The sequence below is a fragment of the Saccopteryx bilineata genome, chromosome 2 (genome assembly GCF_036850765.1).
Source record: "Saccopteryx bilineata isolate mSacBil1 chromosome 2, mSacBil1_pri_phased_curated, whole genome shotgun sequence".
NCBI classification, from domain to species: domain Eukaryota; kingdom Metazoa; phylum Chordata; class Mammalia; order Chiroptera; family Emballonuridae; genus Saccopteryx; species Saccopteryx bilineata.
This window is the reverse complement of record NC_089491.1, coordinates 243,911,291-243,983,165: the sequence shown is the minus strand read 5'-3', so window position 1 is coordinate 243,983,165 and position 71,875 is coordinate 243,911,291. Positions and strand designations below refer to the sequence as shown.

The following is a 71,875-nucleotide window of genomic DNA, read 5'->3' as shown; positions in this document are numbered from 1 at the left end:
GCTTCTCCAAGTTCAAAGGTGCTCAGAAGAATATACACAAATATGCAAACACTATGCAGCTATTCTAACAAGAGGCAGTCGGGCTCACTGGGCTCTAGAGCAAGGACAGGCTCACTCAAGCTCCCCTTGCTGCTACATCTCCTTCCACCAGGGGAGGCACAACGGTCACTGCCGAGCCTGTGTTGGCAATAAGGCCCACTGGATGAGCTCTTGGGGAGTCTTGTGTGTATGTATAGGGTGACGCAGTGGGATTAAAGGGTGCTTTCTTTTCTCTTGCCAAAAGGAACTCCTTGCAAAGCAATAAAATGGCACTGAGCTTTAAAGAGAACTTTATAATCACCAAGAAGCCAGTCCTGGATTCTAATGCTATGTCATTTAACACAGTTCTTTCCTACCAACTGTCTACTGTACACGATGGAGCTATCCAGCAGACCTGCTGAAGTAACAGTTAAGGAAGAAAGAAAGTAAGACATAAGCAAGGGAAAAGAGATTTTTTTTTTAAGCAAGGAAGGGAATAAAACAGCAACCAATAACACAGACAGAACCAAGATCTCTATCCCAGGTGGCGAGAGGCAGGGAAGTCTTTTGTGTGGCAATTAAGACTAAGAAGACTGAGACACACTCGACAGGAAGGGCAGTGGTAACAGGGAGTGTCTCATAAACACTCACTGATTTGATCATATTAACACCCTATGAGACGAGGCTATAGTAACCTTCATTTGACTTTAGGGGTTAAGCATATGGCTTACAAACTTGGAAGTTCTGATTCTTTAACTTCAACCAGGGAGGGCTTGACAAGAAGAGGGGAGAGAAAGCCACCAGGAGGGCAGATTTGCCTTTTTGACCCATCATGTCACACGTGGGAGAGAGTGGTGAGTTCTCATTAACAAGGGCATATTCACATCCGGTACCCTATCATGATGCTTTCTGGCAAGTCTGTATTGCTCTGGCCAATGCTGGTGCATTTGCTTGAAGGGCACACCAATGGGTTTATCAGATGATGACGGGTGATGCCAAACAGGCCCAGTACAAATGTTAGAATGGGGAACAGTTGTAGTGAAACCCTGCCATGCTTTCCGCCTGAGTGACCGTTACTCTGCAGCAGGAACATCTGTCACTGGCATGGAACAGTGTGTCTGCCCTCTCTGTCACCTGCCTCATGTCTAGGAGGGACACTACAGATCTGGGCATGAGTATTATGATAGGGTCAGTGTCTCCCAGATCACCTTGCTGTTTGCTGAGGAACGTGAATACACATGCACATGTTTTCCTCACAAATCTTCTCTCCTGCTTGGACAGGTATACGCTATCCTCCCTTCCAAGTACAAAAATGGAGCAATGTTTTTTTAAAAAAAGACTTGGTTTATCCGCTATAATTTATTCTCTCTGTCTCCCCCAACCCCCAACCCTCTCCACTCACCCCTACCAAGTGAAAGAGTCTCCATTTAATTGCAAGACTACCAGTCCTATACCCACTGCCAACAGGGCTGCTTGCACTCTGCCTGGCCATAATCAGGTCTTCCTTGTGGCATCAGTGAGGTCCACAACTCTATCACAAGGAATCGATCAAATGTACTCGCCAGTTGCTAGTGGTGTAACCTCACGAACCCCAGGACTCACTGTTCAAAATCAAATTATTCTTTTGTTTTTTTATTTTTTATTCATTTTAGAAAGGAGAGAGAGAGGGAGAGAGAGAGAGGAGAGAGAGAGAGAGAAGGGGGGAGGAGCAGGAAGCATCAACTCCCATATGTGCCTTGACCAGGCAAGCCCAGGGTTTTGAACCGGCGATCACAGCATTTCCAGGTCGACGCTTCAAATTATTCTTAAGCTGGGGATGAGAACCTCAGAATTATATGATGTCAGAAGTTGAAGAGGTCTTAAAGATTTTCACCTAAACTTCTGTAGTAGAAGAGGAACCTGAAGTCCAGAGATGTTAAAGAAGTCGTCACTTAAAGTCACTCCTTCCTCAGCATTCTTCCTTCTACTCCAACTCACCTCCAATCACCCAGCCTCACTTTTCGGGATAATTGCTTTTAAGCCATCTCTCCTTTTCCTCAACATTTTATAAGGGAGTGTGTTTTTAAGCTTGGTATGTAGAAGATGATCAAAGCATCTTCTAATCTCTTAAGAAGCTATCCTAACATCAGCAGTCTGTCCATCTAGCTTTCATTTGTCTTGCTATGTTTTAAAAACATTTTTGGCAAATAGAGAGAAAAGGGGCCTTATCCTGATGTATTTACACATAGGTGTCAACTAAATAAATTTGCCCTCTCTGTGGCCTTGTCTCCCTTCCTCTGGTCGAGCCTTCTCTTGTTGAAGTGAACAAATCAGAACTTCTAAGCTCGTAAGCCATATGCTTAGCCCCTAAAGTCAAATGAAGGTTAGTTCATTGAAAAGCTGACACTTTGCCTAATGACAAAAAGTAATAACTTTAAAAGCTTTGTCTTTTATTTTATGCCAAAGTTTAGCTTGATTTATTAGGTTAGATCCAGCCTGGGCTTCTGGCGCCTGAGCATGTCAGAGCAAAACCGGGACAGAGAGCAAGATAGGGATCCTCGTAGGTGGGGTATGTAGAACACAGATGCCGCAGGCTGCTTTCAGGAGAGCTCCCCAATTTTGTACTCTGTGTCTCCCAATATGTGTCCATAAGCATCCTGAAAAGCATCGGAGAACCTGCCAAGAAGCCAAGCTAAAAATACCCATGGAACAGCACAATCAAGGAGAATCGCAGAGATGGGTGTGAGCTCCCCCTGGTAGGTGTGAGACTCCGAGCATGGGAGCCAGACTGCAGTGCTCATCCCAGAGTCTTGTTCTAGGGGACTGAACCATGAGTCACGTTGATGTTGTTGGGGAGGAGTGAATGCATCTGGTTTTTGACTCAATGTTTTATTTTTGAATCAGTCCAGTCTAATAGTGTAGCGAGTGTCTTATGAACACCTGTCATGTGCCCTAGAATTAAAAATATAAAAACACACCCACTTCTTTGAAAATTTTGCATGAACTTTTAAAACCTTCTGGTGGCTCCCCATCTCCTGTTGTCACAGTTATACCTTGGTTTTAATGACTTCTGAGTTCTCTGTCTATCCCAGTTTCAGGATCCTACTTCTTGTAACACTTAATCAAGTGTCCCTGACAAATATTTTCTCTAGTCTCCCTTTTCCAGTTATGAACTATCTGTTTCTAATTATTGGAAACATTTTACTATTGGCACAGTCCCCCCTTCTCCTCCAGGGCTTTCATAGGCAATTTATAATATTCAGGCCCTTGCTTTAGGCATGAGGATCCTACTTGCTTAAGCCTCGTTTCTAAATTTCAGAAACCTTCCCTTGAGTGCCTCTTAGCAAAGAATAAGATAGAAGAGAAATGATGAGTATGGGGACAGTCATGCTTTCTTCCTGAGGGGTACACCCAAGATCATCTTCTCAATGTGACGAAAAACATTCGGAATTGAGTACCATTCACATTTTTAAATAAAAATTGTGACTTGGGACCAAGATTGGTCTTTGAGGAATCAATAGTCTAAAGCAGGGGTCAGGAACCTATGGCTCGTGAGCCAGACGTGGCTCTTTTGATGGCTGCATCTGGCTCGCAAAAAGATCTTTAATAAAAATAATAATAACATTAAAAATATAAAACATTCTCATGTATTACAATCCAATCATTTTCTACTGCTCCTGTTCATGGTTGTGGGTGGCTGGAGCCAATCACAGCTGTCCTCCAGGACAACACCAAATTTTTATTGGATAATGAGTAACGTACACGGGTCGTTGTATGGCTCTCATGGAATTACATTTTAAAATATGTGGCGTTCATGGCTCTCTCAGCCAAAAAGGTTCCTGACCCCTGGTCTAAAGACAGAAATTGTGATATGGGCAAGCATCCACAGGACACAAGGAACAAAGTTTGAAAACGTAACACAAATACATTAAGCATTTATATCATGCATAGATCAAGGTAAGTGTCTTTGTCACCTTGATATAATTTGGTTAATCTGTCCCTGGCTCATCCCCCGGATATCTCTCCCTCCCTTGTACTCTACATTATTTTCAAAGGCTATTCGTTTTAAAGGACAGAGGTACAGGTCTGTGCAACCTTTGAATTATAGACTCTTGCTCTCTTGCTGCTGATTTGTGAGGGATGATGATACAATGTTGATTTGTAATTTTAAGAGATGGATTTAACTAGAGTACATAAAGCAGCACAAGAAAACTGAATGCTATTGATGAACTTTTGAGAGGTTTTATTAAAAAATGTTAACTGCCTCTTTTATGTGTTCATCTTTGACCAATTTGTGTAGTTTTCATTTTGAGGACTACATAAAATATCCTGTGTGTTCAGTGTATGTAACCATTACTTTAAAAGTTGACACTTAACTTCACTTGGTGCGTCAGTGGGCTTTGCTTAACTAGAAACTCTGAAGTGCTCCACAGTTCATGGGTGGGGAAATGGTCCGGTCATTGGGGGCTAGAATCCAGGGAAGTTGAAGCAGCTCTAGTTTTCCCAGAGCCCAGATCCGCTTGTGGCCCCCCAGCATCCCATTCTCATTAAAGAAGAGAGCAGAAGAGTCCCTGGGACAAGGCTCCGTGTTGAATGACATCTCTGCTTTCAAAAGCAGAATGTCTTCTACTTTGCAGGACCGTTTAGATGGCTTGTCTTGACTGAGTAGGAGAGTGGCATTCGATCTCCATCTCCATGTTCTGACATTACTTGTGGGTCCCTGATCCCCGAGAGAGAAAAATAATCATCTCTAGATCCCATAGTCTCTTGGCTCTCTTTACTGGGCTGGCTGGGTGGACCTGGAGCAGCGCCCCTCTGACCACTGTGCCCCATCCATCTGGCACTGATGTTTTCTACACATTTAACAAAGGTCTATGCCTCGGGCTATCTGGATTCCTGCCATTGTGGCCTTCAACCTCACCTCACACTCTGCCAGGCAGTCACTGTGCCCTGTCCCTGGCAGAAACCACAGACTCTTCGGGGTTTTTTTTACCAGAGCAAACCCTTGTTCCCTGCAATGTCCCATCTAGGCCGTGTATGTGGGCTGTATCTTTTTTGAGAGTTCTTCTCTGAGGCAGAAACTGGAGAAACCTCTTTGGGAAGCAGTGAAGATACCCTCTGGAAAATAAAGTCCGGGAGAAGAGAGGTTTGTGTTTGTTTTGTATATAGTAGGTGTTATATAAATATCTGTTGTATGAATAAATAGTAATGAATGAATGAATATGGTAGAGAGAAGGCAGAAAACTAGACCCCTAGGATCTAAAGCTGACACAGAGAAGAAAGTGAACAAGATGAAAGAAACAAAAACAAAAACAAAAGCAAAAAACCCTCATGTTCTGCTCTCAGCAAAGATCCCAACTTCTTTCTAGATGTTTTATCCTTTGGGAAATTCCTGTAAGTACCAGAGTGGCTTGTATATGAGTTCAACTGAGAGAAGAGCTTCCATTGAGAGTTGTGAGTCTGCTATGAAGACAGCAGGTCAGGTGGTTGAACTTGCCCATCTAATGTGTGTGTTTGCCCAGTGGGGTTGGGAAGGTGTGAGTTCCAGGCTCAGGGAAAAGAGGGAACTGAGCAGGGAAGTGCTGAGGAAGCGAAGAACTGGGATGTGATCCTTGGGCTGGAACTACCACCTCATCCTTGACCCAACATTTATGCTTCTTGGCTTCTTGGCTGAAGAGGTTGGTTTAATTGAGATGTTTATTTCTTTTTCTTTTCTTTCTTTTTTTTTTTTTTTTGTATTTTTCTGAAGCTGGAAACGGGGAGAGACAGTCAGACAGACTCCCGCATGCGCCTGACCGGGATCCACCCGGCACGCCCACCAGGGGGCAACGCTCTGCCCACCAGGGGGCGATGCTCTGCCCCTCCGGGGCATCGCTTTGTTGTGACCAGAGCCACTCTAGCGCCTGGGGCAGAGGCCACAGAGCCATCCCCAGCGCCCGGGCCATCTTTGCTCCAATGGAGCCTTGGCTGCGGGAGGGAAAGAGAGAGACAGAGAGGAAGGAGAGGGGGAGGGGTGGAGAAGCAGATGGGCGCTTCTCCTGTGTGCCCTGGCCAGGAATCAAACCCGGGACTTCTGCACACCAGGCCGACGCTCTACCACTGAGCAAACCAGCCAGGGCTGAGATGTTTATTTCAACCACTGAGAAATACTTTGTTGACTAACTTCTCATGTTTTCTTCCTCCTGACAACTAAAAGTACCCCAAAATTCCAAGTACCTGTGAAATGCTGGACTCCATAAATACTTTCTCATCTAATTTTTTAGTCCTTTTGTCAAGTTGTTTCCATTTTCCTCCTCTTCACAGATGAGAAAACTGCACCTCAGAGAGTAAACAACTTATTTCAGATCCATCAAAAAGAAGCAGAAATAGGATTTGGACTCAGGACCATCTGACTCCAACTCAGGTACTTATCTCATTATAATGTAGGTGCCTGGTCCTATCCTCTCCAGAGCAGCCATACAGCATAGAGCCCGGGAAGTAGGTGATATGTATATGAAACATGTGGAGGTCTAAGTATGACACAAGTAGAGTCCAAGATCATGGAACTGAATACAATTCTGGGTGTAAACAACATTAAAATTAACATTCATGTTGGCATTGAGCATGTTTACCATGAGCCACACACTCTTTCTGATAGGACCAATGATGATGGTACTATTATCTCTAGTTTACTAATGTCTCTTGGACAAAGATGTTAAGTAACTTCTAAAGGATATGCAGAAATAAATGGCAGAATCAGAATTTGAACCCAAATAGCACTCTTAATCATTATGCAAGGCTGCCTAAAATGCTAAAGGGAAGGTTTTCAGAAATCACATATAATCTCAGTGTTCCTAGTACCTATGACAGTTTTAAAAGATGGCTGCAAATTCTAAGTCTTTATCCCTTGAATAAGAATAGGTTTATGAGCCTGCCAGTGGTGGGGCAGTGGATAGAGCATTGGCCTGGGATGCTGAGGACATAGGTTTGAAACCCCAAGGTCACTGGCTTCAGCGTGGGCTCACCAGCTTAAGCACGTGGTCACTGGCTTGAATGTGGGATCATAGACATACCCCATGGTCTCTGACTTGAGCTTAAAGGTCTCTGGCTTGAAGCACAAGGTTGCTGGCTTGAGCAAGGGGTCACTTGCTCTGCTGGAGCACCCCCCCCATGCCGTCAAGATGCATATGAGAAAGTAATCAATGAACAACTAAGATGCCGCAAAAAATAATTGATGCTTCACTTCCTGTCTGTCCCTCTCTCTTTCTCTCTCTTTAAAAAAAAAAAAAAGGATAGGTTTGTGACTACTTTGACCAACAGATTCTGCAGGAAGTAGCACTAGATGGTCTCCAGGACCAGGTCATGAAAAGCAATGTGGCTCTCGCCTTGTCTACCTGGTAATTCCCTTTTGAAGCCTTGAGGTCACCATATTTTGAGAAAGCCTGGAACAAATGGGGAGGTCATCAACAGGTGCTTAATTGAAGACTGAGCTCTCTTCCAACCATAAGCATTGATCGCCAGCAAGCAAGTGAGCTTCTTGAACATCCAGCCCAATTGAGTCTTCAATGAACTGCATTTCGGTTGACATCTGAATGCAACCACTAGAGGCCCCCAAGTGAGAAATGCCCAGTTGATTCCTGTCTTCCCTCTCTTCTCTGACCCATAGAATTATAAGAAAAAGAAAATCATTGTGTTCAGCTGCTAAATTGTGGGTAATATAAATGTTATTTGGGATAAAAGACCAGAACAACACCTCAGTCTTCTGGGCCAGGCTTTTTGGCTGTAGTCCTCTTTCCTATAGCACCTCCCTGATGGTTGGTCCCATGTAAAAAATAAAATCCCTCTAAACTACTAGAGAAATAAATTTAGGATTCTCCTGTGTTGCCAGACATGTTCATGTGTTAGTTCACTTAATCTTTTAAAGAGCTGTTTGAGCTAGATAGTATTAATCCCATTTTAAAGATAAGGTAACTGAATCTTAAAGAAGGTAATGGTTTCCTCAAGTTAATTCCGACTCCAGAGTACTTTTGACTATGTATCTAACCCTTTAGGCGGCATCGGCCCAGGTGATCTTAAGGCAAAGCAAGAAGCAGCAATTGCTGCCAGTCTGAAGGCTCTCACCCTCCATTCACTGACAACTTTTCATGCTCTGGGATTGTGCTAGGCTCTTAACATGTCCTAGAACATGCTACGACCTTATCAACCTTATTAATGATTATTGCCTCCATCCTATAGAAAAGGAAACTGAGGCTTGCAGAGAATAATATCTAGTCATGGTCACATAGGTGGTAAGAGGAGAGCCTTGATCTAATCTTATGTGACTCTTAAGCCCATCTGTGTCCTTAACCCACCTCCTATGAGGAGCAGATGAGGCTGGAAAGGGTGATTTCTTTAACCTATTGTTTTTATCGGTAAGTAGACACCCAAACAAAACAATGTAAAAAACATATTTAGTTCAGTGATTTGTTAAAAACCAAATATCATAACAAACTCATAGATACAGAGAGCAAATTGATGGTTGCCAGATGGGAGGAGGGCTGGGCAAATGGGTGAAAAAAGGGAAGAATTAAGATGTGTAAATTGTCTCCTATAAACATAGTCATGGGAATGTAAAGTACAACCTAGGGAATGTAGTCAATAATATTGTAATAACTATTATAGTGACGCCAGGTGGATACTAGACTTATCAGGGTAATCACTTTGTAAGTTATATGAATGTCTAATCAATATGTTGTACACCTGATATTAATATATTGTATGTCAACTATAATTGAAAAATTAAAAAAATTGAAAAAAGAAAACGAACAAAAACCTCCTAAATATCACAACCCAAATCTTTACCACCCAAAGTGAAAACAATGCCAGTTCCCCAGTAGCCTCTCATCACATCCCTCCCAATCACCACTTCTCCCACTGCCCCAAAGGTAATTATAAGCATTTCTATTATCAAAACCACCTAAACTTCCATCCCTACAGATTAGTAGTTTTGCCTATTTATTTATATATATATTTTATATATATATATATTTTTCTGAAGCTAGAAACGGGGAGAGACAGTCAGACAGACTCCTGCATGCGCCCGACCGGGATCCACCCGGCACGCCCACTAGGGGCGACGCTCTGCCCACCAGGGGGCGATGCTCTGCCCCTCCGGGGCGTCGCTCTGCCGCGACCAGAGCCACTCTAGCGCCTGGGGCAGAGGCCAAGGAGCCAACCCCAGCGCCCGGGCCATCTTTGCTCCAATGGAACCTTGGCTGTGGGAGGGGAAGAGAGAGATAGAGAGGAAGGGGAGGTGGAGAAGCAAATGGGCGCTTCTCCTATGTGCCCTGGCCGGGAATCGAACCCGGGTCCCCCGCATGCCAGGCCGACGCTCTACTGCTGAGCCAACCGGACAGGGCAGTTTTGCCTATTTATAAATGTTATAAAAATACAATCACACAATATATAGGCTTTTGCATTTACTTTCCTTTTATTAATAAGTATGCTTCTGGGATTCATTCATGTCGTTATAGATAGCCATAGCTTGTTAATTTTCACTGGTGCATAGTATCTCATGATATGAATATAACAATTTGTTTGTTTCCTTGGTGATGAGCCTTTGGCTTGTTTTCAGTCCTTATTAAAAATCATGTCACTGCTATGATATTCTAATATATGCCTTTTTAGGATGTGTGCCTGCATTTCTTTAAGGTATATATCTAGCAATAAGTTTGCTGAGTCACAGAGTACGCATATATTCAATTTTAGTCAATACTGCCGAACAGTTTTCCATGAGGGCTGTACCAATCTGAACTACTGCCAGCAGTGTACGAGAATTCCCATTGCTTTCCATCCTGGTGAAAATTTTATATCATCATTCCTGTTAATTTTAACTACTCAGATGCATGCTGTAGTGAGTGGTATCTCTTTGTGGTTTTAATTTCCATTTCCTTGATCACTATGAAAGCTGAGGTTTTTTATAGATAGGGTGGGGCAAAAGTTTACAGTTGCAAGTATGCAAAAGTTTATTCTTGTATTATTTGAACAACAGTAAGCCTACCCTGGATTTTATGGCTTTTGGATATTCTCTTTTGTGAATTGCCTGTTTAGGTTTATTGTTCATTTTTTTTGGGGGGGGATGACTGCCTTTTAAAATATTCCTTAAATATATATTTTTAAATATATAATTTTCTTAGATTATGTTGTGTGTATACACACACACACACATATATATGTATGTGTATACACACACACACATATATAAATATAAATATTGATATATTGTATATAATCAAGCCCTTTGTTAGGGTAGGAATGCCTTTGCTAGACCATTAGGTAAGGAAGGGATTAGGGACTCGGCTATCCTTCCTCTTTCCCTGAAGGGGAAAATATGCTATAAGAAACAGAAAGTGAATAGTGGAGATAAGATGGCTCTAAAAACAGGGTAAATTGGAACCCAGATATGATACAGTCTGTGCAAGGAAACCAGATCTTGGCACCTTGTTAGAGTTCTCAGGACAAGAGAGACTGTTGTATCCATCTTAGGTGTGGAGGTCACACAGAAGGGGAGGGGCCCAGAGACGACCCTCTTTGTGAGTCTGCTGCAACTCAGGGCACTGAGGCAGAGGCAGGGAGTTGGGAATGGCCTGATGGCTTCTCCAGGCAACTAAGTAACTCCTTCCCTGTATGAACTGTCATTCTGTTGGGCTAAGGGTTTAGGGAAATGCTGTATTTGCATTTCAACTCATCCTTTGACAGGTCAACTCTTTGCATACTGTGTTTTAGGCCAGCTTTGCTACATTCTGGCAGAGGTCCTGACACTACCTGGGGACCTGCAGGTGTGGAAGCCGGTTGAGAAGCTCTCTCCCAGGAGGGCTGAGGTCTGAGATCTCTGTAGATTTCTTTTGTCAAATGACGTCATTTTCCTGGGTGACGGTTCCAGCTGCTGGCATCTCACGGTCAACTGTCCCTAGCTGTGTTCTCTCTGAGGAAAGAAGTCGGTGTTTCTGTGCAGATCAGCCTGGTTTTATTATTCACCGGGGTAAACAGGTATCAGCACAATCCCCCAGTCTCTGAGATCAGATCCCTTTTCCACAGAGCCAGGATCCCTGGGGATCACACCAGCCCTCTGCTGTCAGGCCTGAAGGAGAGTCCTCTCCTTCCTCACCTTCCTCTCATGTGGGATCATCAGGGCTGGACCAGATAAGCACAGAAGTTCGGTTAATTACTTGTCAGCCTCTCAAGAGGGCAGTGAGACATAAGCATCTTTGCTCATGGAGATTGAACCCTAAGTGGGCCTCGCTCCAGGGCCGAGACCGTAGGGTGCCGCCCAGCACTAGCGGCGTGGGCAGTCCCATGGCAGAGTACAGACCTGAGCCTCTAGGCCAGGCAGAGGCTCCCTCCAGGATACGCCCCAGGTACTGCAGCAGAGCCCGAGGATACACATTGATCCGCTTAGTGAGGAAAACAGGGAATGGTGGTGTGGTGTCTTATAGGGTAATCATTTATTGTAATTTCTTAATTTCAATTTCAATCCTCACTGCATACATTATTAAAGGGGGAAATTCCCAGCCAGACCCCGTTTCAGGGTCCGAGTTGGTATGGGTGCCATGAAGGCTGATGTCCAGGTACAACTTTCTAATTGAAGGACTTTACAAATGCTTCTTTTGGGGGAATATCCTAGGATCGCATGAGGTGAAAAAACTTTTGGGGCTTGTAACGTGGACCAAACGAAGAAGACCAGAATCCCAGCTTGGGGCTGGACTAAGTGCAAGTGTTGGTTTCCTTTGAAGAAAAGAAAACCACTGGCGGAGAGTCCAGGAGGGTGGCTCAGGTCCATCCTCAGACCCTCCCATCTCCCCGCCATGTCCCAGAACCTCAGAGCAAGATGCGTCCGTGCAGACGAGCACGTTGCTCACGTGCCCCCTCAGAACCCTCCCATTTCTGCTGTTGCCAACCCAGGACCCATGGCCTCTGACTCCTTCACGGTCTCCTTCCTGCCTCCACTAGAGTTCTGTAGGCCAGACCCACTGTCTATAGGGGTGAAGCTTATTGGCTACTTTCGACTTTTTCTCTGTTTTTCATCCCAATGGATAGCTTCGTTCCTTCCTCTCTTTGTCTTTGGTTAGAATTGCTGCCCCAGTGTCTCCCCAATAGGACCCTTGATGATCCTGACTTGGCCTCCACAACTTTGTTGTCTTCCTCCTGAATGGGCCAGTGAGAAACCTCAGAATAACATGATGTGACTTCCAAGACTAGGTCACAAAAGGCATTGTGCCTTGCACCTTGCTCTTAGGTCATTTCCTGTGGGGGAAGCCAGCTGCTGTATCCTATAAAGAAGTCCAGTAGGGCCCAAAGCCAGACTAGCTTTCCCGGCTTATGAGTGAGCCATCTGGAGGTGGTTCCTCCAGCCCCAGTTGAGCCTTTGAATGACAGCAGCCTAAGCTGATATCTGAGTGCAGTATCATGAGACTTTTTGAGCCAGGACCCTCTACCTAAGTGATTCTTGGATTCCTCCTGAGTTCTACAAACTGTGAGAAATAGTATTTTGTTTTAACTGAGAGGAGGGTAAATAAAGAGACAGACTCTTGCATGCCTCCTGACCAGGATCCACATGGCATGGCCAATGCTTGAATCAGCCAAGCTATCCTTAGCTCTTGTGGCTGATGCTCAGACCAACCGAGCTATCCTCAGTGCCTGGGGCCAAAGCTTGAACCAATTGAGCCACTGGCTATGAGAGGGGGAAGAGAGAGAGAAAGGGGAGAGGGAGGGAAAGAGAAGCAGATAGTCGCTTTTCCCGTGCCCTGACCAGGGATCAAACCAGGGGCTTCCGCATGTTGGGATGATACTCTATTCATTGAACCAGCTGGCCAGGGCCAAGTGTTTTTGCTTTAAGTCACTGGGTCTGAAGTAATTTGTTAAACAACAATAGGTAACTAATACAAGGTATTTCCCTAGAACAAGGGTTCTTCCATTGTGTCCTTTCTAGTAATGTCCTTTAATGTAGCCAAGCCCATTGATAAGTCAGTGTTCCTTTATCCTATCAAACCAAAGAAATGTTGCTCTCTTTCATTATGAGTGTTTAGCATAGTGCCTAGAAAATAGTATGTCTCAGTATTAAAAAATACGGAGCAAATGCCAGTAAAATCAGCTGAATTATTTAATTCATTGAATTTTAGTGTCTATGTCAAATTAAGGGGTAGTGTTACTGTTAAAGTTAAAACAAAATAAAATATTTCTGGCTATCTTTATGTGATTTATGGGAGGAAGAGAAAGTCAGGTAGTAAAGTTCACCCTTTATTGTGTGATTAAAATTAAAAATAACTGTTCATACCACTTAATTATAGTAGGGCATCAGAAGTGCAATTGGCATAGAGATTGACCCATTATAAGTTAAAAAGTGCCACGGATGACCTGACCAGTGGTAGTGCAGTGGACAAAGCACTGACTAGAACATTGAAGCCACTGGTTTGAAATTCAAGGTTGCTGGCTTGAGCCTAAGGTTGTTGGTTTGAGGTCACAATCACCTGTTTGAACAAGGAGTTGCTGGCTCAACCTGAGCCTGGGGTCACTGGTCTGATCCCTCCATCAAGGCACGTACGAGAAACAATTGATGCACCACTGAAGTGAAGCAATGAGTTGATGCTTCTTTCTCTATTTCCCTTCATGTCTCTCTCTCCCTTCATGCCTCTCTCTCCCTCTCTCTCCCTCTCTTGAAAGAAAGAAAGAAAGAAAGAAACTTGAACACAATTTTTTTTTGTATTTATATTTTTCTGAAGTTGGAAATGGGGAAGCAGTCAGACAGACTCCCACATGCACCTGACCGGGATCCACCCGGCATGCCCACCAGGGGGCGATGCTCTGCCCATCTGGAGTGTTGCTCTGTTGCAACCAGAGCCATTCTAGCACCTGAGGCAGAGGCCATGGAGCCATCCTCAGCGCCCGGGCCAACTTTGCTCCAATGGAGCCTTGGCTGCGGGAGGGGAAGAGAGAGACAGAGAGGAAGGAGAGGGGGAGGGGTGGAGAAGCAGATGGGCGCTTCTCCTGTGTGTCCTGGCCGAGAATCAAACCCAGGACTCCTGCACACCAGGCCGATGCTCTGCCACTGAGCAAACCAGCCAGGTATTTGAACACAATTTTTTAAAAAGCGTCACAGATGGTCTTTGAATTAAGTGATGAGTCCTGTGTATGACTGGATCCAAATCTGAGACCTTCAGAAGTTATCTCAGTCAGCTAGAACACAGCACTAACGAGGTTAATGTTGCGGGCCTCCCAGTCTCAAACTCTCTCTCACCTCATCTAGTTGTGTTTTCTGGCTTCCATCACAAAGGAGAAGAAATTACAAGAAAGAAGGAACAAAATCATGATTTATTCTATGTTGAATGCTTTCTTCACATAATTGCATTTAAACTTTACAGCAACCTTGTGAGATAAGAGCTATTATTATCCCTGTTTTGTGGATGAGAACCAGGGTCCCATGCTATTAAACAACTTGCCCAAATTAAAAAAGCAAGTCAAGAATAAAACCGTCATTGAACTTCAGGTCTATCTGATTCAAATCTACAGTCTTTCACGGAATCCAAGATCTGGAAGGCGACTTTGAAATCATCTAGACTAACTCTACTAATGTGCATGAGAGGTAGAGACGTGAAGAGGTTAAGGGACTGATCAAAATAGCTCAGCTATTAATGGTGTGACCCAGATTGGTTTTGGACTTCTGGTTTGATTTTCCTTTCCCTTCACCATCTGAGACAGCGAGATGGACCTGACTCACTCCCTCACAGCTCCTGGAAAAACAATTCAAAGTTTATGAGGACTCTGATGATTGACAGATTTTTAATCTTCATAGTTAAAGAAACCCCATTTTAAAAATAAGTATAAATTTTACATTGCTGAAAATGGGGTAAAGGTAGTATTCTGACTTCCCTGCTGCCTTTTGTGACAATGGGTGCTTTGGGACAGCTTGAGAAGAAGGAGCGTGTGTGTGTGTGTGGGGGGGACACCAAATGAAGCTCGTCATCATGGGCCACGTCTGGTGGCCTCAGTGGTACCAGGAAACCCTTGCAGCAGATCCTGGCAAATTCTGTGCTTTTTCTCTGATAATAGCGCCCGTTTAATTATAATCCAGAAGTGTTAATTCCAGTTTGCTTACATCTCTAGTATGTTTCATTTCAAATGTGACTTTTCAGCTCCTTCTCTCTCTCTTTTTCTCTTCATGCCATAAAATATTTGCATATTTGAATGTCAGATTTTCCAAGTGCTAGAAGTAACAGGCTCTGGTATGTTCTCATGTTATTTTGTATAGCAGCATCTGTCTTGTTTCAGCAGGCACCAGAGCTGAGAAGTGACCCAGGAGCAGCCTGGCAGGAAAAGAGAACGTGGAATCCAAGGGGCGGGGGTCCTTATAATACAGAGCTCAATAGGGTCTGGGGGACCCTTCAGTCCCAGGCAGCTTCATATCATAACAGATGTTTCTTTTATTTATTTATTTTTTAGAAAGGCAGATCACCAAAGGAAACAAATACTGAATGATGACTACAGAATGTATCTTTGGAACTTGCTAGACTAATTACTGAGGCTCCAAAATCACTTTAAAAGCAACACATTTTGTTTTGCAATATACATTCTTGTTGCCAACTTTTTTTAAGGAAAAATAATTTCAATCAGGAAGCACCTCGAAATGGAGAGTTGATTGCAGGAGATGTGCAGTTTGGAAGGAGTACACTCATTAAAGACAGAACATTTCAAGGGATTTCATGATGGGTTTTTTTTTTTTTTTTTTTGTCTGTAGATTGACGTCAGGGAGATTTTTTTTCTACAATAAATCCTCAAAGCTTTAAATAGCTTCCTTCTAAAATGATGCCTCTGTTTAAGCAGTTATAATAATAACTGCTTACTATGTACCAGGTAATAGCTAATTTAATCTGTTCAGCTTCCCTAAGTGGTAGGTATTCTTATTACCTACATTTACAGATAAAGAAACTGAGGTCAGGGAAGATATTTTCTAACAGACATATGATGAAAAATGGTGGAGACTGAATGGGGATGAAAGGAATTGTATTTCTTGTGTGCACTGGATTATCGTTATTTGTACAGAGACTATGGCAGCAAGATCTACCCACTCAATACCCTGATTTTTGAATGCTCAGACCCTGAATTTTCCAGAGAGCTTTCTGATAATTTCCAGAGAATATGGTTTTCCAGTTGTTTGATCAAAGAAAGAGGGTTCTAGCTTAAACACAGAAATGTGACTGCTTTGAAACTACACCTGTTAGAAACATTTATTCATTTCACAAAAATGTGTTAAGGACCTATATTATATGTCAGGGACTGTGGTCATCACTCGGGAAATAATTGTAAGCAAGGAAACCATTCTCTTTCTTTATATTGCGGTGGCAGCAACTATTCTGGAAATTCACACTGTGACATGAAGCACTATTAGTAGGTTCAGATCTTCTGGTTGGAGCCCCTTGGTAGGTCTCATCGGAGTTATTCTTTTACCTTCATCAGGGATGCTCTCAGAATCCAGATAGGTGACCCAGTTAAATCAGGCATCTGTTGCTGTTTGGTTCATCCATCCATCCATCCATCCATCCATCCATCCATTCATTCATGTAATTCATTCATTCAATTATTCATGTAATTCATATTTATTTAGTGCCTAGTATGTGCCAGGGATAGTTTCTGTTCCCACTGAGTCTGGAGGAGAGTGACAAACATAGACAAATAATCACATATAAATATACAGTCACCACTTAGAAAATACTGGGGCTCAGGGAGCCTCCCTGGGGAGTATTTGAGCCTGGGAGATACTCTGTACTATAAAGTCTGTGTGTGTATGTGGTGATTGCAGCAAAGTTCAGTCTGCACATGTTCTCTCTAGGCTAAATGCTCACACAGCCAACACTGCCCAAAGTGTACACCGTTTCCTCATTCATATAGTCACCCACCCTGTGGGTTGGTGGCCCCCAAGAAGGTGCCAACCAAGTGTAAATGCTTTCAGAGAGGGACTGAAATATATGAAGCCACTGTGAAAGGATAAACCCGGAATGCATAAAGAAATCCTGAAAAAGCCAGTGAACGTGGGCTTGGTACAGGGCCTCCCAGACCATGCCAGGCTCAGTGCAGGGAGAAGCCATCGAAGATTTCGAACAGGACTTGTAGTTTTAAAAACAATCTTCATCTTTAGCTCTCTCGCATTGCTCTGATCCCCAACTTCCCCATAAACTTGCTAAGCCTCTATTTCCTTATCTGAGAAATAAAGATTAACATTGTCTGTTTCAGGCTTTTTATAAAAATGATAAGGCACAGTCATACATATAAAGTGGCTCTGAATGCCTCTCTCGGTGCTCTCTGTGCATAATAACAGCCAAGACTGATGGTTCACATTCTGTGAGTCAGCACTCTTGTAAAAGGTCAATTTGTTTTTATTCATCTAATTCTTATGATAATTCCATGGGCATGATGTGGATTGCTAGCTCACAAAGGGGAAAACTGAGGCCCAGAGTTGAATGTTCAAGGCCACCCAGCTTATAAAAGGAGGAACTGGGGTCCCATTCATTTGGTCAGAATCTGGCCCCCTTGCTCTAAACCAGGGGTCTCAAACTTGGGTCCGCGGGCCGCGAGTTTGAGACCCTTGTAAACAATGATGATCAGAGTGCATGGATTGAGACCCATGGACCAGACTCTCCAGTTTTCCACTAAGGGTTATGTTTTCTGTTTTGAATAAAAGTTGTTCTGGATCCAAGATGGTGGTACAAAAGGTGAAAGTTACACTCACCTTCTCCTAGGACCAAACTAGAATGACAACAATATAGAACAATCAACCTGAATAACCAACTGAAGACTAACTGAACAGAAGTCTTACAATCAAGGATTTATAGAAGAAGCCATACTAAGAATGGTAGAGCAGGCTGAGTTGCAAAAATGGCCGGCTCTGCTCCCATGGGTGATGGCTGAGGTCCCAGAGGGACATCTCAACTGCAAAGGTTTCCCTTAGGAGCAGTGGTGGGATTTAGCCGGTTTGCACCAGTTTGGCAGAACTGATACCTAATTTTTTGTTGAATTCGACGAACCGGTTGTTAAAATGGCACTTGTAATCAGAGTTCTCTCTAAAGTGGGCGCCTGGGCAGTCGCCCAATGTGGAAATCACAAATTTGCATTCCTTACTCTTTTCTAATGTTCATCTGTGCAACACTGTATTCTAAATGTCCATAGTAATACTCATTCCATCTGTAGGTTAAAAAAAATTGCAAGTGAAGATGCCAATCAAGAAGCAATATGGAAATATCTTAACAATTCTATTGGTTTTTGTCAGGTATTATTTAATGTTTTTTCATTAATATTTCAAACACTTTCTTATAACATAATCTAGTTTCATGTACCTCTTTTATTGTTCTTATTTAAGTATTAAATGCACGAAATAATAAATTACCTTTCAGTATGTTGGGTTTTTTTTTATAGTTAAAACATTAGGGCAGAGAACTAGTCCTTAAATTATTTGAATCCCACCACTGCTCAGGAGTGTGAGGTAAGACCCCTACTAGGCTCTACAGCCCAGAGCTGAGGAGATGCACTCACATAACATCTGCCTGTGAAAATCAGCAGGATTCTGTCCTCCAGAGAGAGCAGAGAGTCTGCTAGAAACCAAGGAATCCTCTTAAAGGACCAGCACACAAAACCTTGTTCACAGACACCCTGGGCTCTGGTGGAGGGAGAGCAAGTTGGAGCACACTAGAGTTGTGTGAGGAGAGATTGGGCTGTGTGGTTCCAGGGACTGAGCTAAAGAGACAGCTGTCAGAGTCCCTGCGCTGAGCTCCTCTCCCATAGGGCTCACAGACACCATCTTTCTTGAGTTAAGCACTCCCCTCCAAACTGCATCAGCTTGGGAGAATGCAATAGTCCCTCCTTCCCTATTTTTTGTCACCCAGCCCTGCAGAGCTCACACCCTGCTGAGGAGTCAACTGCCTAGGGCAGTGGTCCGTCCCCAACCCCTGGGCCGCAGACTGGTACCGGTACTGGTCCATGGGCCATTTGGTACCAGTCCGCAGAGAAAGAATAAATAACTTACATTATTTTCATTTTATTTATATTTAGGTCTGAATGATCTTTTATTTTAAAAAAATGACCAAATTCCTTGTTACATTCGTCTAAGACTCACTCTTGACGCTTGTCTCGGTCACGTGATACATTTGTCCATCCCACCCTAAAGGCCGGTCCGCAAAAATACTTTTTGACATTAAACTGGTCCGTGGCCCAAAAAAGGTTGGGGACCACTGGCCTAGGGTATAGATCTTCCAGACAGAAAATCAACAAGGAAACAGCAGCCTTAAACGACACACTAGATCAGATGAATTTAATTAGTATTTTTAGAGCCCTGTTACCCCAAAGCCGCAGAATATACATTCATTTCAAATGCACACAAAACACTTTATAACAGTGGTCCTCAACCCCCAGGCCGCGGACTGGTACTGGTCCGTGGGCCATTTGGTACCGGTCTGCAGAGAAAGAATAAATAACTTACATTATTTTTGTTTTATTTATATTTAAGTCTGAACAATGTTGTATTTTTAAAAAATGACCAGATTCCCTGTTACATCCGTCTAAGACTCACTCTTGACGCTTGTCTCGGTCACATGATACATTTATCTGTCCCACCCTAAAGGCCTGTCCGTGAAAATATTTCCTAACATTAAACCGGTCTGTGGCCCAAAAAAGGTTGGGGATCATTGCTTTATAAGATAGACCACATATTAGAACACAAAGCAAGTCTCAATAAAATTAAGAAGGTTGGAGTTATATCAAGCATCTTCTGTGACCAAAATGATATGAAACTAGAAACCAATTACAAGAAAAAACTGAAAACACACAGACATACAGAGGTTAAATAATATGTTACTCAACACTGAAGAGTTAACAATGATATTAAGGAAGAAATCAAATGATACCTTGAAACAAATGAAAATAGGAACACAACAACCCAAAGTGCTATGGGACACAGCAAAAGTAGTCTGAAGAGGAAATTCATAGCAATACAAGCCTATCTCAAGAAACAAGAAAAATCTCAAACAACATAAACTTACACTTAGAGGAGCTCAAAAAAGAACAACAAACAGATTACAAAGTGAGTAGAATACAGGAAATAATAAAATTTAGAAGGAAGTAAACAAAATAGTATAAAAAATAAAAAATATCAGTGAAACCAAGAGCTGTTTCTTTGAAAAGATAAACAAGATTGGTAAATTTTTAACCAGACTAATCAAGAGAAAAAGAGACAGATCCAAATAAATAAAATCAGAAATAAAAGAGGAAAAGTAACAACTGACACTACAGAAATACAAAGGATTATAAGAAAATATAAACAACTGTGTTGTAACAAACTGGACAATCTGGAAGAAATGGAAAAATTTCTAGAAACATACAATTTTCCAAAACTAAATCAAGAAGAAACAGAAAATCTGAATAGACCAATTACAACTAATGAAATTGAAGCAGTAATAAAAAAACTCCCAATAAACAAAAGTCCTGGACCAAATGACTTCACAGGTGAACTTTATGGAACACTCAAAAAAACCCCAATACTTATCCTTCTCAAACTATTACAGGAAGTTCAAGAGATGGAAGATGCCTAAGCTCTTTTAATGGGCCACCCTTATCCTCATTCCAAAATCAGAATAAGACACTACAAAGAAATAAAATTATAAGCCAATATCCTTAATAAACACAGATATAAAAATCTTCAACAAAATATTAGCAAACAGGCCTGACCTGTGGTGGTGCAGGGGATGAAGTGTTGACCTAGAATGCTGAGGTCACTGGTTTGAAACTCTGGGTTTGCCTGGTCAAGGCATATGTGGGAGTTGATGCTCCTTGCTCCTCCCCCTTCTCTCTCTTTCATTCTTTCTCTCTCCTCCCCCTCTAAAAGTGAATAAATAAGATCTAAAATGTAAAAAATAAAAAAATATTATCAAACAGAATCCAGCAATACATTAAAAAGATTGTACAGCATGGCAAGTGGGATTTATTCTTGGGATGCAAGGTTGGTACAATATCCACAAATCAATTACGTGATACACCACATAAACAAAATAAATGATAAAAATTATATGGTCATATAAATAGAGGTAGAGAAGGCATTTGACAAAATCTAGCATCGAACTATGATAAAAAAATCTCAGCAAAGTGAGAATACAGAGAACATATCTCAACATAATAGGTCATATATGACAAACCATAGGACCTGAATGGACACTTCTCCAAAGAGGACAGACAGATGGCTAACAGACATGTGAAAAGATGCTTAGTGTTACTATCATCAGAGAAATGCAAATTGAAACCACAATGGGATTTTGCCTCATACCTGTTAGAATGGTTATCATCAATAAATTAATAAACAACAAGTGTGGGTGAGGATGTGGAGAAAAGGGAACTGTTGTGCACTGCTGGTGAGAATGAAGAATGGTGCAGCCACTATGGAAAGCAGTATAAAGACTCCTCAAACAATTAAAAATGAAACTGCCTAATGATCCAGTGATTTCACTTCTGAGCATGTATCCAGGCACCCAAAACACTAAATTGAAAGAGTAGCTGCAACCCTTTGTTTATTGCAACATTACAATTGCCAAGCTATGGAAGCAACTCAAGTGCCCATCAACAGACAAGTGGATAAAAAAGCAGTGGTACATGGCCCTGGCCAGTTGGCTCGGCGGTAGAGCGTCGGCCTGGCGTGCAGGAGTCCTGGGTTCGATTCCCAGCCAGGGCAGACAGGAGGGGTGCCCATCTGCTTCTCCACCCCTCCCCCTCTCCTTCTTCTCTGTCTCTCTCTTCCCCTCCCGCAGCTGAGGCTCCATTGGAGCAAAGATGGCCCGGGCACTGGGGATGGCTCTGTGGCCTCTGCCTCAGGAACTATTATAGAATGGCTCTGGATGCAGCAGAGTGATGCCCCAGATGGGCAAAGCATCGCCCCCTGGTGGGCGTGCCGGGTGGATACCGGTCGGGCGCATGCGGGAGTCTGTCTGACTGCCTCCCCGTTTCCAGCTTTGTAAAAATTAAAAAAAAAAAAAAAAAAAAGAAAGAAAGAAAGAAAAAAAAAGCAGTGGTGTATATATATACAAAGGAACGTTACTTGACCATAAAAAGAACAAGCTCTTACCACTTGCCACAGCATAGATGGACCTAGGGGTTATTATGCTAAGTGAATTAAGCCAGACAGAGAAAGACAAATACCATATGATTTCACTTATATGGGGAATCTAAAGAACAATATAAATGAAAAAAAAACAAACCAAACAGAAACAAACTCATTGATACAGAGAACAGATTGATGGTTGCCAAAAGGGGGGGGTGGGGGACTGGGTGAGAAGGTGAAGAGATTAGGAAGTACAGACTGGTAGTTACAAAACAGACATGGGGATGTAAAGCACAGCATAGGGAATGTAGGCAATAATATTGCGATAACTTTGTATAGTGCCAGGTGTGTAATGGAAATTTCGGGAGGTACACTTTATAAAGTGTATGGTTGTCTAACCACTGTCCTGTACACCCGAAGTGAATACAAAATAATATTGAATGTAAACTATGTGATCCAGTGATTCAAAGAGAGTCACAGGAGTTGACTGGGAGCCCTGATTCTTTGTGCCTGTCTGTTCAACATCTGTCTCTCCTTCAGCACGAAGGTCTTGGAGGAAGTACTAGGCGGGAAACCTGTTTTCTTCCACCCTCAACAGTGGTGTGCATACATGGTCTTTTCACCCTTCTCATTTAGCAGGAAATAACCCAGAAGATCTAATGTTGCTGAAAGCTTCTTTAACTTGGACAAGATCTAGAAAATGCACCTTTAAAAAGAGCTGACACCTCTGTTATATTTTGGTATGTATTGGAAGGAGCGCAGGTATTTAGAGACCTGCCGAGCGCCTGTCGAGAACTCTGCAGGTGCAGTCTGTCCTGTAATGGATTTCCGCTGGCTTCAGGCCGGGCTGAGATGGCTAAAGTGGGACCGCTGGGGATCACCCATCTGGACCATGTGTCAGGTCATCAGCGCCTGTGGCTTGGTGCTCATCAGAATCGGCCTGGGCCACCTCAGAGTCTGGAAGTCCTTGTTTGGTGACAGTGTTTATAAGCAAAGCTAGAACAGCCCAGAATGAAGAGTAAAATGCGGCTCCACTGTGCAGCCTTGAGTGAATTCCTCAGGCTCTGGGAGCTCATGGGTTTGATGAGGGTCAAGAGACGACATATGTTGAAGGTGTACAACATGATGATTTGACTCACACAATGTTATGAGTCAATTATATGTCAGTAAGTTGACAAAAATATAAAACTCTTATAAAAAAAAGAGAGAGCGAGAGAGATGGTATGTGGATGATAGCTCTTAAGAAGGGCTAAAATGCTCTAAAAGTGGGAAATTTAATTCTTAGATACAAGATTCTGACCCAAGCAGCTGAGCCCTGCCCCTGGCCCTAAGCTCCCTTGGGGAGGGAGGAGGGAAAACCCCACGGGGTGGAGGTCCGCTCCCTGTGGGATGTAGGCCCAGGGAGGAGGCACCCGCCTGCTGCTGTGTCTAAATTAGATGTGTCTGTCAAAGCTGTCAACAGAATGTCACTGCCTTCTCAAGTACAACGAGAAAGCAGGAACAAGGAGAGCCCTGGAGGGGAGATCTTGGAGGGGGAGGGCTGGGCCCAGATTTGTTAAAGAAAAGTGGGTGGTATTTCATTAATAAAATAGCTCAGGGCTTTCTTCTGGCTTCTCATCCACTGCTGAACGCTGCCTTCATCCCTTATTCCAGCTCAGCCTCCAGGATGGGATGAGAAACACCAGTTCTGCCCTGAGATCGCCCTTCTTTGTGCCCAAGACACAGATGGGCACAAACTCCCCGCCTCTCTCTTTCCTGGGCAAGTGCAGGTGCTGCCAAAGCAGGAGGGGAGGGAGGTGCTGGGACTGAAGGTGTTCATGGGAAGTACTGGGATTTGAGAGAGGAGGTAGATTTAGAATAACAAAGCTCTAGTTCTGTGATGGAGAGTGTTCTTGCTCGGAGTGGGAAGGGGTGTAGTGACCAGCTCATCCTGGTGTGCTCAGGACTGTCCCAGCTTTAGCACTGAAAACCCCACGTCCTAGGGACCCCTCAGTCCCTGACAAGCCGAGGTGGTTGGCCATCCTGAAGGATCCTAATGACACCGATGGTAGGTCTTCACCCAGCAGACCAGCTTTGTCCTATCCTTTTCTGGTACATCCATCCATGTCTGTTGCTCTGATTTTCTGGGCCCCAGAACAAGAGAAGAGATGAAGTGCAGCAGTGGGAATGGAGGCGCATCACAGCGGCATTCCCCATCACACCTCAGCCCCCTGCTGCGACCTGCCTTCCTCACACAAAGCAAATCAACATGTAGACCTAAAAAAAAAAAAAACATGCAGAGAAGCCCTGGCCTCCTCCTCAGCCCCCTGACTGCTGCCCCAGGAACTTGCGGCTCCGTGTCCTGGCCCCTCCACAGAGGTCCCTAGGACCAGGGCACAGCAGCACGCTTGCTTCCCGGGCTGCTCCTCTGACCCGGGGTTTCTCTGACGCATCAGATCTTGTGTTTAGGTGAAAATCAGAACTGGAGACGCAGGGCAGGGCCGGGGGATGGGCATTCATCCCCATCCTAGCCAAGGAGGCTGAGTCTCCTCCCCCAGGTGACCGTGGGCTCCCCGTGGGCCCAGGGAAGTGAGGGTGGAGGAGTGGTCAGTGTGGGTCATCAGGGCTGGGCGTAGGGCCGCACGGAGGCACCAGGCTCTGTGGTTGGCCTCTGTGTGTAGCATCTCATGTGATGCTTGCGAGTCTCAGGGGGGTGTTCCTATCTGCTTTCGCAGGTGAAAGCGTGAGCTCCAGGCTCACAGTGTGTTCATGGCAGAGCTGAAGCCACAAGCAGGACTCTGGCTTCCAGCCCAGGGCCCCTCAGCTTTCTGTGGGTCTCAGTGAAGCCCTCTGAGCTTTGGGAGTCTTCGTGCTGGAGTCTAGAGGGGGCCTCCAATCCACTCTGTGCTGTCCAGCGAGGCTGGAATGACGCACCCGGCCCCCGCCCATGTCACGGGGGTCCAGACCTCCGCACTGATTGCTTTGGGCTCTCGGGGGCGCTGGTTGTGGCGTGGAGGCTGCACCTTTGCCGTTCCCGTGGTCTGCCTGCAGCGGGTTCTCCACCTGGCAGACAGTCTTTCCTCCAGGGTTGACAGCTCACCCTATCAATGGTGAGTGATCTGGAAAATCTGTAATTATACCTTTTCAGACCTCCTAAGGCAGCCTTACCTCTTTCCTTGATTAAGGCTCCTTGTGTAAAGACTTGTACCAAGTGTCACTGGAAAGAGGTGACCCAATCCACCAAAGGCCAGCCCTTTGACTCCAGGCTGTGGTCCCAGCATGGAAATACAGCTTGTGGCTTCATCTCAGCGTGACTGTATGACATTCAGTGCTCATCCCTTCCTGTCTACCCCTTCTGGCTCTTGTAAGTTGGCAAGATTTCATTATTTTTTCCTTTAAAACATACTGGTGGGGCAAAAGTAGGTTTATACCTGTTTGTATGGAAAATAACACAATAATAATAACTAATACTGTAAGAATAAACTCTGTGTTTCATGTACTCACAACTGTAAGCCTCCTTTGGCTCCATCATGTATGAAATACGCTCTTACTACGTGCCAGGCCCTTTCTATTTGGAAATATTACTTATAACACCACTATCTTTAAAAAAATTTTTTTTAAAAAATTATTTCTCCTAGAAAGCCACTTTCTTTTGGATGAGAAAAAAGAAAACGAAATCTTTCTAACTGCCCTCCTTATCACAGCCTCTTGCCTCTCTGGGGTAACGAGGAAGAAGAACAAGGAAATGGCCCTGAAGGGGACAAGGGGCAGTTGTTTCCCTGAAAAGAGTCCCAGAAGGAACCAGGGAATGGGACGAGGTGGACGTCGATCTCCATATGAAAGGAAAAGATGACTTCCAGCCGCTCTTACTCCCTCTGTGTAAGGACCCCAGCATCCGCAGGCTGAGAGAGCGGAGATTATGTTCTGCTTTTGTCTGGGAAGCAAAACCTTCTGTTGACAGCATCTGCTCTGCTTGCAAGGCCCTATAATGTTTAGCACAGTGGTAGTCAACCTGGTCCCTCCCGCCCACTAGGGGGCGTTCCAGCTTTCATGGTGGGCGGTAGCAGAGTAACCAAAGTATAAATAAAAAGATAGATTTAACTATAGTAAGTTGTTTTATAAAGATTTATTCTGCCAAACTTAGCGAAAATCTGACATAAAGTACTTGGTAAGTAATTATTATTATATGCTTTAACTTGCTGTAACTCTGCTTTATAAATTTTATAAAGTAAAGTTACTTCCCTACTTTATAAATCACCATTACTTTGGAACTGGAGGGCGGTTAGAAAGTTTTACTACTAACAGAGATACAAAAGTGGGCAGTAGGTATAAAAAGGTTGACTACCCCTGGAGCAGATCCAAGCTTCACAAGGAGGCACTGGAGTCAACATTTGGAAGATACAGCTGCAGCCAGCGGTAGGAGGAGAGGCAGAGCTAGGGGCGGGGGGGAGGAAGAAGAGGGAGAAGAGAGACACAAACATCCCCTGTATCCTCTCAACCCCATTCTTCCTCTTCACAAGTTCATAGGTTCATTCATTCACTCAGCAACAACTTTTTGTATCCCCTGTAAGTGCCGGGTGCTGCTCTAGGCATTGGAGGAACAGTGTAAAAGAAGTAAGTTTATACCTTCATGGAGCTTATTTGCTAGTGTAGAAGATAAACAGTAAACAGATCAACTATCAAATAGTGATAAGGGAAATGGGGAGGAAGAAAGGCAAGATGAGGAAGGTTAGAGATCGTGTGTGTGTGTGCGCGCGTGTGTTTGGGGTTGTGGCATGTAGGGCATGCATGTGTGTGTATGGTATGTTCTGGTGTGCTGTGTATTTATGTGGTATAGTGTGTGTGTATGCTGTGTGGTGTAGTGTGTGTATTATGGTATGTGGTGAATGGGATGTTTGTGCTATAGAGTGTGTATGTGGTGTGTGTGGTATAAGGTGTGTGTATGGTATGATCTGTGTGTGGTTTATGTGTGGTGTAGGATTTACATGTGGTGGGTTTATGGTATAGGGTGTTTGTGGTGTAGATAGTGTGTATGCTATGTGGTGTGTGTGGTCTATCTAGTATGTGTGTGTTATGGTATGTGGTGTGTGAGAGGTATGTGAGGTAAGGTGTGTATGTGGTGCAGGGTGTGTGTGTGTGTGTGTGTGTGTGTGTGTGTAACGTGTATAGTATAGGTGTGTGTATGATATCACATTTAGAATGATTAGGGAAGGCTTCACCGGGAAAGATTATTTTTTATTTTTTAGCAGACACAGCCCTGTGGGATCCGAGGAAAGGGCATTCCAAGTGAATGAGCAGCAGGTATAGAGGCTGTTAGATGGGATCCACGGCTGACATGCTCCTGGGAGGACAGGAGCCTTGGCTGGCTCGGATATTCCAGGGAAGGAGAGAACGAGGAAGTGAGGTCTGAGAGGTTGTCTTGCTGGGGCCAGATCAGGGAGGGCCTTCTGTACACACTAGAGTAAGGACTTTCATTTTATGCAGTGAGTGGTGCTTTGGCATTGGAGGGTAGAAATCAGGCTGTGGTATCTTCTGAGGTCCACGTAAAGGGATCATGCCAACTGCTACGTGCTTTACCCCCACTGGGGCAATTACTACAGAGTGAGCTCTGGCAGGAAATAATGCTTGAATTTTTGCTCCCTAAAGTGTAGACACTTTACAAGGGATGTTACTCTACCTTTTATTTGGAGACAGCTGTGTGTTGTGGTAGAAAGATTAGGGCATATGGAGGCTCAGCTCTGTGACCTTGGGTGATGTAAGATGTTTGGCCCCAGTTACTTAATTTGTAGACTAGATATTATAGTGCACTCCCACAGCAAGGATGTCGTGGGGAGTAAAACAGCAGGATGGGGATGAAACTGCTTTGACAATGGAAGACACCACATCCATGTTAGATCTGTGACCCTTAAAAATGGCCATCTCTCCTAGGAAGCCACTTTCTGTTGGATGAGAAAAATTCTGCCAGCAGACAAACTTTGGACTTAAACTGCAACATGGCTCTTCCCTGGGTCCCCAGTCTGATTCTACAATCACATGAACCAATTCCTTAAAAAAGACCTCTCTCTCTGTAGACACATCCTATTGGTTCTGTTTTTCTGGAGAACCCTGTTAAAAACAGATGAGTATTGTCTCCACTTTACAGATGAAGACATTGAGGCTCAGCAATATTAAGTCAGTTATTCATAGATGGTTAAGAGGACTCAATTAAGTCTCTAAGTTTTAAATATACCAGGCTTTCTTTAAATGCCTGCAAACTTCACTTTTTAACTCAGAAATTTTCAATGATTTTTTTTTGTATTTTTCTGAAGTTGGAAATGGGGAGGCAGTCAGACAGACTCCCACATGCACCTGACCGGGATCCACCCGGCATGCCCACCAGGGGGTGATGCTCTGCCCATCTGGGGCATCGCTCTGCCGCAATCAGAGCCATTCTAGTGCCTGAGGCAGAGGCCATGGAGCCATCCTCAGTGCCCAGGCCAACTTTGCTGCAATGGAGCCTTGGCTGTGGGAGGGGAAGAGAGAGACAGAGAGGAAGGAGGGGGGAGGGGTGGAGAAGCAAATGGGTGCCTCTCCTGTGTGCCCTGGCCGGGAATCAAACCCGGGACTCCTGCACGCCAGGCCAATGCTCTACCACTGAGCCAACTGGCCAGGGCTTGCTTTTTTTTTTTTTTTTTTTTTTTTTTTACTTCTTAAAGCATCTCATCTAAATTCCTTCTCCTAATATAAGATTCTTTGTAATACAATGTTATTTTCTCCTTTCCGGTCATGTGGCTTTCCTCAGCCTCTCAGGCACCTATGATGGGCAAATTCCTGGGGAAATGGAAGTTTATAACCTAAACAGAAAAAAACCCCAGATCATTTAGATCATAGGTTAAAGAAACAGATCATAGGTTAAAGCTATAATTAAAAGTTAAGGATGTTAAACAAAAAAACTTTGGCAGCCAAAAGCTCTTCTAAAAGAAAGGATCTACCGAGCTATACCCTAGCCAGAAAAAGGACCAGGGCCTGGGAACACGGTCTGTAAGCAGCAACAATGAAACCGGCACCAGGTGTTAAGCCGGTGGGGTCAGACCGGACCGCAGTGCAGCAATCTCGGTACCGGAGTTCTGGCTGAGAAAGAATTCAGAGCCAAGCCTCAAACTCTAAGTCTAAGAGAAAGTTTATTTAGAAAGACACAGAGGTAGAAGTGAGTTGTAGAAGAAATGGGCTCAGGAAACAAGTTACAGAGGTAAAAGATGGGGCCCTTGGAGCTTAGGAGAGAGAAAGGCAAAGGTAACATACCTGGGGAGGAAGGGGGGAGGGCAAGGCGGAGAGCACACCTGGGTGCTCTGTCCTGAGGGTATGCATCTGGAGGTCTCGGGAATACCAGTGGACTAGTCCTCAGCTTTCCAGGTGTGTCCTTTCAAGGTGGTGATCTCTACTGCTTGGTTGGTACCAGGACTCTTTTTAACCCCTTGGAGGGGGTTAAGTCCTTTTTTCTTCAAGCTGACCTATCAGGGCCTGTCCCATCATCTTCTGTCCTTGCAAGGGGGCCAGATGGGGCTTCTCTCCAGGCCCCCTGTTCTTCTCTAAAGGGTAGAGGAGCGGGTCTCCCGCGTGACTAGTTATATGCCAGGGGAAAAGAGGTCAGGGGGAGGAGCTGGTACTCATGACCAGAGACAATCTAGGGGAAGAAAGGGTGACTCAGAAGCAAGGTCCTAATTAACAATACTCATTTCCAATATTTGCTCTCCCAGTTCTGCCCGTTGCTAGGTATCTGTTGCTAGGTGCCCGGGACTTTCTGGCCTAGTGACATTCCATACCTGGCCTACTGTCCTGCTCTGCTCATGCCCGTCTGACTGCCTACCATAACACCACAGCAGCAGGGTTAAATGGAGAAGACAACATGTCCACCTCCGGAAGCTGACAGGGCTTTTTAAGAGATGTAAGTTGTTTTGAAAGAATTTGCATTAGCTATAGATAAGGGGGGTGGAGCAGGAAGAGGTGAAGCAGAGGCAATTCTAGATTAGGTGCTTGGTCTCTAACGAAGAATTTTTACTAGTTTTTTAATTGCTTGTGGGCAACCGACTGGAAAGTTAATGCATAAGCAGGGCGCAGTGGCTTCCGGTGGTCTGCCGTTTCCTTTTAGACAGCCGCGCAGAAGTTGACTCAAAGCTCCAACATACATTCAGGAATGTTAGTAGTTTTTTGTTAATTTTAGCAGCAGCTAATAACTGAATAATCACCCTGTCTCTCTCCCCCACTCCTTAGCCGGCTGTAATTTAATTTAGGACATCTCAGAATTTTTCTCTTGTCAAAGATGTAAATCTGCTTTGCAAATATGATGAAAATAAAGGATCTCTTAGACTAAATAGAGATTTAAATGTAAGCTCCGATATAAGTGTTCTTTTTACTTGCAGTTAGTGATGGGCAGGCTGTTGACAGGCGCCAGACAGGGCCAGGATGATCATGGTGTCCACAACAATGCGGTCGTTAACTAGAGCTATGCTGTTTAACAAGGTAGCCATAGTGACGTTTGGCTCTTTAAATGTAAATATAATTAAGAACTAAGTTCCTCAGTTATATTAGCTATAGTTTAAGTGCTCCAAATCCCTACGTGGCTGGTGAGTGGTTACCATATTGAGCATCTCCATCACTGCAGAAAGTAAAGAGGCTGTGGACAAAAAAAAGGAACCACGTACTAAACCTGACAAGCTCAGGGGAGACCTGAAGTAACCACATAGGATGGTCTGAAGTTAAAAGCTTTCCAGCCAAAAGCAGGTCATGGCAGTTTGTCAGGTCCTAGTGTTGACGGTGGAAATAAGGTCTTCTTGCAGCGTTGTGAGAAAAGAATTTCTGGGGGCCCACACATGATGGGCTGAGGTGGCGTTGTGGTAAGATTCAGTGGGGTTGAAACAAATGGCTGTGCTCATGTTCTCAATGTCTCATCTCTCTCTCTGTCCTGTTGTGGGAAAAGTTCAGCCTTGTCTTCATTAGGCCCAGAAACAGGGCCAGTGTCCAGACATTTTGCACCACTGGTTCAGTCTATGTTTCTGTCCCCATCTGGCTAACTTAGCTTCTGTTCCCAGCTGTGCTCTGGCTGGGGTGGCATTGCTGTACCAGGCTCATACTTGTAGTCTGCACTCAGAGTCTGCATGGCTGCCACAGCCCAGGTGGCTGCTAGGGTCACATGGCTGCTATAGAGAGAGATTACACTTATGAATGGGGTGAGCATGTTACTGGGTGAGAGAAGGTGAGAGAAGTTGAGGGTGAGAGACGGTGAAAGAGAGAGAGAGAGAGAGCCTTTGTTAGGCAGAGTTTATTATCTAGGGCTTGAGAAGGACCAGCCACTCTTTCAAACCAACCAATCAACTTCCCAATCTTTCTCGGGCTTGCATTTGTTCCTTCCCCCAGCCAATCCACTTCTTAGATCTTCTAAGGTTCTGTGTCCCTTATCCAATCAGATCCTTTTCCCAGGCTAGGCTCCACTTCTTATGGTCACCATCTTTTTTTTTTTTCTTCCAGAGACAGAGAGAGAGAGAATCAGAGAGAGGGATAGATAGGGACAGACAGACAGGAACGGAGAGAGATGAGAAGCCTCAATCATTAGTTTTTCATTGTGACACTTTAGTTATTCACTGATTGCTTTCTCATATGTGCCTTGACCGTGGGCCTTTAGCAGACCGAGTGACCCCTTGCTTGAGCCATCGACCTTGGCTCCAAGCTGGTGAGCTTTTTGCTCAAACCAGATAAGCCCACGCTCAAGCTGACAACCTCAGGGTCTCGAACCTGGGTCCTCCGCATCCCAGTCTGACGCTCTATCCACTGTGCCACCACCTGGTCAGGCGATGGTCACCATCTTGGTTCTTACTGCATGTGCCATCTTGACTTCTACTGGGCATGCACTCAGCAGAAGAATTTTCCCTTTATTGTTTATTCCTTTCTCCCATAGTCTGGGCAAATGGACAAATTGTACCCTGGGCTATTGGAAAGCTAGACTTTCCTCTCTACCTGGGGGAGAGAGGGGTGTTAATCATTTTGGAGGGGCATATGTGTGCCTATGAATGCTGCAGCTTCCTAGTGAACAGGTTTATTATCTGATTCAACTCCCTAGTTGATTATACTTAATAATGTCTGATTCCCTTTGCTCCTTCCCTTTAGGATAAGTAGGCCTGGTATCTTCCCTGACAAAGGTCAATCTTTATCTCAACCAAGCCTGTCTATTGTTTTTTGTATCTACCATTACATACTTTTGGAGTGTCACGCTAATTCCTCACCCCCCCCCCCCACCCCTTAGGGAACCAGAACAGAAACCAAGATTCTCCTTCTTGTTATTGTTATCGTGTTAATTGTTGACTGTTAACCATCCTATAGCCACCTATGTAGAAGAAGTATATATCCATTTGTTTTACTTTTTATCCAATCCCAGAGATTCCCCACCTTTGTTTTCTCCTACCTTCCTAACCTGTGACCAATGAACTTCATGGAGCCTCCTTATGCCTCCCCCTTTGATTGTACTGTACAGAATGAGCTGCAAATCTGCCATTCTCTGGAGCATTTTCTTAATCTTTTGAGATTTTTCTTCCCAGTAATTATTGCCAGTTTGGTTCAAATAAACTCATAAAAGTCCTTAAAGTTTTGGACGTTTCTTCCGTTGACAAGGCTAATCCTAAATATAAATCCTGTTAAGCCCTTAGTTGGATAGTGAGGAGAGGAGGTTGAGGTGAGAGAGGGTTTCCAGGGTTGGGAGCCACAGGCCTTCCAGCCGAAGGACAAGGAAAGACTCTCCTCCTGGTTACATTTTTGGGACTAAAATGCCTGTGGGCCAGAGGGAGTAATCCCTCCCTCAGCTGTGTGGGTACAGACCAGAGCATGGCCCCAAGGCCAAGAGATAGGCCTGTCTAGACTACACACCTAGGAACCCCATCCAGAAGCAAGTTCAGGTCTGAGGCCCAGGCAAAGCCTCTGTTCTCAGCTGCCATGAGCTTTCAAGATGAGGTTGATGAAAATTTATAGATCAAATAAAAGCATGTTATTAGCAAGTTTGACTCTAATCTGTATTGCAAGTTATGTTATTTATTGAAATGTATTGCTGTTGTACAGATAAGTTATATCACAACATAATCAAACTTACTCAGTTGGATGAAAAAGAACACATTTTTAGATTTGGTATTATTTTAATGCATAGAAATCTCAAATTCTGAGGACACTTGAAAATTCTGTCCGTAAGCAAGGCCACTCCCACTTGTAGAAGGAGATGTTTGGGAGAAAACAGTTGGTTGCATTTTACAATTTCTCATTTTGCTTCTCTCCTTCTATGTTTTTTTTTAATTTTTAGAGAGGAGAGAGAGAGAGAGAGAGAGAGAGAGAGAGAGAGAGAGAGAGAAGGGAGAGGGAGGAGCAGGAAGCATCAACCCCCATATGTGCCTTGACCAGGCAAGCCCAGGGTTTTGAACCGGCGACCGCAGTGTTTCCAGGTCGACGCTTTATCCACTGCACCACCACAGGTCAGGCTCTCCTTGTACGTTTTGAGAATGCTCTTTGAATCACTCCAACCTTGGGGGAACGAATCTGAGGCAAAAGGTAACCGTTCGCACTGCAATGAAAGTTCAGCATCCGTAAAGGGAAGGGTGGGCCAGTGGTGGCTGTGTCCCCCCCACCCCCCACGGAGAACGAGGCACAGCTGAAGCAGCCTGTGAAGTGAGCTGGGTGACATCAGGGACCCCTTCCTGCCTGGGATGCTTTCTTCCAGAGAGAACATCTGGGAGGTGTGACCTGAGGCGAGATTCTGAAACAGAAAGTGTCTGCAGCTCTTTCCCTTCCTCTTCTCCATACCTTATTCTGGTTTCTTTCTCCTCCAGTGTTTGTCTATTAGTATGAGAAAAAGAGAGTGTGCTAAGACTGATGCTTTACTCCTCCCAGTCTGCATGTTAATCATATAAGAGATTTGCCAATGAGTCCCTGAGACTTTGGTGGCCCGAAGTGCCATGGGACCTGGAAGGAGATGTTTGGGACCAAATTAAAGGCCAGTCAGTATTCTAACACTTTCTTTAAGACCAAATCCTGGTCAGGGTGGGTCTGTAGGTCTGAACCTAAGTGGGTTTGTGCACCAGGCAAGCTAAGAGTCTGGAAACCTGAATTAGAGGAGAAGTCCGGCTGAGATAGAGCAAAGGCTGTGGGAAATGTGCCCATGTTCTATGGCTGCTTCCTGCATTGACGGCTGGCACTCGACGAAGTATTCAGAGAACCTGGGTTGATTCAGGTCAGCTCTAGGGTGACAGAGGCAAGTGGGACCCAACAGGGACTGACTATAGCATATTGGTGGGTTGTCACCACACTGAATGAGATTCAGGAGACAAAGTAGTCGGGAGTCCTGGGAGAGGAGCTGGTGACAGTAAGGCTAGTCTGTGGGTAAGCAGGCTAGAGGTTAAGGGGGCCCCAACAGTCCTGTGGACAAAAGCCAACACTTGGTCATGCAAACACCTTGGTGAATGTGTAAGTGCCTGGGACTTTCATTTAGAAATGCCAGGGCCAGGATTGTTTATGCCAAATGAATTCCAGAGCTTGCCCCTGCCCTGTAGTGAGGGAGAGCTTGAGTTTGCAGCATCAGTGCTCAGCACCACATCTGGCTCACTATATGTTTCCACTCTAGGTTTAATGAAGATTTACTGGGCTTCTACTAAGTTCTGGCAATACAGGGATGAATGGCAGGAAATTTCTGTCCTCATGGGAGTTGGTAGATAATAACGGAGTGAAGCAAGGCAGCAAATGGACATAATTATTTTATAGAGAATTGAGTGCTTTGGGAGGTAGAACAGAGAATTAAAGAATGTCACTGGTATAGTCTGACCAGACTGTGGTACAGTGGATAAAGCGTTGACCTGGGATGCTGAAGACCCAGATTTGAAACCTTGAGGTTGCCAGCTTGAGAATAGGGTTGCCAGCTTGAGCATGGGATCATAAACATAACCCCATGGTTGCTGGCTTGAGCCCAAAGGGTTGCTGGCTTGAAGCCCAAGGTCACTGGCTTGAGCAAGGGGTCACTGGCTCAACTGGAGTCCCCCTAGACAAGGCATATATGAGAAAGCAGTTAATGAACAACTAAGGTGCCACAACTATGAGTTGATGCTTCTCATCTCTCTCTTTTCCTGTCCATCTGTCCTTCTATTGCTTACAAAAGAAGAAGAAGAAGAAGAATGTCACTGGTGTAGGAACCATCTGGAATTAGGTGGTCAGGAGAAGCCCGTTTGAGGTGGTGATATGGAACCTCAAAGACAAGAAAGAGCCAGTCATGCAACCATCTGGTGGTGGGGGCGGAGGCCAAATTCTAAGGCAGCAACTAGCGTGATGTTCTTGAGAAACAAAAGAGGAGGCCAGTGCTGCTTGGGTGGCTCTAGCAGAGTGAGCCATTCCAAAAGTGGAGGGGATGAACGTGGAGGGGGGTGACTTGGAGAGTTGGCAAGGCTTCAATCCAGCCTCTTAAAGGAATGCTATTGACATTTGGGGTGACGTAAGCATGGATATTAGGTGGCATTTAGCATCTTGAGCTCTCACCCACTAAATTGACTACTGCCTTCTCTCTCAAGTCATTCTGACAACCCAAAATTTTCCAACACATCTTTATTCCCACACGTTGCTTAATAAGGACCAGTGGAAGATCAGTGCGTTAGTCAGGGTTCCAAAGAGAAATAGAACCAACAGGATGTATATATATATGAAAAGATTTATTATAAGGAGTTGGCTCACGCTATCATAGAAGCTCACAAGATCTTTAGTCAGCAAGCTGGAGACTCAGGAAAGCCAATGGTATAAGTTTCAGTCTGAAGGCCAGCAGGCTCAAGTCCCAGGAAGAGCTGATGTTTTACTTCAAGTCCAAAGGCAGGAAAAGACTAATGTCTCAGCTCAAGGCAGCCAGGCAGGAGAAGTTACGTTTTATTCACAGGAGGGTCAACCTTTGTTCTATTTAGATCTTCAACTGATTGGTTAAGGCTCACCTACATGAGGGAGGGCAATCTGCTTTTCTCAGTTTACAGAGTCAAATGTTAATTTCTTAAAAAAAAACAAACAAAAAAACACCTCATAGACACATCCAAAAGAAACTCTGACTAACTATCTGGGCACCCTGTTCCCAGTCAAGTTGACATAAAATTAACCATCACAATAATGTAGGGCCTGGATATCCTTCTGTGGTTCCAGACCAGAGTGGAGATAAGCTTGCTGGGCTAGGCCATGAGGGACTCCTGCAGAATCTGACTGGGGAGCGTAGGAGGTGACAGTTGTTAGACATTCAAACTGCCCCAGACCCACTTACGGTGATCAGGTTTGGGGTGGGCTGTGGTGCAGGAATAAGGATGACAACCAGAGTTTTTACTTTGCAAATCCACATACATGATCTCATTTGACCTCCCAGCAGTCTGAGACAAAGATGCATTATAATTTCTTCTTTTCAGATAAGAAAGGGTCAGAGGTTTGCCAAAGTTGCAATATGTTGCCAGAGATGGCTAGGGCCAGGGTGATTCAGGCCCACCCCCCCACCCTGATGTTGGGAAATTCAGGGCAGAAAGCTCAGGATGCCTGCAGAGTGTGGAGGAAGCTGCAGAGGGCGAGGGTACAGCCACGTGTATGCACTGCAGGCAGGAGAAAATCCTTAAGGACACAGTGTGTTGCCTGAGCTGTGGTGAGGTGACGGACCTGTCACTTAGAAGGAGGAAAGGGCTGTGGCCAACAGAGTCTACTGGTAGTGGCAGCTGGGGTCAGAGTGACTCAGAGCTGGCAGGGAGGCAACCAGACAGGGGAGACGAGGAGCAGCTGAATCTGTCACCTACAGCCTCAGAGGATGGGTCCCGAGAGAGGGAAGACAGAACGAGGGCAGGTCTCCCCAGTCCTTTACTAGAAAACAGTGTGGGCTGCCAGGGGCCCTGCTTTCCTTCGGGTGCCTGGGCTGAGGTAGTGTCTGCAGGAGTCTTGTGAAGGGCAAGCTAAGTCTCCGTGGCCTCCCGGCATCTTTTGCTAGAGCTGTCAGAAGACCAAGGGCTGGAACAGCCCATGAGGGACCCGAAGGTGTGCTTGTTGAAGGGAGGGGACTAACAGTCTGTAGTGGAGTGTGTGCAGACTGCTGTCTGAGGCCCCACAAGAGTCCAGAGAAAGCAAGAGGCCCTCTCCTCAGGAGTGCCCAGGGCGGGTGTAGTGAGGGCATCTGTCCAACAACACCCTGCCCAAAGGGACAGACAGCATCCCACAGGCATCTCTATCCGAGAGGCAGGTGCACTCAAAGGCCACAGTAGAGTAATCTATCTAGGTCTGGCCTAGAGGCTTGGTGGGGACAAGAACCAGAGGGGGCGAAGCTGGCACGTCAGAGAGACGGGCTGTGCAAGATTCCTTTGGGGTTGGTCTGATGTGGTGGGGGGCAGTGGTTTGGGTGTGAGACCACCTGTGTGAGGACAGGCTCCCTGTGCATCCCAGAGTGCTGAACCCACACGGCCATGACGGGTGTGGTGGGCTCCAGGCAGCTGTGGCCCTTGGCTCTCAGGGAGGCAGCTCGCTCGCACCAGGTGGCTGACACTTGCTGCGTGGCCCCATCTCCCTGGGTTCTCAGTCCAAGACAGGCCTCGTTTTCTTCTTACACAGCAAAGCAGAACCCAGGATCAAGTTTTTACTGATCCCAGGGCCTTTGGGGTGTTTTCTGACCAAGAAACTATGCCCAAAGATGCCCAGTGTTTGTCCTCCATGGACCCTGGCCACTGCTTATTCTTCCCACCTATGAATGGGAAACCGCAGCACAGACAGGTTTGTGGGGATAATGGCAGACAAGAACAGACATCACCGAGCTAGGCCAGGGGGTCCTGAGATCCATAGTGTGTCCTGCTAGGAACCAGCCCACCCCCTGAGATGCTCAGGCAGAAACGCAGTGACAGAATTACTGGAGAGCTGTGCTGTGTTCTTCTCTCTCTCTTAGACTCGTGTCTGGGAAGCAGGGTCACTTCCGGGCCACAGCAGATCAGTCTGGGTCAAGGAAGGCATCCCCCTCCCAGGGCTCCTTGGGGTCAGGCCCTGGGGCATCCCCTTCCTCACTCAATCTGCCTCAGAAGTGGCACAGGCAGGGAGTGGGCAGTGGACTCCCACAGGGGACTCTGGGAAGCCTGAATAGGTGTGGGGGAACCTGTGCTGAGGGACATCGGACACTCCTCTCGTGTACAATCATAGATTGGGATCTCTTTTGATCCCGAAGTGCTGAGGCATCCCCACCAGCAGATCTCCGGGTGCACAGATGGTTAAGGGGCTCCTCTGACCCCTGAGAGAATGACACAATGGAGCTCAGAAACCTCAGCTCAACTTCCCCTCAGTGGCTCCCCTTGGCTTCAGACGCCGCGTCCCTGGAGAGCGTCCAACTATGATGCCACTCTGGATGGGACCTGTTATATTTTCCTCGCTGCCCTCCACCCTCAACTGCGGCTTGAAGAGGCTGGTGACTAATTGCTCTGTTGAAGTAAGAGGAGCCCATCGGAAGAGAAAGAACTCTGGGGGGGGTGCCACCCTGGGCACACATCCTTCTGTGGGTCTTACACCCATTTTCTGTGGAAATGGGAGAGAGGGCACCTGCTCAGCCACCTTTATAGGCTCTAAGCAGGGATGGGAAAGTACCTTAAAATATTTTAGAAAAATGCTGTAAGTATTGTTAATCATTGAGCTTTTGCACTGCTTTATATATGTTATCTATCACCTCTATTTATAACTATATTTATATTCATTTATCTATCATCTATTTATATACCTATCTATAATCTATCTATCTATCTATCTATCTATCTATCTATCTATCTATCTATCTATCTATCTATCTATCTACCTACCTATCTATCATCTATCTATCATAAACTCATCCATCATCTGTTTTTCTTTTTAAAAATTAGTTATTTTATTGGGGTATATTTGGCATAAAACCTTACATTACTTTCAGATATGTCATATAATGATCAAATATTTGTATATATTGTGAAATGCTCATCATAATAAGTAGTGAACATCATCATCACACATAGTTACAAAGTTTTTTCTTTTCTTCTGATGAGAGTGTTTAAGATTTAATCTCTCAGCAACTTTCAAATAAGGAATACAGTATTTTTAACTATAGTTACCAGGCTGTACATTACACCCCATGAGTTATTTATTTTATAACTTATTTACTTTGTACCTTTTGACCTTCTTCACTTATTTCGCTCACCGCCACCCCCTGCTTCTGGCAGCCACCAACCTGCTCTCTGTGTGTAGGAGCTCGTTTCTTGTTTGTTTGCTTCTTTTTAAAACTTCCATATATAAGTGAAATTGTGTGGTATTAGTCTTTCCCTGACTTTTTCTTTTTTCCTTTTTTTTTGTGGCAGAGACAGATAGAGTCAGAGAGAGGGACAGATAGGGACAGACAGACAGGAAGGGAGATGAGAAACATCAATTCTTTGTTGCGGCTCCTTAGTTATTCATTGATTGATTTCTCATATGTACCTTGACCGGGGGGCTACAGCAGACCGAGTAACCCCTTGCTCGAGCCAGCGACCTTGGGCTCAAGCTGGTGAGCTGTGCTCAAACCAGATGAGCCTGTGCTTAAGCTGGCGACCTCTGGGTCTCGAACCTGGGTCCTCCACATCCAAGTCCGATGCTTTATCCACTGCGCCACTGCCTGGTCAGGCTTTCCCTGACTTTTTCACTTAGCATAATGCTCTCAAGGTCCACTCATGTTGTTGCAAATGACAGTGTTTCCTTCCTTCTTATGGTTGAATAATATTCCATTGTGTGTATGTGTGTGTGTGTGTATTTCATATTTATCTATTTATACATGGATGGACATTTAGGTTATTGTCACATCTTGGCTCTTATAAATAATGCTGCAATGAACACAGGGGTGGAGATCTTTTTTCCAAGTTAGAGTTTTCATTTTGGGGGGATAAATATGCAGGTGTGTGATTGCTGGTTCATATGGGAGTTATATTTTTGCTTTTTTGAGAAACCCCCATACTAGTTGCACCATGGCTGCACCAATTTATATTCCTACCAACAGTGTGTGAGGGTTTCCTTCTCCCCACACCCTTACCAACATGTTTTCCTTGATAAGCTCCCTTTGGTGACAGAGGGTAAAGGAACCACGGGCAGAAATAACACTGCATGTTAACCCAGGTTCCACAGGAGAGATTTAAGGCCTTTCTTTACATGGGCAAGGAAGATCCCTAGCAAACCAAGGTGAGGGGGAGAATCAAATAAATATATTATTTGTTTTTAATCTGCATAAAAGTGCTGCTCTGAAACTTGCTTTTTCTGATTAGATGTAACAAACATTTCTTCCTGGTCATTAAAAATAAATCTTTGTAACCAGTTAAATAAAAGAAGCAAACGAAGGGATAGTTTCAGAGTTTAAGCCCTGAAAAAGTCCCCCAAATAGTGAATCCTTCCTTGAAATGGTCATTGTCCTGCCTGACTTCTATTTCTCTTCTCTGCTGAGGGGAGCCACTGTCCCCTCCCTGGCCATACCTAATCCCGTGTCTTACCTCGTGCCTGGTTGTAGGGTTGCAGGCCTACCCTGCTTGCCCAAGGGAGACCTGCCATCCCTGAGGGGGCTGACCTGCAGGCCAAGTCAGCTGTGCCTGTGGCCTGGGCTGGGAAGAGCAGTGGTGGTGAATGGAGGTCTGCTGCGCAGTGCAGGGGGCCGATGTCACCTGTCATTGGTTGGGGCACAGAAACAGCTCTGCTGCCTGCTCCTCATCCAGGGGTCTTGTTGTGTCTTAGGTGCCAGGGACTGGCTTCCTGCTGTTGGTCATTCTGGCTGTTCTGTAAATCAGGTCAATTAATCAGACACCACTCATCAGATGGTTATTTATGGCCATTTTCCCCAGGTTCTAATATTTGGCTTCTATTTTCTAACTAGATATTTATTACTCCTCCCTTTGTCATTTGCATGAGAAAAGCGGGACAGTGAGCTGGAAGCACGTCTGAGCTCTGACCCCTCAGAACTAACAGGGGCTTTCAGGACAGCCAGCCCCTCCTGTTCTGTTCATACCCTGCCCGGTTTTAACAAATCTCTAAGCGGAGAAGGTGTGATTATGTTTTGTCTTCTAATGGAACATCAGTGTCATTTTAGACATTTTTCAAAGGATCCAGGGGCTCTCTTTACTCTTTATACTGTTTCCTTTTACAGTGGCTTTCTCTCTGCAGGGTGGGGAAATTAAACTGGTAGATGGGCATTGCCCCCAACTCTGAGCTGCTTTTAGTGCTTCAGGCTGCCATAGACCTTAGGAAGTGTCCTCCCAGGATCCGAGAAATAGCAATTGGTCCCCAGCTCATGGGAGAGAAAGCCAGTGAGGTGCAGACCTCCCTTCAGTGACCCCTTCAAAAGCTTGTTTTCTCCCTATTATCTAACCTTTACTATGTGCTGAGAGCAAAGGATTAGGTTGGGTGTGGGATCTTTCTTCCACCTTTGGAGGTGGCAAGTATCCTTTCTATCTATCTATCTATCTATCTATCTATCTATCTATCTATCTATCTATCTATCTATCTAGTTGGCTACCTATCTAGCTAACTATCTGCTTCTCTGGCCGCAGGAATCCTGGGCTGCAGAAAAGTCACCCGATGATGTGGAGAGTCTTGACAGGTCATCTAGTCCAACTTTTTGCTTCTGGGCTGCCCAAACCAAGTGATAAAGCTAGTTCCCCTTGGCCTCATCTACTCATTGGCTTGCTCTCTCCTGCACATTAATAGCCAGAGAGAGAGCAGAAAGAAACTCTGGAAAGAACCCAAAGTGCCCATTAAATGATTGTTATTATGCTGGTGCCTGTTGTAACAATATAAGTCTGAGGTCTTAATAAAATTCAACATTTTCCAATTAGCTGTTGCTTAATTAGCATCATGAATATTCAGAGTTCTCACGCCCTTTTGCATACGCCTTCACCTAAGTCAAGTCTCTCCTAACTAGCCTATTCCATCAGATTGTATTTGTGATGTCTGCGATGGGAGGTGGAGGCCCACAGAGCTCAGGCCTCCTCCTGGCCTCCTTGCAAGGTTGGGCTTATGGAGGTCTGAACTCCTAGCTCTCATTATCTCTCCTCTTCCAGGGGCCATAAGGCTCAGGCCATCAGATCTCCCCATCTGGAAAAATGCAAAGGTTTCTTTATTTGCCATGTAGCCTGAGGATGATTACTTCCGGAAAAGGCCCACCTGAGTATTAGAATATATGATCCTTCTAGCTCATGCTATTAGAGCAATGATAAGTCTGGTGGCTCCTGGTTGCAGGTGGTTTCCTCTCTCCTCCCTCCTCTCTCTTCTCCTTCCTTCCTTCCTTCCTTCCTTCCTTCCTTCCTTCCTTCCTTCCTTCTTTTCTCTTTTTTTTTTAAATTAGCAACAGAGCCTTTTCTTTAAAGACATCTTCCTAGAACCTCGATATCTATAACATAAAAACAGTGCCGATTTAGTTAACATGCAATTGAGGATGTAAAGCATTCAGCCTTCTGTATCACCTCTTCCGTCAGATATTCTCTGGGATCCTTCTGGAAATACAGGGAGCACAGTGTGGAAAACATTGATTTTAGTATCCCCGCTCCCAGAAAGAACATGGAGGGCCAGGGAGGGGGTGGTGAGTGGCCCAAGATCAAATAGTTCATTAGGAACAGAAGGAGGGGCTTAGACCTGGGTTTACTGCCTTCATCCGCTGCTTCCTATTTCCTTCCCCAGGTCACTAAAGCAGGGGAGGGGACCAGACAGAAATTCAAGCATGGAGGCTCCTACTTAAAGGAAAAGAGGAAGGGTCCCTCCTAACTGCTTCCCCGCCAAGCTGTGGTGCCTCTCTCCACTCCCGATCGTGGGAAGAGAGAAGAAATGTCTGTCCTTTGCCCTCCGAGCCCCTTCCTTGGCAGCCTCTCTCACCCCACGTTGGATTGAATATGCTGCATTGGCTATAATTTGGGTTTAGCTTGGAGGTAATTTCCCGGTGGTGCCTGCAGCTTCTTAATGCAGGCTGTCAAAATGATGTAGAATTGAGCTCTGCCAGCCGCCCGGCTGACTTTATTCAGATACATCTAATGTGACAATTTTGTCAAAGCTTGTTTTAAAGAGCTGTTTTGACTGGGTGTTAATGCAACCTTCCTAATCAGCCAATTGCTGCATCTGATCCTCTACACCAGGGATGAGATGGTGAGGACTTCTTGTGGTTTTGTGTCTCCCCAGTCCCCTGGGGACCCCTGAGGCAGATGCAGGCTTCTGGACAGTGGGGTGAGCGCCCCCACCCTCTGCCTGACCTCTGCTGGGGGTGATAGTGGTGCTGGGAGGCTGTCAGACCCTCCGGCTCAGCTGAGCAGAGAAGAGCCCGCTGAAAGCTGAGTGGAGCCAGTGAAGACAGGAGCTCCGGGAGTTTGTGCTAATGAGGACAGGTTAGGGGACCTCAGACGTGCTCGGAGAGGCTGCAGACAGGAGCTGGGTCAGGGGAGGGCCCGGCCGCTGGGCTGGCACAATAGATTAGTTGTCATAGCCTCTTTCCTGGGCTGGAGGTCCCCTCACTGCGTGTCTGGGAAGCAGGAAGAGCAGCAGCTAAGGCTCCGGGCTGACAGACACAGGCTAGGATTCCAGATGATTCTCCATTCTTGGGCAAGCCACCAAGCTCATCTGAGTTCCAGTGTTCTCATTTGCAAACCTGTGAGGAATGAGTAGAATATCACAGGTGGAAATGCTTGGCAGGTAGGCAGAAGACCCAGAATGGTGGCTTCCTGTTGTCCTCCTATCCTGCCGTGGTGTCTGGGCTGGACCGGATCTGAGCCAGACGGTGAAATCTACATGGATGTGTAGATACCTACACTGCCTCTATCAGCTCCTGTTCCCTCATGCTCAGCGACTGCTCACACCACCTCGGGTTGATTTTTAAGCTCTGCGTGGGCAGGAGTTGGGACTTTATTATTTAATGTATATTACAAGGCCCTTGTATATACCTGCAGAATCCCTGGCACCTAATTTAGCATGAGCTTTTTCATCAAGACTTTTATCTTCTGTAATTAAACTAATTTCTCTTAACAGAGGATTTTGTCTTCTGAGGGAGCGGGAAATGAACAAATAGATAAATGCTTGCTGAGCACCCAATTACAGAAGTTGTACCTGTAAGACCTCTCTTAATGAGGCACACTGGGCCTGTGGCCTGTCCCAGCCCACACCGCTGGTAAGTGACGGAACTTGGACCGGCACCCCTGTCCCCACCACACAGGCCCAGCTTTGTGCAGTGTGCCGCTGCTGATGCTCAAGGCACCCGGTACAGCAAGCCATCCTGGTTCTGACACTAAGAAACTGGCTGCTGCCATTCTGTGCTGGTTCCCAAGGGGTGTGGGTCACCTCTGAATTGTCCTCAGGCCAGGTATGCTGAGGGGGTCAGAGGTCAGCCACTCTTAGTGTCCGGTTTTGGGATGTCCCGCTTCATTTGCATCTCAAAACATCCCCTCCTTTCTCTGTGCTGCTGGGTATTGATGTTTATTTTTAACTTGCACTAGATGAAGATAAATCAGCCTGTCTCTCCCAGCTGCAGATGGTCCTAATTAGAGCTTTAGGAGTTCGGTCTTACGTCCACTGTGGGCATCCTCTCTGTTCCTGTTGAGTTGAACTGTCTCTTCAAATCTGATGTCCTCTCTGCTCAGGACCCACTGACCGGAAGGTAAGAGATTCTTCGATCCATGCTTTCTCTGCACCCCTGGGAACATCTGTGCTGCTGAAGGCACTTTATTTGTCTCCATAAAACAGGAGTTAAAAATAAAAATCAATAACCACCAGATTATCAAGGAAGGATTAATTAAACTTTTGTAAGTGCTAATGAGATCCAGAACCCTAGCCAGTGGTTCAGGCATGGTTTAGTGCCCACCTGTCTGGCTCTAGTAGAAAGATTTAACTAGAACTCTCCTGGGGGGTACCTGCCAGACCCAAGGGTCCTCATGACTTCAGCTTCATGGGACTTGTGCCCCTAAAGATTCAGGCTGCAGGCCCTGGCCGGTTGGCTCAGCAGTAGAGCGTCAGCCTGGTGTGTGGAAGTCCTGGGTTTGATTTCTGGTCAGGGCACACAGGAGGAGCCACCATCTGCTTCTCCACCTTTCCCCCTTCCCCTTCTCTCTCTCTCTTCCCTTCCAGCAGCCATGGCTTGAATGGTTCAAGCAAGTTGGCCCTGGGCACTGAGGATGGCTCCATGACCTCATCTCAGGTGCTAAAATAGCTCAGTTGCCGAGCAATTGAGCAGTGGCTCCAGGTGGGCAGAGCATTGCCCCATAGGAGGCTTGCTGGGTGAATCCCAGTTGGGGCTCATGCAGGAGTCAGTCTGTCTGCCTCCTTGCATCTCACTTAAAAAAAAAAGATTCAGGCTGCATGCTCTTAGGTTTCATTTCTCTAACCCTGCCAGTAAGTCTGTTTCAGAGCTTGCAGCAAATGACCAGTCGCAAAGGAATGTCTGACTTCACAAGCCGAAAAGTCCTGGCAAACTTCCATAAAAGACCCTCCTTGGTCCAGCAGCCAATGGGCTAATGCCCCATGACCTGTCTCACTGCCCTTCCCCAAAACCCTTAAAACCCAGTCCCAGGCTGTGCCTGGCTCGACTCTCCTTTCTAATCAGCCCAGCAAGGTTCCTTTCTTCCTTTCTATAAAGCCTGTTACTCTGGACTTTTCAGACTCCCATGGATTCTAACACATCGACCCCTGGCATCTCCGCGGCTGACCCCTTGGTTCAAGGCACTGCTGGCAAAGTGTGACCCCATTACTGCTTTCCTGGGAGCAGAATGCAGTTTCTTGGTTTGGGGCCTGGGATTCTTTTGGTGTATGAGTCTGTTTTGAAGCTTGGGTGTAGTTATGATGGGGTTCAGGGAAGCCCACCAAAGGCTTCCCTGAACTTGAGCATGTGCCCAAGTCTGCTTCAGGAACCTCTTCTGTGCTGGGCTATCAAGAGGGGGGGTGAGAGGCAGCCCCCCCCCCCCCCAGGCTCTGAGACGCCGCAGCCTCAGGCAGTGGGGGAGGGGCATGGTGGTGCTTCCTAGTCTTGAAGAAGCTCATTCCCCTCCGAACCCCACAGCACTGCTGATTTCGCTCCAGCAGAGCCCTCCAGGCGCTTACAGAGCGCTATTCTGCCAGACTGCTCTTCCTTCAGGGGTAGGTGGAGCTCCCTCTCTCCAGTCTTCACATTGCTGTTTGAATAACTCCTCCATTTCTAAAACTGCAGCCTCTTTCCCCACAATCCTGACTCCTCCCGCTCTTCTTGGTTTGTCCCAGAGTACTTACCACCTCTTCACACCCTACACCACTCACTCACCAGGTTTGTGATTTACCGCCTGTCTCTTTCCTCTAGAACTGAAGTTTCGGAAAGGCAGGGCGGGCTGCCAGTTTTTTTGTTTTGTTTTTTAGATTTTATTTATTCATTGTGTAGAGAGAGGAGACAGAGAGAGAGAGAGAGAGAGAGAGAAAGAGAGAAGGGGGAGGAGCAGGAAGCATCAACTCCCATATGTGCCTTGACCAGGCAAGCCCAGGGTTTCAAACCAGTGACCTCAGCGTTCCAGGTTGATGCTCTAGCCACTGAACCACCACAGGTTAGGCCAGGGCTGCCAGTTTTTTTCCAACATGTGGCCCCCATCACAAAACGGTGCCCAGCATGTGGCAGAGCCCCCGTCAGGACTGAGTGAAAGAGGAGGAGAAGCCAAAGTGTGTGTCTCCTCCTTTCTCTCTCGGCCCTCTCGGTGAGAGAGGTACTAAGGATGTGTGGAGTGGATCAGAGGAGCAGGAGAGCAAACCCTGGTCCATCCATCCGTGGAGCACCACTCGACAGAAAAAAGCAAGAGCTCCTGGGGAGGGGAATGTTTTGTTGAATCTCCAAGACAGTTGTGCTGGGTGAGAAAGTCAGTCTCAGAAGGTTACATATATGTGATTCCATGTGTTTGATATGCTGTAAAAGACAAAATTGTTGTGGTGGAAAACAAACCAGTGGTCTCCAGGGGTTATGGTCTGAGTGAGGGCTTGGGGACAAAGGGGTAGCTTGAGGGGATTTGAGAGGGGCTCAAGCTTCTACTTAGTCTGACCTTGGGGGAGGTTGCATAAATCTGTACATATGTAAACATTCACAGAACAGAAGTATACAGCAAAGGAACCAAGAGACCATTTTGCTGCATAATATTTTTAAAATAAAGAAAGCTATCTTTACAAAAGGAAGGGGTAGAGTTTATGCAGACGCGCAAGCTCTAGGATAATCCGCTATTACTGTGTGAGTCCTGCTCAAGGGAGAAGTGTCTCCAGCGTGAAACTGCTCCCCTGCCCCCCGAGTCAGAATGCCTCAGGCCCTGCGTGTAGAGCGTGTGGAGAGGGAGGCCATGGATCTCTCTCTTTATGTGCACAGAGCAGATACAATGACGGGTGTCTATGTGCAATTTTGAAAGGACAGCAGGTTTTTAATACAGAGCAATCCCGCTTTGGCAGACCATTGACTGCGATAAGAAGGAAATATACCATGGATAGAATTTTCTTTGCAAATCCCTTTACTGGCCTCAGACCCAGTTATGGATTTCCCGCTGCTAATAGATTTCAGTTCTTTCACGTGCCTCCTCTTGCCTATCCCACTGTGGTCGCTGTACCCTCTGCCTCCCGACAGCTCTCATTTCCTGATGGTCGGTCCGCTGTTCTCGCTCACCACTGGGCCCTCGCCTGCAAGCTCCAAGGAGCAGGAGCAAGTGGCCGATCTGCCAGTGGGAAATATTTCCTACACAGATGCCAAAAGCTCTGTCTGCAACGAGCCCTTCCCGGCTGTTGTGTCCTTTTGTTACTCGCCTCTGGGTGGGTGTACACGACTCTTCCTACTCCAACGGGCCATGTTCATTCTTTTGTTCACATGGCCCACAAATGTTTCTGCGTGTCTTGTATTGCCATCGCTGTGCTAGAGTGAGGGGAAGGCAGTGAGTGAGCTCTTTGTGGGGCTTACATTCTGGTCCTTTCTCCTCTAAATGTTCTTCTTTCATCAACCAAGTCAGGAACCCAGGAGGGATCCCTGGGTGGTCCCGCATCCAGCCCAGTGTTTCTGACACCTCACTCAGAACTGCCCTCTCTTATCACAAGGGCTGCAGAGCTTCTCACAGGGATCACTGACCCGGACACTTCCAGCCCTCCAAGTTCCCCTTTCATCACCGTTTTTCCTCTAGCCCCCCCCCCCACCAGCCCCCAGGCACTGCAGGTCAGGGTTATCTCCATCAGGGAGCTCATAGAAACACTAACCCAGGGGTCCCCAAACTTTTTACACAGGGGGCCAGCTCACTGTCCCTCAGACTGTTGGAGGGCCAAACTATAAATAAAACTATGAACAAATCCCTATGCACACTGCACATATCTTATTTTAAAGTAAAAAAACAAAACGGGAACAAATATATATATACAATATTTAAAATAAAGAACAAGTAAATTTAAATCAACAAACTGACCAGTATTTCAATGGGAACTATGCTCCTCTCACTGACCACCAATGAAAGAGGTGCCCCTTCCGGAAGTGCATTGGGGGCGGATAAATGGCCGCATGTGGGCCAGACTGCAGGTTGTAGTTTGGAGATGCCTGCACTAACCCGTTAAAAACATTGAATCTAACAAACTACCTATGGGCTGAAACTCAAGTTCTTCCACAAAGCCCTTCACAACGAAAGCACAGCCTTTTCCAGGCCTCATTTGCGACCATTTCCCTGAACACAGCTTGCCCTCCGGCCAAGGTCCCCGCCACCCTCAGACCAGTGCTGCCCTGGCCGCTGCCCTTGCCAAAGCGGTCCTCTTCACCCCGCCCCCAGCTCACTTACCAAGGATCACAGGAGGCCTCCTCTGGGAAATCTGTCCCTTCCTCCGCAACCCCCTAGAAGGAATTAATTTGTTCCTTCTCTGTGCCCTTATTACACTTTATCCATAACAATGGTGTGCCAGTTCTCATGCCATGACCTTGGATAAGCTTAGAGGGGGCAGGAGGTCACTCACTTCTCTTGGCATTCCAGGACTTGGCAGGGTAACCTGCATAAAGCAGATAATTTAATACGTCGTGCAGGTTTGTAGAATCAAATTGATTTCAATTTCCCAGATACCATCTTTCCCAGGGACTGTGTGTGTGTGTGTGTGTGTGTGTGTGAAGTGTAAGAGAGTGAGGGAGGAAAGGGGTTCAGAGAAGAAATAAGGACTATTCATCACCATTTGGCCTGAAGTTCTCTTGACCCTGCCCTCCCTTCCTGGTCTCTGGTTTTAAGCTCACTGCTCTTACAGAGGTGCTGGGTGTCAGTTTACCTCTCTTACTGGCTTTTCTACTTTAAATTCCTGACAACTCACTCAGTCATAGGGTAGCCATGCCCCTAACTGACTGCCCCTGTCTTGGGGAGTGGTCACTATGGCTTCAAATCTCTGTGGGATTGGCTTCCAGAAGGTTGCTTACCAGACCCCAGGGCCTGGCCACAGGTTGGGGTCAGGTGCAGTGGGACTCAACATCACTTCTTCCCCAGAGACTTCTTGGTTCCAGTGTCTGAAATGGCATCAATGGAGTGTGACCCCTTTGCCTTTCCCACTCCCACGCCACTCTGATTTTCACATCCATGATGGGTATTTGGGGGAAGGGAACGCCTTACAGTTTAGGGAGAATTACCTTAGTTTTTTGTCAGGAAATTCATGAATTCTTCTGAATCAGAGTTCTCAAAAATGAGAGATTCCTGCTTCTCCTATCTCCCCGCCTTCCTTGCCCCCCAATCTGCCTGAAGATCCCAGCTGAGGGTAGGGGTGGGCTGGGTAGCTGCCGCTTCTGTTTGCGTTTCTGAGAAATTTCATTTTTATCTTTTCAGATTTCCCCCACTCCACCTCTTTCTGAGAGAGTACCAGAAGTTGTATCTTCTCTTGTTTACGCAGCTTTGTATTGTATTGTCAAGAGAGAAGTCTCTGGCTGACAGATATCCTTCCTCTGTTTCCTTGAGGTTGAGCTCCTCAGAGGAAGTCTGCTGGGGGTGGGGAGCGGTGGACTGAGGAAACTCAGGAGGGAGAGTCTCCATGGTACAGAATGGGATAGAGAGCCGTGGGTGTGTGAGCAGGGGACGCATGCCCAATCTTTTTTATATTTGTGATTTGCTCAGCCTAGAATGTTCTTTTTCCTGATAGTCATATGCCTTGCTTCTTCACTTCATTTAGGTCTCTGCTCATGTGTTACCTTCCCAGGGCAAGCTTCCCCAACTAACTTTCAATGGTTTCTTTCTTTCTTTCTTTCTTTCTTTCTTTCTTTCTTTCTTTCTTTCTTTCTTTCTATTTTATTTTATTTTATTTTATTTTATTTTATTTTATTTTATTTTATTTTAATTAGATGAGAAGTGAGGAGGCAAAGACAGATTCCTGCATGCACCCTGACAGGGATACACCAGGTAAGCCCCCTACCAGGTGGTGCTCTGCCCATCTGGGGCCGCTGCTCCATTGCTCAACCAAAAGCTATTTTAGTGCCTGAGGTGAGGCCATGGAGTCATTCTCAGTGTCGTGGGGCCAACTTTGCTCGAACCATTCGAGCCATGGCTGCGGAAGGCGAAGAGAGAGAGAAAGAGAGAGGTAGAAATGTGTGTATGTGTGGGGGAAGAAGCAGATGGTCACTTCTCCTGTGTGCCCTGACCAAGAATCAAACCTGGAACTTCCACACACCGATGCTTTACCACTGAGCCAACCAACCAGAGCCAGTTTCTTTCACTTTACCTGATTTATGCTGCTTCTTAACATTAGAATGACCTAGCATGTTGTATATGCATATAGTTATTATTTTATTGTCTTACCCTGGATGTAAAAGCTCCAGGAGATCAGGTTTTGAGTTACCACTATAGCCCCAGTGTCTGGATCAGTCAATGGCGCCTATGATGGTTCATTCTAGGTGTTAACTTGGCTAGGCCGTGGTACCCAGATATTTGGCCAGTAATCTGGATGTTGCTGTGTAGGTGGTTTTTTTTTTTAGATGAGTTTAACATTTAAATTGGTAGATTTTGAGTAAAACAGGATTACTCTCCATAAGTGAGTGGGCCTCATCCTATCAGTTGAAGGCTTTAAGAGAAGAAAAACAGGTTCCCTGAAGAGAGGATTCTACCAGCAGACTAATGTTGGACTTAAACTGCAACATCAACACTTTCTGTGGTCTTTAGCTTGCTGGTCTACCTTGCAGGTTTTGGATTTGCCAGCTCCAATTATGTGAGCCAATTAAATCTATCTATCTATCTATCATCTACCTACCTACCTACCTATCATCTATCCATCCATCTATCCATCCATTCATGCATCAATCCATCCATCTATCTATTTGCATTCTTCTATTTTTTTTTTAATAAATTTTTATTAATGGTAATGGGATGACATTAATAAATCAGGGTACATATATTCAAAGAAAACATGTCTAGGTTATTTTGTCATCAAATTATGTTGCAAACCCCTCGCCCAAAGTCAGATTGTCCTCCGTCACCCTCTATCTAGTTCTCTGTGCCCCTCCCCCTCCCCCTAACTCTCTCCCTCCCTCCCTCCCATGTCCTCCCTCCCCCCCACCCTTGGTAACCACCACACTCTTGTCCATGTCTCTTAGTCTCATTTTTATGTTCCACCAATGTATGGAATCATGTAGTTCTTGTTTTTTTCTGATTTACTTATTTCACTCCTTATAATGTTATCAAGATCCCACCATTTTGCTGTAAATGATCTGATGTCATCATTTCTTATGGCTGAGTAGTATTCCATAGTGTATATGTGCCACATCTTCTTTATCCAGTCTTCTATTGAAGGGCTTTTTGGTTGTTTCCATGTCTTGGCCACTGTGAACAGTGCTGCAATGAACATGGGGCTACATGTGTCTTCACGTATCAATGTTTCTGAGGTTTTGGGGTATATACCCAGTAGAGGGATTGCTGGGTCATAAGGTAGTTCTATTTGCAGTTTTTTGAGGAACCACCATACTTTCCTCCATAATGGTTGTACTACTTTACAGTCCCACCAACAGTTGCATTCTTCTATTTGTATATCTCTATGTACATCATATTGATTCTGTTTGTCTGAACAACCCTGAATATTATAGCACCCAATAAATATTTGTGAATGAATGAGGAGTAAGACCTTAGAAGAGACTATATTCTAGACACTGGGACTCCCATGAAAGTCCCTCTAACTATATAGAGCAACGTGACTTTAAGGAATCTTGGTGTATAGGTTTTGGAGGCATCAGAGGTGACTACAATAGGGAGTAGAGGTTCCTTCTCCACATAGTGTTCTTTCTCAGATTCTTGAGTGGGTTTAAAGTAAGAGTAGAGAGGGGTCTTGAGTAATAATGATAACTTAGAGCCAATTTATTTTGTTTTAAAGAAAATGCAGTATTAGGACATGTCTTGGATATCCACTTTTATGGGTTAAGTTTTATTATCTTTCAAAGGTTTTATTTTTCCATTGGTTATTCTTGCCTTGGTCATTCATCTTCTCTCATCAATGGTTGCAATGTTTAATGTATGGTACTTCTGCTAGAAGCTTCATTCATTCATTCATCAACTATAATATTTTCTGAGCACCTGCTGTGCTTTGGGAACTACATGATTGTTAAAGGTCCATATTAGTTGTCTCTGCTGCATAACATATCATCTCCAAACTTAGTGGTTGGAAACAATCATACCTATTTATTATATCTCATAATATTTGTGGGTCAGAAATTCAGGAGTGGTTTGTCTAACAGGTCATTGCCTGCATTCTGTCAAAAGATTACAATCTGATGTTAACCTGGGATGCTGTCATCTGAAGGCTTGACTGGGGCTGGAGGATCTGCTTCCTAGGTGGCTCAACCACATGGCTGCCAACATGGTTCTTGGTGGGAGTCCTCAGTTTTCCCCTATGCAGAACCCTCCACAGGGCTGCTTAAGTGTGTTCATGGCATGGCAATGATTTCTCCCCAGTGAGAAATTCAGAAGACCAAGGCAGAAACCACAATGCCTTTATGATGTGGCACAGGAAGTTACACACCATCATTTCTGCTCTTAGTAATGCTGGTCAGCCCTAAAGAAGGGGATTGTACAAAAGCATGGGTACCATCTTTAATCTTTTCTAGACCTTATTTTTGCTTCCTAGACCTTTCCCTACCTGGATGTGGAAAAGAGGGGCTAACAGGTAACAGAGATTTATGGGCTTCAAGCTTAGGCTTAGGACACTATTACCGTATTTCCTCATGTATAAGACATTCCCATGTGTAAGATGCACCCTAAGTTTGGGTCCTGAAATTTGAAAAAAATGTATTACAGAAATTGAACTCAAGTTTTTTTTTTGTTTTGTTTTTTTTTTTTTTAAAGAGACAGAGAGAGAGTCAGAGAGAGGGACAGACAGACAGGAACGGAGAGATGGCAAGCATCAGTCATTAGTTTTTTGTTGCGCATTGCAACACCTTAATTGTTCAATGATTACTTTCTCATACGTGCCTTGACCGCGGGCCTTCAGCAGACCGAGTAAACCCTTGCTCGAGCCAACGACCTTGGGCTCAAGCTGGTGAGCTTTTGCTCAAACCAGATGAGCCCTTGCTCAAGCTGGCGAACTCAGGGTCTCGAACCTGGGTCTTCTGCATCCCAGTCCGACGCTCTATCCACTGCACCACCACCCGGTCAGGCACCAAGTTTTATTCATCATAAAATTTGTACAATTCCTCATCACTGTCAAAACTCCCATCCATTAGCTTGCCCTAGTCTGTGTCTGAAGACAAACCACTGTTTTCATATACTGTACTGCCTCGTCCTCAGTCCCATTTATGGCATTTGAAATGCCACAACATTGTATAAGACACACCCAGTTTTTAGACCCCAAACTTTTTGAAAACAGGTGCATCTTATACATGGGGAAATGCAGTAACTTGGAGCATGGACACAAGAGTATTATCCTCTTCTGAGTTTACCTGTAGGAAAGGGTGCTGAGGGTAGGATGGGGGTGCAGATACAGGGAGGGCAGTTGTGGTGCCTCATGCTCTAGGTAAGATCTTGTACCAGCCTGAAGAGAGAAGCAGGGTGAGTGTGCATCATTATCCTATGATTAATATATAATAATATAGTAATCACCATGCAGCGCTATGTTAATACAACATTAGGCTTGAAATAATACCCACAGGAAACACCATTTGAAGCCTCCCACAGCATCGGTAATTTGGCTCTCATCCTGTTAGCTCAGGTGAATGTAAGAGGACCCTGAAGACATTGGAATTACAGCCAGTTTCCTAACACGTTCATTCAGACCCCGTTCCGCAGGGAAGTGCTGAATGACTTAGCGGCTTTGTTTGTCTAGGATGTTGGCTACCAGGGGGAGCTTCAGGACTTCTCTGCTCCCTTATTCCCTCCCTCGTATTATGCACAAATGAAAAAATGAGTTTCTATGGGCCACGCTGCTACAGGTATGGTCTCTCTCTCTCTCCCTCAGGACCCTGGGGCCTAGGACTTTCCTTCCCTCCCACTGGGGAACTGTCTTGATCTGTAGATTCCTGGCAGTGCCATTAAAAAGAAATTCTGTGTTTTCATTTTGTGTTTGGCTTTGGGTTCCCCTCTCATCTCTAGTCAAGTAGCTGTAGACCCAGAGAAGAGAAGGAAGAACATCTATCTCTAGTCTTGGCCAAAGGAGACTGCTTTATGCATAGCCTGCTCCCCAGGGACTGTTTGGGGGTTTGCAGGACAAACTTCAAGAGCCTACCTTGGCCTGGCTTTGTCCTCCGTCTCTTTCTCTCTCTCTCTCTCTTTCTCTCTCTCTCTCTCTTTATGAACACTACAGGGCTCAGATGGGGTTGAGTATGTTAGTGGTAGGGCAGGACTTAGGCATGCCGGGCTCATGGTCACTGACTAGCTGTTATGTTCTTTGTGTGTGTGTGTGTGTGTGTGTGTGTGTGTGTGTCAGAGACAGAGAGAGTCAGAGAGAGGGACAGATAGGGACAGACAGACAGGAACGGAGAGAGATGAGAAACATCAATTCTTCATTGTGGTTCCTTAGTTGTTCATTGATTGATTTCTCATATGTGCCTTGACTGGGGGGCTACAGCAGATTGAGTGACCCCTTGCTCAAGCCAGCGACCTTGGGTCCAAGCTGGTAAGCCTTGCTCAAACCCAATGAGCCTGCACTCAAGCTGGCGACCTCGGGGTCTTGAACCTGGGTCCTCCGCATCCCGATCCGATGTTCTATCCACTGCACCACCACCTGGTCAGGCCGTTATGTTCTATCTTAACATGATTTACACATAGTAACAGCAGAACACCTCACATTCTGGGAGGAATAAATCTCTAGAGGTAGGGGGATGAGTGCCTTGACCCTTGCTTGATCCCCAAATTCAGCAAGTCTCTTGCATTTCCAGTTTTCACTAATTTGCTTAAGAAAATGACTCAAGTGAAAGGAAGCATAGCCTGACCTGTGGTGGTGCAGTGGATAAAACATCAACCTGGAATGCTGAGGTCACCAGTTCGAAACCCTGGGCTTGCCTGGTCAAGGCAACAGGGAGTTGATGCTTCTTGTTCCTCTCCCCTTTTCTCTCTTTCTCTCACCTCTCCTCTTTAAAATGAATAAGTAAAGTCTTTAAAAAATAAAATCAAATTAAAAAAAAGAAAAGAAAAGGAAGGAAACAGTGGTTGGAGCAGAGCCCATGCAGGGTTCACCTTGGTGGAAGCGGTACCCCAGAGGGGAGGAGGTAAGTGGGCAATGCCTGCTGGCGTGGTGTCAAAAGCAGTAATGCAGATGTCAGCCCGAGAGACTGACCAGGGCCGATCTGTTGATCTAGGCATGATGTTTGTGCCCGCTCTGCCCCATCCACTTTTCTTCAGGTCATTTACATCTCCTTTCATTCCCAGGAGCCTAAGTCCTGTCTTCTTGGCTAACCCTCCATTACCGGCAGTTTCTCACCATACCTGGGATGTCCTATTGCACCACGTGACCCCTTCTTTACTCCTCTGGCGCAATGCTTTCCCTGTAAACGGGGCCAATTTAAAGGTTGCTGTATGATTCCAGCCTAGTGAGCAGGGAGCCACGATTCATCTTGTTTACGTGAACAGGAGTGGGGGCCCCCCTCCGAGGACCTGGCGCTGGCGGGCAGGCCCCGTGCAGGCTTCTCTGCTCTGGCATCCAATGTCTGCAGACAGATTCTCTGGGACTTGTTGCTGTCACTTTCTCGCTTTTTTTTTTTTTGCCAGAGGAGATACTATTCTCTTGGGCCAATTCCGTTCTGAGAATAATCACCACCTGGTCTGTTCGGGCAGGAAAAGGCAGAGGTAGGAGGGCGCAGAGAAGGTACTGAGGCTAAGGGCAGAGGGCGAGAACCAGGTTGGAAAATACTGCTGCAAAATTCCCTCCCCAGAGCACGTCTTTCCCTGTCTGGGTGATGCTGGCCTCCCAGAAATGCGTGGTAAGGGCTGTAGGACTCAAGATTCCTAGCTTAGAAGTGAAAAAAAATACGAGATCCACCACAAGGCAGGAAGCACATGGCCCCTGATGTCAGTCCCGTGGGCAGAGAATCTCAGGCATAAGATCACTGTGGCGTTGTCCTTCTTTGCCAAAGTGCAAGGATCCAGGTCAACCTCAGGCTCCTGGAATAGTTGTGTCTTTTCTCTGGGGATGGCCAGCTTTGGCCGGCTCTGCTCTTTTTCTTTCCAGGCTAAGGGAGTACTAAAGGCTGGCTCAGGTAATTAATTCCCTTTTTGGCTGTGTTTTTTCAGGGCTGCTACTCCAATCCCAAAACAGAGCTATTCTTATCCAGCCCAGGCTTCTGGATGGAGCAGCGCTGCCTTCCAGCCACAGAGAAAGGAGACCTCCCTGCGGGCTGGTCAAAAGAGGGCCGGCCCCATGCTCTGTTACCTCCTGGGAAGATGCTCAGACGATCTGGCTTTGGAAAGCAAGCGGAAAGCGTCTCAGGCAGAGTGGCATGCCCCCTGCCAGAGCAGTGCCCGATGTCTTCCACCTTCGGTACCCTTTGGCGGCTCACAAGTCTTACCACACAGTTTAGAATACACTGCAGCCTAAATACCAGCTCTGTTTATGGCGTCTAATAAAAAACACACCCTGCAGCTTTATGTTCTTAATTAATAAGCTCATTATTAATCCCCAACTACCTGCAAGCAAAACCAGTTCTTTGTTGTGACAACTGGCTGTGTTGGTGGGAATCTGCATCACCCAGCTCGGGCTCATCTGATGTGGGAGGGAGGCAACGTGTAAGAACCTCTTGCCTTTCCCTTGACCTCATCTGTCCAATTCTTATTCTCTAGGAGACCTGTAGTGCATCTGCTATTTTATACCTCTGACAGTTAGTGCTTCTTCCAGATCCTTTTAACTGGGCTGCTGCTCCCCTCCCGCCCCCAGCCGTGCTGGCCATTCTTGGCTCACACTTGCACTCTTCCCTGCAGGGAAGGGCTCGGGAAGTCATGCCCCCTACCTGGGGTGACTGCAGCTGATGACTGACCAATGCAGATTACAGAAAGCCAGCCCCTTTCATCAAGGTGGGACAGCTTGGTAGTGCCCCTGGAGTTCACACTTCAGGACTCCAGGGGAAAGTGGGCTGAACTTAGACTTCTGATGGAACCACAAACTTCCTTGGCTTCTTCCCCTGCCCATCCTGCCTCCCTCAATTTCTCTTAGGTTCTTCCTGAGTACCCTCCCTCAAGAAGTCCCTTGTGCCCCCTCTCAGGTTCTATATCTCCGGAACCCGATCAAAAACGGTTTATTCTAGAAGTGTGTGTGTGTGTGTGTGTGTGTGTGTGTGTGTGTTTTCATGCTTCAGGACCTTGCCTACATGTTTATGTGTTTAGGTGCCTTACATGTCTCCATAGGCACGATGACAAGGTAAGTGGCTTTTTCTCTCATTAAATATCTATATTTAAGGTCAAACTGTCCTTAACCCATTTTCACCTTGTTTGTCAATGTTCAGTGAAGGGAGATGTCTCCATGCTAGAGATTTTAAGTGGAATGGACTTGAATACAGCAACGTAAGGGCTTACACAATTGTTGGAAGGGCAGAAGTTAGATTCGGGGTTGAGACTGCTAGAATGACTCCTACAATGATGCCGTAGCAGGGCCTCTGTCACGATAGGCTGTCACTGAGGCTAAGCCCATCCAGGCTGGAGCAGCCACCAACCCCGGAACCCTCTGGGGACCTGCAGATGATGGGAGACTAGACAGTAAAATGCAGGGATTAGACAGTTGGATGAAGAGGCTGCTGATGCTGTTTTTGAAATTTAGAAAATGAAAAATGAGCACTGGGAACTCAGGCAAGACTATTATGACCTTGAAAACCACCAACCGCCAAGTCTGCGGGATTATCACCTCCATCTCCTGTTTGTCTTCCAAATGTCGTACACATGCATGTAATGAATGGACTCTGATTTATACCCAGAAACATGGCTATAAGGTGATTTGGTAAGTGGTTTCTAACATTTCCATGTAAACCGTGAGGTGGCGGGAAATAACATGACAGGTGACAGAGCCAGCCATGGGAATCTCCTATAGGCTTCTTTTTCTTTCTTTATTCCCCTTAATTTTTATTTTTATTGATTTTAGTGAAAGAGAAAAGGAGAGAGAGAGAGAGAGAGAGAGAGAGAGAGAGAGAGAGAAAGCTAGGAACATAGCCCTGTTCTTGTATGTGTCCTGACTGGGGATTGAACTGGCAACCTCTGTGCTTCTGGACAATGCTCTAATGAACTGAGCTATCTCGCCAGGGCTAGGCTAGGCTTCTTTTTTCTATCAGATGGATCCTGTATTGTTTTGCCTATAAGTGACTGATAAATGGCAAGAAATATCTCTCAGTCCAAGCAGTGATAGCTATGTGATGTGGGGGTCACAACGGAGCAAAGTGGATGGTCTTCAGGCCCTCAAGAGGAAAGCTCTGTGTGAGTGAGGTGTGGCAATAGATTACCCAGAGAAGCTTCCAACCGTGTGGTGAATGAGTTCGGAGACATCCACCTTACGTACTAAGGCTCAGATTGTGACCCTGGCGCCGAGGCCTGGGGTGTTTGTGTCCCGGCACACGCAGCCCTGGAAACGTTCTCTCAGACCTTAGAGCATCCTCTGTGCTACTCCTATGAACTCACTTCATTCTGAGGGCAGCTGAACTCAGAGAGACCCAAGAAAGAACTTCCTCACTGCCACATAGAAAACTTAGGAGACAAAATTGAGACCAAGTTCACACTGGCCTTCTCCGACAGGTTGAAGGCTATGGTGAACATTTTCAAGGTGATCTCTTGCATATGAAAGGCCTAAATCACCTGCACATTTTCCTGAGGGTGAGATTCCCCCCAGGTCTCAGTCATTCACTTTTGTACAGAGTCCTGCATGAAGAACTATGTGTAGAACGGTGAACAGTGTTCCTTCCTATAAGAAGCTTTGGTAGAACAACCAGCCACTATAATGAAGAGGCTTCCCTTCTTCATACCGTTTGGTGGACGCTAAGGAGAGAAAGGCTTTGACTGAATGTTAGAGCTGTCTGGCCAGAGAACCAGCTGCCTGAGGAGAGGTCTCCATTCCCCAAAGTGTCCGGGGGCACATGTTTAGTGTGATGGACGGTCCCTGCTGAGAAAGTCATTAAGGAAATTTAGGCATGGAGAAAATGGAGTGGGGCAATCTAATTACCCCAAGGGCTCTACTGTTTTGGATGTTTTGTGTTTCTGTGACTTAATCCAGAGATGGATTGGGCAGAAGGTCAGTGGTCTGGGTGTGTGTGATGGAGAGCAGAAGAACTGGAACACAGCTAGTGGGCAGGGTGGTCTGAGCCCATGGGCATCTGCTTGGGCTGTATTGAGTGGGGGGTCCCATTCTGCCTTCTCTCTATATACTTGGCATTCTCTTTATGTCCCCATCTTTGTGCTAGGTGGAAGTGGGCCGGTGGCTGTCACACTACATTTGCTTCTGTAAGTCTTGGCACCTCATTTCCTATTATTTGAGGCCTCAGGTGCAGATGTGCTCCAAGCCCCTCTGGGATTGGAGGTGGAGAGAAAGCCCAGATGAGTTATCATGGGCTCTGTCTGGTGTAGAAGTGGCCGGGTACTTTTCCAACACCCCTCACGGGATTAGCAGGCAGGGCCTGTCCCAGAGGAGTGGGAGCCAGAATCCTACACAACTGGCAGAAGAGCGTCTGCTGGAGGTGGGTGTCATAGGCGTATCGAGCTCGTCACACCATTACTCACAGGCAGTGCGTGCTCCTGAGTGTGCTACTTGGAGGGCGGGTGGCAGGGGGTGGTGAGGAGCTTGAATTCTGCCCATCACTGGGCCACAGCATGTTTTCTGTGATTCTAAATGCTCTCTTCTTCTAGTCAGTAGCTTGTGTATGTGTCCCATGTATGAATACGCATGTTTTCGTGTACCATGTGTAGACATACAGGAGAGTGTCCAGATGTGTATATCAAACTATTTACCTGTCTACATGCAACCATCTATGTGTGGCCCAGTGCATTTTGTGCACGTACTCATCTATAAGCCTCCTTAAGGTGGGTGTGTCCTCTCCCATGCACGCACATGCATAGTGTGGGTGGGTGGGTCTCACAGGTGGGTGTGTCCTCTCGCATGCACATGCATAGTTTGGGTGGGCGGGTCTCACAGGTGGACTTTGCCTTGGGCTGTTAGTTTCCTAGAGGGTCAATTTGGATTCGTCCTCCCTGTTTTTGGTCGATGACATTGATCCAGGAGGAGTGAAGAATCAATTGTAATTTGGTTGGAGGGCCTGGCGCCAGAGTGTGCGAAGAGTAATTAGAGGGAGAGGAGCTGATGCAGAGGGCGGGGCCCCTGGATGGGGCTGGTGGCCTGGGGCGCACTCGTGTGAGGCTGAGGGAGACATGTGGAAAAGAACGAAAAGAACTTCGTTCAGGAGGATCCGGGGGATTCTCCTTTGAACACACGAAGCCAATTCCTCCTTCTTTCCCCACACGCTCTTCCCGGGATGGCTCTGAGGAGACAGCCGTGGAGGGGTGGGGCTGGAGGCCACGCTTCGCGGGTCCTGCCCTTGCTGATTTGCGGCGTGGGAGCAGGCTCTCCTGACAGATCCTCTCTCTGCCTTTTACTCCCACAGGTCTCTTACATAATAATAAAAACACGTGTCATTTGTTCGAGACATCTCGCTCTTCAACAAGCTTTCCCTTTTCTCCTTGGAACCTTACAACATAATTACGAGGTGGAAGCACAAGTATCATGCCCATATTATAAGCCGGGGGACTTAGCAAAGGTCCCGTGGCGGGTTAGTGGTAGAGCTGGCGTCCCAGTAACTGGGCTTCGCCCATACCAGCGCTTCTCCAGGGAAGCAGAGCATGCATGTATATGAAGATGTTTACTCACCTCTGTTGAAGGTTGATGGGGATAGAATGACCCAGGTGGCCTTGGAGGCTTGTTCCTGAGACAGTGGGGCAATATTTCCTCAAACGGCAGTACGTCTGAGCCACGAGAGGCTTAGTAGAGTGCAGATGATCAGGCCCCGCCCTCAGCGGTTCTGACTCAGTCTGAACTGGGTCTGAGATGCGGCCCAAAATCTGAGATTCTATCCAATGGGGTGATTCTAAGGCAGGGGGTCCAGGAGCCATGTTGGGAGAATCACAGCTTTAGGGAGCAAAGAGAGAAGAAGGGAAGATTCCCAGGGAGCAGTTAGCTCCAGGTCACGGCAAGAGACAGCCAGGAGGAAACTGGGGTGACCGGGCATCCTGTCTTCCTGTGACAGGTGGAGAGAGAAGGAAGGATCCTGGGGTCAATGGGGACTCCCCAAGGCATGAACAATGAGGGGAGGGTAGAACGACAATCGTTTGAAATCCCATGCAAATCTGTGGTTCACTGGGACACTTCATGTGTTTTCTGCCTCCTCAAATTTAGTAGGGACTCCTTAAGAATTTCATTCTTTGAAATGTAGAGAAGGGGCTATTGCAATATTTTGAGGCAGTTGGGAGTCCAGATTAAGTTGTAAGGGAACGTGATAGGGGATGGGAAAGGACAGCGCAAAGCAGAGAGCTGGAAGTGCTCGGAGCCTTCACAGCACTGCTAATGGTGCTAGGCTCACAGCCATCCCAATTAAACGCCTGGGTTCATTCTGCCAGCTCGAGGGGCACAAAGAGAGGACTCTGTCCTAATGGATTTATCATCCAGGAAGGGAAAGGAGGAAGAACTAGGCTGGGGGGCGAGGGGAATATTGATAGAAAGATTGAGAAAACAAGGAGACATCTGAAGGACCTTCCTGCCTGGCAAGTGACTATTCCGTCTTATATGGTAGCCAACCAAGGATAAGGGACATGGGGCTTCCCAAAACATGTGTTCTTTTCCTCATGTAGTGAAATGATTTTTTTTTCTGAGAATCAGAGAATCCTTTCTGGGAAGTGGTAAGTCATATCAGGATGAATCAGGTTGGGGACCAAGGAGCGTTTCCAGAACTTTTCCTGCAAACAGAGTGCCCGATCTCCACGTCCTGCACTTTGAGACAGAAGATGGACCTGCTTTGATCTATAGGAGCCTCTTTTTATTTTTTTTCAGAGACAGAGTCAGAGAGAGGAATAGATGGGGACAGACAGGCAAGAACGGAGAGTGAGGAGAAGCATCAATCATCAGTTTTTTGTTGCGACACCTTAGTTGTTCATTGATTGCTTTCTCATATGTGCCTTGACTGCGGGGCTGCAGCAGACCGAGTAACCCCTTGCTCAAGCCAGCGACCTTGGGTCCAAGCTGGTGAGCTTCGTTCAAACCAGATGAGCCCGCGCTCAAGCTGGTGACCTCGGGGTCTTGAACTTGGGTCCTCCGCATTCCAGTCCAATGCTCTATCCACTGCGCCACCACCTGGTCAGGCTAAAGGAGCATCTTGACTTGATTGCACTTCTGAGACTTGCCCTGGGATGCTCTGAACTTTATCAGTGGTCTTCTCATAACATTAATTCTCAAATATGTCATGAAACAGGATATAGGAGAGGGGACACTATAGACTGGTTGAGGAGTAGGGTGGTGATGGAGGGTGCAGAGGGGAAAAGGCAATGGCTAAATTAAGAAAAGCACTACAGGGGGACTTGGAAATGATAATCTTCACGTTCTACAGAGTAGTTGGACCTCCACTCCTAGCTAGGAACGGATTGACTAGGTGAGAAGCAAAAGCCAGGCAAGGATGCTTGTGGCTGCTTTGCCCCCTTTGGCCCATCCTCTACCCATTTCTTTCTTCTTGGGGTGATGTGCCAGTCCCAGATGGCAGCCATGCCCATCCTGTTTCCTGCATTCAACTTGGTTCTCACTTTTTGTGCAATTACTCATAGCATGAGCCAGGCTGGGATGCACAATATACCCTCATATTTATATAATGTTTTGCTGTCTTCAAACTACTTTTATGCTCATGATGTCATTTGGTGAACATGACACACTGTGAAGGAGGCTGTTGTAGTGTCATGGTTAAGAACACGAATTCTGGGGGCAGGCTGCCTGGGTGTCAGTCCTGTTTCTGCCCCTACAATTGATGTGATCTTTGGCAATTGCTTTCACTTCTTCTCCTATAAAATGGGGACAATCACAGATGATTTTACTTAATGTCATGAGAATTCAATGACTTAATATTTATAAAGTGCTTATAACATCCTGGCCTGTGGGAAGCTCAATTTGTGTTAGCTATTTTATTATCTGAGTCAGTAAAAAGGGAAACTAAAACTCAGGTGGGGAAAGTTATCTACCGGTACTTAGGTCTCAGAGCTAACATTTGGTAAGGTTGAGGCTTGAGTTCGCCTCACGCAGCTCATAGCCTCACAACAAGGAAATGCCACAGTACCAAGCAAACTGGATTCTTCACACAGGTTATTCACCTCCTTGTCCAGAAGTTCATGGACTTCAGAACAGCTGTTACCTCTATAGAGAGTGACCTCCAGTATGTGCCAGGCACAGTGCTCAAAAGCTCTAGGGTCTTCAAGTCATTTGATCCTTACACGAGCCCTGAGAGGCAGGTATTTTTATCTCTGGTCTGACTCCAGTTGCTCTTCTGCGTGCAGATAAGGGAGCTCTAGCATCCTGAACCGCTGAGAACTGCTCTGGGACTCCAGGTCCCTGCTGGTTGAGGCGCTGTCCACAGTGCTGGGGGACATCAGCAGAATCATTGGAGCAGGGAGTTGCCTCTGCTGCGCAGGCTCCAGCGAAGGGGTGTGTAGCATGGTTGTTCTCTGCACTCTCACAGCCCCCCGACAAGGGGGCTCTCACATTTCATATTTCTCTCTTGGACCTCTAGAGGCTCAGACATTAGGATGTTGTACAGGATAGGAGAGTCGTCTCCTCTCTGTTAGACCCTCCCTTCCTCTCTCCTGAGAGTGGGAAGCTCTGAGAATTTAGAGACATAGTACAGAATGTGCAAGCATGCACACAAGTGCTTGTGCATGCGGAGCCAATGTGTGCCAGGGTGTCAGTGTGTGGCGTGCCTGCAGCTATATGTATTCCCGTGGTTCCGCACAGGGCCCATGTAGATGTGTGAAAGTGTGTGGGTGGGCAGGTCTGTAAGTGGCAGCATGACACCTGTCTGCGTGGGTGGTGTGAGAGTGTGGTGTGTGTCCCTGGAGTGTGTACGGTGTGGTACGTGTGTGGGAGGGGGCTAACAACTGTGGCGTGTGTGATGATGGTGGCATTGTGGTTACGGGGAGTCATTTGCTTCGCTTCATCTTTGTCCCTCCCTGAGTCACACTACATGTAGCACACACACAAACACGCACACACACTCCTCCAGTCTCAAGTTTAGTCACAACTACTTCTCCCACATCCACTGACACACAAGTACCCCACCAGCGTCACAGCCCAGCACTCAGATGTGTATGCAAACACTAACACATGAGTACAGACGTGTCCAAACCTCTGACAGCCCACACAGGAGCTGGCTCTCTGCTGCCACTTCCTCTGTCCTGTCCCTGGTCTTCATCTTCTCGGGAGCTCCCAATCTCTTTTGTCTTCTCTCTCCTCTTCCTTGGGAGTGGTTTTTTCCTGTGGCCTAGTGCCCTTGGTAGATCCTTTCATTGGGCTCGGTCCTGGACACTGTTTAGGAGGGTGAGTGAAGGACCGGCAGGAGCCTTTTCCTCCCAGAGCTGTGGATTTGTTCTCAATACCAATCTTGGTTACATGAGGTTCCTGCTGGCGCCACCTGCTGGTAGCTGTTACTTAGTGTCTGTAACAGGTGTGGGGAGGTAGCTGACTGCTCAGGAGACAATCATTACGGTGAAGACTAGGGCAACCTAGGCTGAAGATGTGTTTGAGAGGGTGGATGTCATGTGAACAAGTGTCCTTGGGATTGGATTTAGACAAGAAGAGAAGAAGGTTCTAGGGACACCTAAGCTGTCCATCCTAGTGTAGGGAAAGCAGGAGGTCCCCAGAATCCATGAACTGTGGGTCTGTGTGTGCCAATCTTGTGATGAGGCAAGGTATGGTACTCACTTGCCCATCTAAGCAGCTTTTCAGGATGTGGCCCTTGTGGATATGCAGATGCAGACATGATGTGTGGGTACCTGTCGAGATCCACGTGGGAGTACATCACAGGGGCGTCCTGCAGTCACGTGTGTGATCTTGTGCATGTGTCTGCAATTCCTGTGATGGGTGTGTGCGCAATGTGTGTGTGTGTGTGTGTGTGTGTGTGTGTGTGTGTGTGTGGAGAGGCATGGGTTTCAGCTGTATTGACACGCCATATTGCAAAAGCATTGGCATTCTTGTTATGTCAAACCCTCCAACTTAGACCCAGGGCCCACGCTTGGGAAGTATCAAGACTTCCTTCTCACTGTCAGCTCCTGAGCCCCCTCCCTCGAAAGGAAGTGCCTCATGTTCAGTTACTGCTCAGCTTTCTCCTCATCTCCCGTCGTGCCCTTCTCGAAGTACCCATAATTCATGGGAGACAGCCAGACTCTGGAACTCCATGAACAGAGGTCCCGCAGTCACGGTTATCTCAGGGGCCCAGAGGCAGCTGAACCAGTCACTGACCTCTTTCTTCTCTGCCAAGCAAGGGCCATTTGCCTGAGTGATGAATGGCAAACGTACATGCTGGCTCCCCACCCCATGCTGTTTCATGAAGCTCCTGCCTCAGAGGACCTCTACAAAGGGGCAGCAGCCCAGCGCAGAGAAAGGCCCCTTCTCTCCACAGCAAATGCTCTTTTCAAAGCAGCCTCCCTCTTGTCAGAATGTCTTGGAGGCTTCATGGTGCCCCTTGATTAACCTTGGGAAGTTGCCAGGGAGCTGCCGGCACAGCAGCCTGCCCCCGAACCCCCGTCCCTCCACATCCCTCCTCTATTAGCTCATTGTCCTCCATTCCCAATGAGACTCTCTTTTCAGTGCCTCCATGGGTCTCCACCCCCGAAGGCTCCTGTCCTAGGCCTCCCCGGCAGCTGTGACCATCCTCAGTCCACGGGCTTTTCCAGGTTGGTTTCCTAGAAAGGGAGGGGCTGAGATCATAGCGTCTAAGCCCTTAGAAGTCAGGGCTCTGGATGGACTCTTCTCCCTTTGCGCAAATAGTTTTCATCACTCTTTATAGATTTCCTCCATTCCACCCAGGAACGCATACTTTTTGAGCACACGCGCAGAATTTCCCACACAGCTGGGCCTTCCCAGGTTGGGCGATCCTATCACCCACTGATTCTTCTCTATCTCCTTTGTTCCCTACTTTCTAACCGCCTGGAAACTGACACTGGTTTGCAAGCAAGGCAAGGGGTTCAGCACCGTCTCCTCATCTGAACCAGCAATGTAGCAGCCATGTCTCATGGAGGGCACAGAGGCCAGACGGCTCTGCTCACTGGGCTCTGATATCCCTTCTGTGCGCAGTACCTCTCAGACACCTGCTACAGACTGGCCACTGTGCTAACCCCTTAGCTCATTCTCTTCTTCTGAACAACCCTCTTGGCTATTAACTGTAAGTTTTATGAAGGCAAAACCCATGTGTGCATTTCTCGTCCTACACCCAGTAAAGTGCATGGCTTGCTGTAGGTACTCAGTGCCTATTTGAGAATGCCAGCGGCTGACTGAGCAGTGGGACATTTGTGGAATGTCCAGCGAGGCTTAGGAAAGGTACAGCCTGCTTCAGTGTACAGCGCTGGTGAGGTAAGACAGGGGCAGGGTGCAGGTCTTCTGACTTGGAGTCAGTAATCTCTCCTTTATCCCTATTTCCCTTGTGTCCAAGGGCCGTGGAAACTTGTTGCTGTGGTACTTTCTGTCATGAATGTTTTCTACAAGAATAAATCCAGATTTGTCTCTAGGCTCTCTGTACCATGCTGAAACTTAACCAGGAGCAGAATGGAGAGGAAGAGAAGAAGCAGAAATTGAGAAGTGAGGTCATGTGACAGAGGGAGCAGTGAAAGAAGGGTGGGACAGGGACAAAGGGGCAGGGGGTGAGGATAAGAGGGGGCTGAGGGGCTGAGTCAGAGAGGAGGCAGTAGGGACTAATGGAGACTGGAGACGGGGAGGGCTGATATTTCCATCTGACCTCTGGCTCCTGCCTGGTCCTCAGCCCCTCTTTTCCTGTTTCCTGCACCTGGTACAACGAGGCTCATGCCAAGGCTTTGGGGAAGGGGTGGAGGGGCAGTTGAATAAAGATGCATTTGGCATCTCCTCGCACTCGTACACAGGCCCTTTTGTGTGAGGTTGAGAACTGAGTGTGGAGGATCCAAGAATGGGAGGTCTGGGGGTCGAATGTGTGCCAGAAACAGACCCCCTCGGCCTCCAGCTGTGGCTCCAGAGCTTGTCCTCCTCCCCTGTGCACGGCCTGTCCATCTGTGGGTCCCCAGCAGCAGCACAGCCCCTTTGCACACCATGGCTTGGGCTGCTTGTCACCACCCATCCCCCACTTCTTTACCCTTTGGTCTCATTTGAGCCAAGAGACGATGCTTTCTCCCTAGCTTTTCCTTAGGCCCAGATCCATCTCTCATGCTTCCCTCCTTACTTCTCTAATCAATCCGGCAGGCACTTGTGTTCCTCCTATTAGCCTGCTCCTCCCTCTCACCTGTCCTCATGGACCTAGGCTTCCTCATTTTCCCCCAACATCATCTCTGTGCTAGACATGGGAGCCCTTCCCTTGTGCATGGACCTGCCAGCCAGGCCACCTATTATACTGTACTTCTGTACATTCATCCCCTGAATCTTTGCTGAACACCCACTCCCTGGTGGGTCCTGGGGGCACTGGATAGGAGTAAACTAGATAAACCAATTCTCTGCCCTTGGGGGCTACAGGCCGGCAGCTTCTCTTGACTGCAGCACCTTGTTTGATCTCTTCAGATTTTCCCTCCCCTTTATTTAAGACCTAGTTGACATTTCACTTCCATCTCTCAGCTCTCATTCATCTCTCCTATTTCCACTGTCTTGATGTTCTATGGTAATTCAAGCCTGGGCCACAGTCTTTATTAAGTATTGTTCAAGGGGTCAGCCTTACCCTTCCTGCTGGATCCTAAGCTCCTGAGTGATAGAGGTTGTGTGTCCTCCTCAATGCCTAGCACAATGTTGACTGTACAGTGCTGTTTAGTGTGGCTACTTGTTAATTGGAGAATTCTTTCTGAGGCTTCTTGAGCTCAGGTCCCTGATCTTTCCATTTCTTGAGTTCTAGCATGACTTGTTCTTTGGCTGATTCCCTACATCTTCCTGATCTCCTGCGCACATCAGCCTTTTGCCAATTTCCATGATGCCAGTGATTCCAATCCATGACTTCATGTGTCTCTGCAGAAGCTTCTATACTATACTAGAACCCCTGACCATTCTAGAGTCTTTGGACTCTGGAATAAGGCCAGGTTTGATTTACTTTTTAAGCGAGAAAGAGGGACAGGCAGACAGGAAGAGAGAGAAGATGAGAAGCATCAATTCTTTGTTGCAGCACCTTAGTGGTTCATTGATTGCTTTCTCATATGTGCCTTCACTGGGAGCTCCAGATGAGCCAGTGACCCCTTGCTCAAGCCACGACCTTGGGCTCAAGCCAGTGATCATAGGGTCATGTCTATGATCCCACGTGCAAGCCAGTGACCCAGTGCTCAAGCTGGTGAGCCTGCACTTAAGCTGGTGAGCCCGCACTTAAGCCAACAACCTTGGGATTTCCAACCTGGGTCTTGAGTGTCCCAGGCTGACGCTCTATCCACTGTGTGACTGCCTAGTCAGGCTCAGTTTTTCTTTTCTATAATGTAACAAAGATACAGAATTGAACTATTACTTGAGACTGTTGCACAGTGTATGGCAGAGAAACAGTACATATGAACCTTCAGATTCATCTCCCCTGCAGACCTTCATTCCTACTACCTTCTACTCTCCCTTCTATAGATGGAGAAAGTTGAATTCAGACAAAAGAATGACCTGGGCCCCAAATTTGCTATGGCCAGGATTCAGATGCTTCAGTAGAGCCCTGAAGCCTAGCTGTGTTTTAGACTCTTGTATGTCAGAGTATGTGAGTGGTGGGCACTGTTACCCATCTGTTCCAGAACCTTGCTGCTGGGCCGCTAGCCTGGGAAGATGAGGGCATACTCAGGTGGGTCCCAGTTGCCTAGGGAGTCATTTTCTATGATGCAGCTCTAGGCAGAGTGATGGCTTGTGGAAAACTAATGGCAACATAGTCACCAGAACAACCATCATTAGCGCTCCAAAGTTCTGTAGGAAAAATTTGATGCAAAGCAGAGAACATCTTTTCTGCATTCCAAAAGCCACAAAACCATGAAACATGTCTCCTTTGAGCCTGTTTAGAGCTGGCCTCGTAGGCCAGGAAGGAAAAGTAATGTCAGCGAGCCGTTGGTGGTTGGAACTCAAGGCTGGGAAGGACTGGACCTGTCCCAGGGCCAGTCACTACCACTGAATCAAAGGTGTGGCCTTAAGGGAACTGCAACTGAGTAGGAGAACACTGGGTATTCTGGGAAATTTAAATCATAATGAAGTTTGAGTTTTAATAAGGAAAAGTCGTCAGGAATTTATTTTTGGAGAGAGAAAAGTGGACTGTTAAAATAGCTACTCAAATCCAGAAAGACAACTTATGACCAGACGCCACCTGCCCAACAGAACAGCAGGGATCTGGGAGAGGAGGAAGCAGAACAAGGTGCCTGCAAAGTTCCGTGAACATTTTGAGCCTAGTTGGAAAATTCTTATGATAAGGATGTTTGAGAAAAACCTTTCTCTAGTTCTCCCGTATCAGATCTTAAGATTAGATTTTATATTTTGCAAATCCAATTTTTCTTGTTTATTTTCTTCTCTCATTCCAAGTTCTTTCATAACATACAGACTGGTCTCTGGCATAACAAGAGAAAACCAGATGAAATGATTTGCTTCACAAATGGGCTAGAATTGTATAAGGGTCAAGCTCACACCTCTGTGTGCCTGAGATTGCTGGCAGCAGCTTGAATTAAAGTGAGGAAATTTTAAGATCTAGATACCGTTCGTAAACCCTTCCTTTCTAAGAATTTCTTCTATGGTTAATTTTTGTTTAAATTTTGAAGGCTGTTTTCACAGCAGAAGGTATCATTCCCAAGTGGCTACAACTCAACCTCCTATCCCACAAGCAATACAATGTGGAGACTGCTCCTGGTGAGAGGTGGGGGTCTACATTCTCTGCCTTAAAACTGGGGCAGGGCTTTTCCTTTGGCAGAGTGACAAATTGCATCTTTTAAGGTTAGGACATAAAGGGACTCCAGTTGTTGGAACCTAACCACCATGCTGTGAGGAAGCCCAAGCAGCCTGTGGAGAAGCCCACATGGAGAAGGACTATGGTTCTTTGTCTAGAGCCCTTGAGAACAGCCAACTTCAACTTACTAGCCATGTCAGTGAATCATTTTGAAAGTATGACTTGCACCCCCCCCCCACCCTTGGCTCCATTGGCCAGAAGTCATATGAAGTCAACAAGAGCTATCCCCACCGAGACTTGCCTAAACTGCAGATCTGTGCAAGTAAATGTTGCTGTTTTAAGTCACTGCATTGTGCAATTGTTTAAAATATGGCAATATAATGGATACAGTTTCTTAATTATATAAACACTCAACATGCTCTTTGGTGCTCATTTTGGGTAAATTGTTTTGACTTTGAGCAGCCTCTTTCCTCACAAGTAGCTTTACCAACAACCGTCCTAACCTAGATTCCACAAAGAGGTCTGGAACCACTGAGGAGGGTAAGAGGTGATATATGAAAGAACCATTGTTCATGAGTCCTACTTCCTTAGTGGATATGAGGGAGGAGTAAGGATGGTCTTCTTTTCTCTTAGACTTGGGGTTTGTCATTTGTTCTCCAAGGGCCTATGGGGATGTGTGGGTAGGTGGTGAGATGTGTTTTTTCATAGAGTAACTAGTAAGACTAGAATTTTGTATTTCCAGAAAGTAGAAAGGATGACATATACTCCTATACCTGATTGTACACACACTGCATCTTTTACTGACATTGGTGAATAATCAGTTACACCATCTTCACATTCTTCCATTTTGCCCTCTTGGACAGCTGGAATCTATGATCACCTTAAATCCTCCACTGGATGTATCCATGCCAGAGAGGGGTTGCCATCCTTCCTGGGTCCAGAGATTAGCCATATGCCAAGAGCAAAGGATTTAATTGGTCTTATTCCTTACTGTGTCTTTTTTGAGCTAATATGAAACCAAAGTGAAACATATCTGGTGATAATGCTGACATTTCCTTTTGTATCTAAACTTTTTTTTTTCTTTCCTGTTTGCCTTTACTCCTTTATTTTACTCCATTTTCAATAGATTCATCCAGAAGAAATTTAGTCTCCTTTTCAGATAGGTCTTTTGAGCTCTCTCCCACCCCGGCTCATGCTCATAAGCTCTTTATGTATTTTCTCCCTTCAATCTGACAGTTTCGATTCCCTAGCAGAAACCACCACACTGAGGAGGACAAAGTAGATGGCCAGCAAATACAAGCAAGATGGTGGTAAGGGTGGTTCTATCCTTTTCCTTA

General features: G+C 46.2%; 1 long non-coding RNA gene across 3 annotated transcripts; it reads left to right on the top strand.

The window, feature by feature from the left end:
* The first annotated feature begins 29,788 nt into the window (after nt 1-29,788).
* LOC136323179 (uncharacterized) lies at nt 29,789-57,087 on the top strand. 3 transcript variants are annotated; one of them, XR_010728931.1, is made up of 4 exons: nt 29,789-29,984; nt 44,081-44,219; nt 44,574-44,705; nt 56,734-57,087. It is a non-coding gene; the product is annotated as an uncharacterized lncRNA (long non-coding RNA). The 3 variants fall into 3 exon arrangements; XR_010728929.1 differs by having other exon boundaries at nt 44,545-44,705; XR_010728930.1 differs by lacking the exons at nt 44,081-44,219; nt 44,574-44,705.
* Nucleotides 57,088-71,875: the final 14,788 nt, after the last annotated feature.